This window comes from Rhea americana, unplaced genomic scaffold, assembly GCF_003343005.1.
Source record: "Rhea americana isolate MKP2758 unplaced genomic scaffold, rheAme1 scaffold_4, whole genome shotgun sequence".
NCBI lineage: Eukaryota > Metazoa > Chordata > Aves > Rheiformes > Rheidae > Rhea > Rhea americana.
Genome location: NW_028186534.1, coordinates 12,307,322 through 12,377,756, shown reverse-complemented (window position 1 = coordinate 12,377,756; position 70,435 = coordinate 12,307,322). Strand labels below are relative to the sequence as shown.

At 47.8% G+C, this 70,435-nt stretch overlaps 1 protein-coding gene across 1 annotated transcript; it reads left to right on the top strand.

Annotated features, from left to right (window-relative positions):
* The first annotated feature begins 19,222 nt into the window (after positions 1-19,222).
* On the top strand, positions 19,223-69,754 carry KCNQ2 (potassium voltage-gated channel subfamily Q member 2). Its single transcript, XM_085314272.1, has 18 exons — positions 19,223-19,306; positions 19,723-19,778; positions 21,332-21,422; positions 22,237-22,363; positions 23,765-23,940; positions 25,121-25,246; positions 27,596-27,706; positions 28,193-28,288; positions 29,823-29,917; positions 33,183-33,212; positions 39,277-39,345; positions 41,729-41,758; positions 47,378-47,431; positions 54,568-54,791; positions 55,177-55,285; positions 55,816-55,947; positions 63,743-63,866; positions 64,604-69,754. Exons 1-18 carry the CDS (start codon positions 19,223-19,225, stop codon positions 65,321-65,323), a joined length of 2,454 nt encoding a protein of 817 aa, XP_085170398.1. The 3' UTR covers positions 65,324-69,754.
* The last annotated feature ends 681 nt before the right edge of the window (positions 69,755-70,435 follow it).

Below are 70,435 nucleotides of genomic sequence, written 5' to 3'. Positions count from 1 at the left end.
CCGCTTACAGTCGTGGTGGCACCAACCTCTCGGCCCATGCCGCGGTGACCGGCAGGACCACCCTTGTCCCAGCGCCGTGCTCGTTTACGCAAGTGCGGTGTGTTTGCATGGGCCACCACCGCCAGCTAAAACATGCTGAYGCTGAGCATGTCAGTTTGTAAGGAAAAAGGAAGATCAGAGCCAGGCTAGTGAAGGGCTCTGGGAGCTGGGACGCTTGGTCAGCTCTGCGTGGGCTGAAATGCTGTGCTGAGTGATGAGAGGCTCCTTTTTGTTCCTGCCTAGCAGTGCCTGGGAAATATCTGCTTTCTGCAGGAGAGAGAGACCCAGCCTGGGCTCCATCTGCATCCCCTTGCAGGCTATTTCCTTGCCCTTTGGTGGCATCGATCTCCCTCTCGACAGTGGATGACAGAAGGTTGCATGAACARCATGCAGATCTATGGTAGAGCATGAACTATAGTCATCCTGATTTTTATGTCATTGCAGTAGGCATGTATGTTCCCTTGGTTGTACTGTGTTCTCCAGCACTAACCCTTGTATTTGCCCCTCTGTCAGGGAGAAGGAGAATTATCTGAGACCATCTCAAAAGTGGGCAAATCTCTTGGAAGGAGGCTGAGGCCAATTCAGAGCCTCCTGAATACTGGTTCCCTCAGAGCACTCCRCCTTGGTTGCGTTCGCCCTGTTTGGAGGCTGCGTGGTTGCTGCGGTAGGACAGGGTGGGCAGGCAGAGCCGGGGACAGGCCTTGTCATTTGGGAATGACTCTTGGTAGTAGCGTCTGTGCGTTGGGCTGGCTCCCTGCAAAATTTTGCAGCGCTGGCAAAATTCAGGGCTGAATCCACAGATCTCTCTCCCAGAGCTGGGAATATTCCTGTCTTGGAGGGTGGGGTAGTTTCAGTGAAACCTTGCTTTACTGAGTCTGAATTTGGTAGTTTTCTTTTTCTTACTACTTCTCCTCTGACCATGGCTGTAAGGATTATTTCTTCCTTGGTTTGGAGAGTCCTGTTAAGCATGTGGGACGGAGTTGCTCATAGAGAACTCCTGTGTGTTGAGTTTAATGGACCTGCAGGGCTGTTACCACCATTGGGCTTTGGCCTCCAGCCCTGGCGCCCTCAGCCTGGGCGGCGTGTCAGCCCCGGAGCTGAGCGACCCAGGGGAACAGGGAGAGCTCCAGGGTATAATATCTCATGACCTCCTCTCCTGCTGCTTAGTCAGAGCTTGGTGGGAGCAACCTGATTTCACTTGCTTTAATGTGTCATGTTCCAGGCATCACGTTCACCCCTCACTGACTTGAGCAAAATGAAGAAACAAGCCAATCCTCTGAGCGACCTCCTTTCTGCGTTGCAAGACAGCTAAGCAAGATGAGTCTTCCTTTGACTCTGCTTGTCATAAGAAAGAATAACCCAAAAAACAGGTCTTAAATTATATAGTTAAGGGAGAATGGCTGTTTGCTTAAACAAAGAGATACAGCTAAAGAAAATCAGTGATTTTATTTTTTTTAATTTTTAAATTTTTATTTTTTTTATTGCGTTGCAGTGCAGCAGCTGAGTATGCCTCTACTATTGCTTTGGCCAGGCAGGAGAAGTAGAAGAGAGGGCTAGTCTGTCAGTTAGACATCAGTGGGGCTTACCAGGATAACAAAGCATGGAAGTTTCTATCTTGCATTTTGTGATTTAAGCAGCAAACACTTAGCCTTGCATAATCCCTTTTAAGGTAACCCAAATGCTGCACTGGTTTCTCCCTCAGTTCTTGAGGGACAGATTCCTCTTTAAAATTGTGGCGGCAGGCAGATGTGCCATTCAGTTTTTCTTGTATATAATCCGCTATAGAGCGGATACAGGAGAAGCCGAGAATAGTTCCTATAAAGAATGTAATTTTGTTTATAGCATACTTTTCGTGCAAACGTGAGCTTGATCCCACCTGGTGTGAGTGCCCCCGATTCCCAGTGCATCAGAGAGGTGAAGTCTTCAGCACTGAGCAGGGTAAGCCCTTCTTTCCGTCATGATTCCCATTGCTGTAGGAGAATGCAATGGCTTTTAGCCCCCAACAGTCAAAAAGGAGTAACATTTTGAAAACATTATTGCAGTGGCCTTAACTGAGTTTCCTGAATGTATTTAGAAATGAGCTGTATTGCACGGTGATTTGACTCGTGAGCACGTTGTGGTGAAATTAGGTAACGCAGAAAGGCAGCCGGGTGCGATGCCAGCGGATCGATGCACAGTCCGGCCAGGGTCGCTGGATCTTCCACTGTCATCTGTTTAAATGGCCTCTAACTGTGTTCCAGGTCCAAAACATTTGGACAGCTCTGACATTCACCTGTGGCAAAGGATGTCCCTACCAGCACTGCAGGAACAGTTATTTAAATGTAGCCCCTTGGTGGATGTTCCCATCCACTCAGATAAAAGGAAAATGTCATTTTTTTCTCGTAAGAATGAGTTACGTGATATCATCAACTCATTGAAGTTGCCCGGTGACCGCAGGTCTCTACACAATCCTCTCGGCTCTTCCCTGGGTAAACTGTGAATGCAGCATCCTATGATACATAATTTGAAGATGCTTCTGGAGGTCATGTGCATTTATTCTAAAGCACTGAATTAATTAAATATAGGGCTGTCTGACGGGGAATATCTCATGCAGAAGTCACTAGCAGGGATGGAGGAGAGCTGCCTTATTATAGCCTCTAGGCTTTTTAACTGCCCAGCTGCCAATAAGCAAGGAAAGCTGAAGCATTTCTCCATCTATTTGTGATCTTGCTTCAGTATCACTCCAGCCTCTAATGTTCTTTTTGGACATCTCTTGAGTGTTTGACTTATTTTCTTACGATTCTTCTGAACCAACTTTCTCCACGCATCAAAGCCCTGCCTAATGTGTTCCTGGTTAGGGCCAGGGCACAGCCCCGATGGGAGCAGGGGAACAGCAGTGTGGAGCAAGGGAGACGAATCAGCAGACCTGTGCTGTCCTGCGCTGTGACGTGACAGGGGACAACATTTGCAATGGGAGTATATGGGGGATTGAAATCGGGGTGTTTTCTTTTCTAGACTTGAGAGAGCTACTTGGAAAGGCTGGAATCAACCTGTAAAGCTCTGCTGTTGTTCAGCATCAGCACGGTGACTTCTTTCGAGTGGATGGGTGTATTGGGTGTCAGGCAAAGGGCAGTTTTTTCCAAGGCATGAGGCATGAAAGAGAAGACCTGTGACATTTTCTCGCCTCACACTCTTGCTGCTGTAGGGAGGTGATTTAAAGTTACATCAGGCTTTTGGGGACTACTAAGTGCAGGATCAGCCTCAGCTTTGCAAGTCCTGTACCTGAGGAATCACTTCATTTGGTTTGATGCTTGTGGTGTCCAAGCATTGGGGGTGGAATGGGCTTTCAGGGCTTTCAGCTTGAATTCAGCACTGAGTCGGAGATGCACAGGTACCTGCAGGGTGGAGCACTGAGTTCTGGGATCCTTGTAGAAATCTCAAAGCAGGTTCAGGTCGTAGATGGGCAGATCTGCCTTCTGGAGATGCCCATTTCTCTCTCTCAGTGATGGCAGGGATCTAAGTTCCCTCGTGTACTTCAGTCTTTAGTGAAAACAGTCAGATGAGCCCAGCCAACAAAAACAGAAAACAGAGCCTGGCCTCAGTTTTCAAACGGAAAACCAGAATGAGCTGAAGGGATATTAAGCATCTCTCACCTTCTGCCATGGTCTGTAGGAACTGTGACACTTAAAGCCAGAACTACGCTAGAGAAATCCCTGTAGGTAAGGTCAAGATGAGAGATGGGTCAGGTTCTCACTGAAATAGGCTGTCCAGGAACTGAAAGGTCCACGTTTACCCAGCCGCATGTGAGAAACGGTTTGATGAAGGGGCTTCTATAGTAACCCCAATCAATGGGTGGACCTTGCAACCTGAGCACAAGGGGAAATCGGATGATAATCAAGCCTCCTAAATATTGAATGCTCTTACGAAGTAACTACAGTTCTGCTTAGACTGTTAGAGGTAAATGCCTGGTGGGATGGTCAGTCTTCATTCAAAGATCTTTCTGTCCTAATGCATCCCTGAAGGGGATGAAAATAGGCAAAGGAACATGAGGACAGACAAGGTCAGAGGAAATAACTGCTTCTCCTGGTGCGGGGGTGGGAGGTGATTGCTCTCTGGYTGAAGCCCAGCTACCCACCATAGGACTGCTGGCACTTGATCACTTTGGGACAGGCAGATCTGCAATCGAGTTGAAAGAGGCAGAGATTTTGCCTTTTGGACCATCTTTCCTAGGGACTCGCAAATGGTTGATTTGTAAACAAATGCTGATTCGCCTGGCAGTTCTGCGTCCTGGCTATAGAGCTCCAACAGCCTGGAGAGCTGACGGTGTCGAAGCAAAATACGGCTGAGGCGATAGCTGGAGCTGCTGTCGCACGCCGCAATAGAGCAGCGCAGCAGGGCAGGCAATCCGAATGCAGATTCTATGGAGACGCTGTCACTCTCTGGGGAGTTATTATGGTACCCTCGAAAAAATCCTGACTCAAAGGTGACTCATGTACACCTCTTCCCCATCTCTAGTATGAATGCAGTAGCTTCTGTCTAGATACCTGCTGTGTGTTTGCTGCAACTTCTGTTTTCTGTGGTTAGAAAACTAATTCATGGTGCAAAAGAAAAATAAAAAATTCAGTCAAATAATTGTTAAAATGAATACTAAAGGGAAAACAATACTCTATTAATAATTACAGTGGTGTGCAAGCACCCCGATGGAAACAGAACTCTACAAGCTTATGTTCTGCACTTCAAGCCTAAAGGATACAGTTCATCATGAGGATGTTATTGCATAGAGCAGACAAGACAGATGAAAGGCATAAAGCAGTTGTTGGTGGACTATTGGTAAATGTTGTCTTTGTTCTACTTTTCTTTTTAATGATATTTGCCCAGCTTGCTTGCTTTTCAGTTGGTGGATTGGTTTCTCTCTGTTCATATTCACTGGGTTTACAAAAGAAAGTGGGGACTAGAAAGGGTACTAGGGGGGAAGAAAAGCCCAAGCAAGTGGTYAAAAACCATGGAGAAACCTTACAGATTTTCCAAACTATGTGGAAATCACTGCCAAAAGATCCCCCTTATCCTGCTTAGGAGCAATGTCGTTGCAAAGCTTACGCCTGTACCCTCTTGTTGCCTGCAGTGAAAGACGTTGGACACAAGACAGACAGGCTGGTCGTCCCGGGGGAAAACCTGCTGCCAGCTGGGCTCCCTCCAGAGTCCACATCTGCAGGACATCTGCTCTCACTGGATTCCCTTGCCAGAGAGTGCGGAGCCGTTCTGGTTTTGTCGTGGCTGCATCTTGTGAGTCTGGTGAACGTAGCACCTGAGACATGCACAAAGCTGGTAGCTGCCAGCTCTCCACCCTATCCAGGCAATCAGTGCTTTTCCCTGGGGTAGCCTTGCTTGCCCTCGAGCATCTTCCGAGCTAAATGCCTGTATGGAGATTCAGGGTATCCCAATGACTTTCCTGTTCATGAATGGAAAACTATGTACATGATAAGATAACCTGCAGGAATGAGCCAGTATCTTGGATGATCTCTTAGATCTTGCAGGTGTCACTGGAAAGAGCATTTTGGGCCAGAGTTGGCTTTTCCTCTAACTGATCCTGGCTGGTCCAGATTTTGAGGTTGCAGAAAGAGGCTTTGCATGAGAACGCAGCTCAGGAGGGGAATCTGAGCGTGGGAGATGGAGGATTTTAGGCATGCCCTTGTGAAACATCCCACTTCAATGAGTGATGAGCCTCAAGCAGTGCTGATAAAAGTTGGCACTGGGTGCATCTTTACTGACTTGGATGTCTTGAATTTCCCTGGGAATTCTGATGGTCTAGGAGAGGCAGATGTGTTTCTATTTGGTCCATCAAGTGCAGTATAAGTAAATTGCTGCTTAATTTATTTGTCAGTTGGTATATCTGCGTGTGAGGCAAGGCAGAGATGGCATCAACAGTTGCAGCAAACATGTCTTTAGTTTTTCCGTGTTAGAACAGAAATACAGGTGAACCTATGGATGRTTTGACTTTGGTAAGAGCAGACTCTCAGAGATATAGGCCAGCTTATCTGTTTTCTTAGCAAGAAATCCTATATACTGAAGACCTAAGTAGAGCTAACTTCAGGCCTGGAGTAGAAAGGGACCATTTTCCTGGGAATGGATCCTCCTGGACTGTGGGGACTTGTCTGTTTCCTGTAATCTTGTTGTTCATCACAAATACAGTGTGCAAAGGGCTGTGAATTAGGCTTACTGTTTTTCTCTCTGTTAGTGTTACATGTGGCAGTCGAATGACAGCAAAGGGAGACTTTCTCCTGCGTATTTATGGGCCTTTGCACATCTCAGGGTCTCAAAGTAGCCATTAATTGAGTTTATGCTTGCTCAGAGGTTCTTTATCTGGTTCAAGTAAAGTAATAAGGGATATAAGAGCACTCCATCCCTCACTCAAGAGGGGAGCCAAGGAGCTTAACATAAATATATTATAGCTGGACAAACGGAGAGTGAGGCCATGTTGCCTCCTCATCTCGAACCACATGCTGGTTAAGACTGAATGCTTGCAGGAGGGGCAGTGAAAGACAAAACCTCTCCCAACCACAAGCACCAGTCATTGCTCTTGAAGCAGGTAGACTGCAGGAGAGCTCAGGCTGATGTGGCTCCTGCTTTGTGGACCATTGGTTCAGTTCTGCTGCCACTCATTCTTCCACTTCCTGTGTGTCTGGCAAGGCWGCAAGTGCCATGCGTCGTCCAGCTAACCTCTCCCTGGGCCTTCCTCCAAATTTCCTTGGGTTTATTAGCACTGATTTGTGCTTTAAGATCTAGTGAGGCTCCTGAGTCATCTCCTTAGGCAGGCAGCAATTTATTTCAGTATGTGTGTTACACTCCCTGGGAGTGGGTGTCTCTCTTCCGCTTTTGGATCCTGCCCTGACTCTTTATATAGACTCCAGGCTTGAATCGGCAGCAAAACCAACCCTAAAACTGGCTGCATCGCTTGGGCGATTCCTGCTGCCAGGCCCATCTCTCCTGGCTGAAGCCAGGGCTATATGCAGCATTGGTAGGAGTTTGCATGGGATATTTGTCCACCTAGGGCTCACTGAGCTTCTAGGACAGACTGTTGGGACAGCTTGCTGGCTGGTTGTGTCTGGGAGCACTCCTTGCTCTACAGTGGCTTGTGATCAAGGGAGGAGTATGATTTATAGACACCATGGCAATAACATCCCTGAGAAGCCCTGGCGCATCTCTTTGAGTTTTTGGTTGGTGTGACTTTTCTTCTTTAGGAGAAGTGAGAGATATCTGAGTGGCTCTAATTTTCTGTTGGCGTCACAGTGGAGACCAGAGGTGCCACGCACAAATGCAGACAGGCTCCTCGGAGGTGTTTACAGCACAGGAGCCACCTGGTTAGGAGAACTTCGCTGCATATTGGGCTCATTTGCCCTAGGTTGGCCCTTCCCAGATACTTCCCATGTTTGGTGGCCTTGACGACCCCTCAGAAAGCTGCCTCGCTGTGTATGAGTGTGGGAGTTTGGAGGAGCAGGGAAAGTTGCCCTCACAAAGCAGCTTGCTGGAGAGCTGTGAAGAACCCATAAAGCGTCCATAAAGAGGACAGGCTAATAACAGTGTGCTTGTCCTAAAGCTGTCTTCACGACCAGTTAAGCATCATCCTGAGCCACAGGGACAAGTCCTYGTGTCATTATCTTTTAAAACTAAATTGCTAGCACTTTGCAAGGGCTCTGCCTCCAAAGCCTGAGCGATGCATGCGTTTAGTACATACCCAGCCCTAAACAAATTTTGTTAATGTGACCTTGTGGTCTTTCCTTTTGTAGTCGTGGCTCTTCCTGTGTGGAAGAAAGAGACCTAGACAGAAAGAGAATTTCCTGAGCTCTTTGTCTTTAAGTTGTCAGACATGACATGCAGTCATATAGTCTTTTGTGCTGAATTTTCCTTGTTTTTCATGTTCCTCCTTTTAGCAGCTAGATATTTTTAATGGTATTCTTGTTTAGCAGTTTCTCTCTTAACATACCAGCTAATGAGCAGTGGGAAGAATTCCTGCACTGACCTTTTGCTGCTGCTGTTGTTTTTCTGTTCCACAACAGAAGTCCGATATAATTTGAAATCTCCTCTGAGCTTCCCCTCCAGGCCCTGAGCCTGTATTCCCTCCCACAGTGAACATTTGCAGGAGGTGGGTGCACCTTGAATTATCTCAGTGGTGCAAAACAAGCTGATGGGCCTCAGTCTGTGAATCAGCAATCTCACGTCTGGGATAAATAGCACCGTGCAAGACTGAAGTTTGATTTTAAGTCAACAATGGCTTAATCTGCCTTAATGCTGGGAGGGAAATGATCTATGATTGTGTCTATGTGGCAAGGTAAAGAGAATGTCTACACGGGAGAGATGAATGGGACTCAAAGGGTGTCTCAGTGTCTCTCGTGGCTCTACAGGGAGATGGGGCTTCCTAAGGGGAGCTGTCTATTGATGTTGATATCTAATGTTGATGTTGATGTTTATAGATGTTGATATCTAAAAGCAGGTAACACATATCCCAACCTCAGGTCTCCATCTTTGTGCTGAATTCAGGAGATCCACTAGTAAACTGGGCTTGACATTGCCTAGGCTTGATCCATTCACATGCAAGAACTTGGGCACYGGTGAAAGGGCTGAGCATGCTGGAGGCCCCCTGCTCTCTAGAGCTGATACGAGTGCTCATATCTGCAGGGGGCTCAATGGACAGGAATGGTCCTGTCCAGAGTTCCTCCCACTTCTTGTCTCTGGTTTAATTGTTTTCTTCCCTGAGGCTTTCAGCTGATGAGGACTGGTACATCTCTGTCATCTTCAATTGCACATGGCCATTAGGATCCCCTGACTTTGCTGCCAAAACCTCCTCCTCTCCTGCTCTAGGCAGGTGTATCGCTTTCGCAGCCGTCGAGTTAAAACAAGCCGATGCAAATTCCTCTTGTGAGCACAGATGTCACTTTTGGTTTGTTCCGGTTGTTCCTGCGCACATAGATTTTCCTCCTTCCCTTTACAGCTTCACAGAAAAGRTGAGAAGCGTAGCTGCTGCCCCAAGCTCCTCATGCTGCAGACGTGGGAAGGGATAATGTCCGTCTGGGGGCTCTCTTCGGCCCCGGAGAGCATGTCCAGCTCCATGCCTGCCTCGCAGGGATGGGGGTGTTGCTTTGGGTTTGGAGACCCATGGGGACACCTCCAGTYGAGCAGTCCTTTGGGAGACTCTGGGTTCCCTTTGAGCATTTGTTGTGGGGGAAAACTCACCCCATTCCCAAGGGTTTGTTGTCTCCCTGCTATTTTGTGACCTGAAGTTAGTTCCCTGGTGCAGATGAGACAGAGCTGCTCTGACTCCAATCGGTTCATGCCCTGGCACCTTGCTGCCAACACACTTCTYGGGGAGGTTTCATCCTCTCCATACTAGGAATATACAGATAGGGTGCTTCCACCGAGGGACGTGTTTCTCCTTCCTTGTAGACCCCCRAGTTGCAAGCAAACGTCTCTACTCTTCCGTGTGGGTACCAGGAGACCTGCCTGCTCTGCCAGCCCTTGTCTTTGCACCCTCCCAGCAGGGAGATGGCAAATTCTTGTGCATTAATCTGATTAATTGCCCACACAGAAACCTGCGTAAAAGGGTAGAGTTAAAAAGCGCTACGCTAGGTTRTTTTGCTGACCAGACCTTGGCAGCTTGTGTCCTAGCTGGTGCTGGGAGGAACATTCCCGCGAAGCACTTCTGTTGGTTTTGCTTCTTTTTGCCCCCCTCCTCTGCCGATGCTCTGCAGAGCGAGCGAGCGTGCCTCGGGGTCCGCTCGACGTGGGCGGGGGGGCCTGCCCGGCCCCAGCTCGCCGCAAAGCTGCCGGGGAGGCAGCGGCCGTAGGGGAGCAGAGGCCGCCTGGCCGGGCGGCGCGGGGCTGGTGGGGCGAGCGCTGAGCACCGGGCACTGAGCACCGGGCACTGAGCACCGCGGCCCGGGAGGGCAGAGCGTGAGTCAGCAGCGAGCAGCCCTGCCGAGGGGCCAGCTTGGCGCAAACCTGGCGGCACGGCTCCGTTACTTTTCATTTGCTGAAAGCGCAGCAGAAGTTAATTGAATGAAGTTTTAATTAAGCGTTTTTTTTTTCCTCCCTCCTTCCCTGCTTCCTCTTGCTGGAGGACTGGGGAAATGTGACGGAGAGGCAGCTAAACCCTGTGCATCCTCTCGTGAGTGCAGAGCAGAGCCCTGGGGCTGCGGGGAAGGGCCCCGTGATCCCGGGCAGCCTCCTGCGAGGGCAGGTTGTGCGGATGATGCTGTAACTCAGAATACTATCTGGCTCTTATCCATGCATTGCTTTTATCCCTGCCGGTGTYCCCGGCGCACGGCACGGACCACTAGCACGGCTGCGGGCCAAGAAGCAGGCAGGAAGGAGCGTGCAGGATCCTGAAAAGGGCATTTGATATTTATGGAGCCTGGTGGTGACATAATTCCCGGAGAGCCTGGACGTATCTCGGGCTGGCTGACGGGTCGCTGAGGAGCTCCGGCTAGCCCATCGCGGCGCAGCCGGGAGCAGAGAAGCGGGGAGCCCCGACGGGGAAGGGTCGCGCTGCAGAGCGCTCGTTCCCTTGTCCGTGAGAGTTAAACCAGACCAGCCGAGCTAACGGCTGGGAAAGGGATTTAGTTCTGCAGCATTGGGTGCCCCGGTCGGAGAGGGAGGGTCCGGCACCAGTGCGTGGACCTCGCTTGCAGGTGGTGTTGCGCGCGGGGGAATTGCCCCTGCTTGCTCTCGCGCGCCCGTGTGCTCTCCCGTAAGATGCAGTCTTTGCCCCTTGGTGCAAGCAAGTCTCGGTTACTTTTCCCTGTGCAGGGCCTTCATGTAGGCATGAGGTAGCTACTCTAGCAGGATTTATCTGCTCACTGAGGGCTGTGAGTGTCTCGAGTTATGTCTGGACTGAGCAGCTGTGTGTCCCCGCGTGATGGGGAAGAATCGTTATCCCCGTTTCCCAGTTTGGGACCTGCGGTATGGAGGAATTTGGTGATCCCGCAGCATGATCTGATGTCTCTGAACAYGATGATGCTGCCCTTCCTCCTCCAGCATTGATGATGGTCTCCCATAGGGGCGAGGAGACCTCAGTGTGTTCCTCTGTCCCATCAGGCCTGCCCAGGGTTGGGATTATTAAATGATGTCTCTGATCTCCACTATACAAGTTGTTAGAGCAAAGCTACTTGTTAGAATAGAAGATACTGTATTTTCCTGCTTTAACAGTTGGCTTCATCTGCTTGCAGGATTTACAATAAATAGGAAGAGTTTTAAAAAAAATCATCCAGAGAGAACGGAGTCAAAAGTCAAAGCACRGAAATAACGCAGAGGATCTCTGCAAACGGGTGTTGAGTTTTCTCCCCCTGTACCGAGGTGGTGGCTGATCTGGTGCCTTCTCAGCAGCTGTGCGTGGCTGCGATTCCCAGGGTCAGATCCTTGCTCACCCCTTGCGAGAAAYCCCCCTGGCACCTGCTGATTTGCAGGAGATGGGATTTTTGCAGGAGCAACCCAGGCCGTGMCTCTGCTGTTCGTTGCTCTCCTGGTTTGGAAGCGTATTTTCCTGCCCCAGCAGCCAGGCGCGTCGGTACCCAGCCGTGCGCAGCGGCATCCCCAGGCTGAGCGGAGGGGAGGGCATAAAGCACAGAAACGGGCGTCAGGGTCAACTGGAAATTGGAAATAGGGTCGCGCTTCTGCCGGCCCGAGTCTCTCCCGGAGCCGGCGGAGGAGGCGCCGTCCCCTCTCCCCGGAGTTAACCCGCTGCAGTGGGGCGGCACGACGGCGCGGGCCCGGGGAGGCTCTTGCARGGCGTCGGGCGAGCTGTCTGGGGACTCGGATTGTGCCTGAGAAAAGGAGGTTAAAGCAGGTTTTTGCCAGCTTTTGCCTGCCATTTTAAAAGGGAAGGATGTTTCCTTGGCAACGAGATGGATGCTTCCCAGCAGAGCATATGGCTTCCATCTACTTTGATTCACCGGAGYGTTGAAACGGCAGCTAGATAAGCTCTGCTCAGCTTTTTGCGTGCCCGTGCCTCCGTGCCCCTGTTGCTCACAAGCTTCAGAAGACCGTGGCTCTGCTCCTGCCACCCTGGTCTCGCTCCCACCCAGTCTCAAGCCGGAGCTGGGCCGATSCTGGGCTCGGGGCTGGGCCGTGGCCTCTCTTGGGAAGCGGGAGCTGGCACAGGGGACCCTCAGAAAAGCATCGTCGGGGTGGGCTAGGAAAACCCACCGTGCCTTGGTCTCCTGGAGGACATAAATTACCCACAGCCCTCTCTTCCTCTGCTCCTCTCCATTTTTAAATCATTTTAAAATCATTTTCCACCTTTCACCAGCCAGTCACCTTCCTCCTGCTGTTTATTGTGGGAAACAAGGACAGGGAGCAAATGTGTCATTTTCTGAGCAGGGCGGTTTCGGGAGCTAGTTTCCATGGCTCACACTCGCTCTCCTGTGTCTGCCAGCGCTGCTGACCTTGCACCACGGCCACTTCTCCGAGAAGCAAAACCTGGTGCCATCTTCTCCTTGATGCCGCTCCTCCAGCAGCTGGATCTCTGTCTTTTGTGCCATTGGATCAAAATTGGCCAACAGGTCCAAATACGGGGGGGGGACAGATGGAGACAGACAGACAGRGGTGATCACATGCTCCTCATTGCCTTAGGAACCGGGCTAAAAATAGTGGGAGAGCTTCATCCACACGCTGCGGTGCTGGGGCTGGCGCACGGTGCGCGGTTTGGAGCAGGCGGATTCGAGCAGCAGCTCGTGCAAATCCCAGGCCTYGGAAAGCAACCGCATCGGATGGGCTTAAATGAGCTTAAAGTGCGGTGCCGGCCTGCGAATCTCTGCGCTGCAGGGGCTGGYGAGGACGGGCGCTGTTGCTCCGTGTACCACCGATGCTGCCTGGGGTTTTTAGGGAGCTACAGGCGATGCAAAACCTCCCTCTCCGAATGCATCCCGGTGAGCCTGGAAGCCGCTGGTTGCACASCCAGCGTTCGCCCTTCAGCCCTTTGCAGCTCTGACTTTGGAGCCACTCTCCAAAGCCAGCCAGCGTGGAAGGCTTGAAAAATGAGGCTTCYTTGCGAGTGAGGTCACCGTTTTTGACTTGGGCAGGACGGCCAGTTTAGCCGTGGCCGCCCAGCTCTGCGTGCGGCCCCTTGCCCCAGGGCAGCTCTCGCCGAGCCGGGATGTCCCCCGACGCAGCGCTCCGGCGCTGGGCGCCCCTCGCCCGCTCTCGCTCTGCACCCGGTCGCCCGCTCGCTGGTGGTGAAGGATTTCCTGGAGTTGCTTCTCCTGGAAGACGCGGAACGGTGACGTTGGCGGAGCGGATGAGCAGCGCTCGGCAGCCAGCTGTTGCGCTGCTCCTTTGCCCCGAGGTGCAGAGGTGCAGGGCTGTGTCGGCGGTTTTTCCGAGGCTGGAGAGCGCTGCCCCGTGCGGCGGGAGCTCTCCGGAGACCTCGGTTTGCTCTGCAGCCCGCCGCAGGGCTGCCCTTAGCTGCTCCTCCGTCCCGCTCACCGGAGCCGGCACGATGGCCCCAAGGAYGGTTTGGACCCGCTATTCCTGGACCAACCTAATTGTTTATTTAACCTGCGCTGGTGGGGGAGAAGGGGGTGGAGGGTACRTGGTCCTACAGGCTGCAGCGCACCTATTACCCTCTCTATCAMAATCCCTTGCTGGTCGTCGTTTTGGGGGACTAAAATGAACAGACTTCGAAGCGGCTCTCCTGCTTTTTGCCTCCGAGCTTCTTCCTAGTTGCCTGGCTGCAACAAGAGAAGGAAAATCAAATGCATAAAGAAATTACCAACTCTGAGATGTATTATATAGGAGGTTTGCAAATACTTCTTTATTTCTTTTCCCCAGGACTCGRTTAATTAAATAAATAGTCCGAAGAGTGAAAGAAATTAGCAGCGTTTTGGGAATGTTTGCGTTTTACACTTGGATGCAACCCGTTTGCTCCCAGCTCGGAGGCACTGCTTTCTTATTTTCCCGTTATTGAGGCACGGGGATGGACAGATACCGGGAAACGGCTGGCGGCCGAGGCCCTTCGCGAGGCACCCAGGGACTGCAAAGGGGCGAGGCGCAAGGCAGGGAGGGAGCTGCCCGCGGCGGCCGAGCAAGCCGGAGGCGCTGCTGGGATTCGAGCCCGTTTTCCGAGTCGGAGCCTGCTGCGTGGGGGGCTGCAGTAGYTGCTTTTGGTGCAACCTTGGAAAAACTGCTTAATAGCGATTTGTGGCYGTTAAGCACTGGTGTTTGCTGTTCTACTATTAAATAACATAATTCTCTGAGCCAGCGTACGTCTTGGTAGAGCTTGCACCGCTTTGCAGAAGGGAGCTTGGCTCTGCCAGCCCGTCTTTAAGGCGGCATAGGCCACGGGCCGAGGCACGCAGAAGCAGAGGTTTTAAAGTTAACACAAGGATTTTGAGCCACTGAGTTGCCTGACGTGGRTCTGGGAGGTTTGATAGGGCTTCTGAGGCTAGGGGAGCCGTTGCAGCGCCTGCGCCTCCCGTGTCGGCCCTTCTCCAGGGATGCTCCCAGCAAGGATGCTCATTTTCGAGGTGCCGGAACTGTTGTTACTGTYGAGTAGTACAAAGTCAAACACCAGGAAAGGATGCTAAAGGTGGTCTGAGGGAAAGGCCTTGTCCTTCATGGGGAGTAGACCTCAGGCTTGAGTTGCATAGCTAGTTCTGGGGCAGATATTTGAAAAATCGGCTACTATTCCTGTCTGCAGCAGGAACCAGCCCTGCWTATTTCGAGACAATCTTCCTATCTGCAATTAGACCAGAGCCTTCGGAGACCCTATTTTTATATATTCCCTTTCCCTGAAGGAATGTTTAGATGAAACTCAGCATTACATTTTACAGGGCGATCTTGCTTTTAACCCAGTTTTAGAGGGTGGTTAAGTCAGGTCAAGTGTCTTGCCCAAGACTCGCAAAGATGCTTGACCTCAGCAAGATGATTCGTACGCCTGCGTTCTTGCACCGCATAGCACAACTCGCAGCTTCTAAAATGCATTCACTATTTTTTTTCCTTGTGAACCTTTCTAACAAAGTGCTGCAGAAAAACAGGGCTTTGCCCTTAAGAAATGGAAAGAAACCTTTATCCCCGTATAATGACAAAGGTTTGATTAAGAAGGCTTGTATTCCTGTACTCACTGCTAATATTTTCACACAGGGAGGCAGGAAGCAGAGATTTTGGGGAATGCCCTGTGGGATCAAGCATGGGGCAGTGCTCAGATTTCAATCTGAATAATACTGGTATTGCATGAGACAGCAACTTTCCCTTACATTAAAATCAATGAGCGTGCTCTGAGTAAATGCCTGCACAGAGATTTTAAGAATTACTTAAATGTCCAATATTTTATACTCTTAATTTACCTCCTAATGCACTGTAATTGCACCTTGGTCTTTAGGATTCTCTCGTATCAACTATTTATTCAGTTGCTTGAATATATTTCTCCCCACAAAGGTTTTAAAAGAGAATCTCAGCCCAACAGTGCTGAATTGCAGCAGTGGCAGACTCTCTTGGCAGGTACACTGCTTTGATTAATACTTAGGGTTTTCCTCCAGACATCTGGCTCCTCTGAGGCTGCGTGTGGAGTGCAAAGTGAATACGGAGACAGGCATTACCCAGTGATTCATGGTAGCTGAGGACAAGGAGGAAGGTTTGAGCTAGAACTTTGCTTGCATTGATTATTATTAATAAGGCTTTTATTCTGAGTTGAGTTGCCTTCAGTAAGTTAAACGATTAGAGCCAGGCAAGCCTTTCATAAGGCTTTCCTTAAATTTAACCCCTTTCCCTGCTGTAAATGTTCAGATCTCCATTATCCTTCCTCTCTGGCTTGCTTTTGTTCTTCGAGGCTTAAATCCAGGAAAGCTCTTAAGCTCACTCTTGCTTGTAAGTGTGGAGACATTTAATACTTTGCTGGACTGGAGTCAAAAAGTGTCATGCAAAACGGTTAAAATTTCCACGGATCGTGAATTTGGCTTGGGGCTCTGTCTTTGGGCAGTCAGGACATATGATGCCATTTCTGCTGTCCAGCTGGGTTAGGAGCAGGAGGAAAAGGCTGAGGAAGCTCTTGTGGGAGCAGTGCTCAACAGTGGTGGACATAGGCTCATCCATTTCTCCTTCTATATTCTGCCATTTTTCCAAGTGAGAAAAACTTGAGGTGAAGAATATGAATGCTCTTTATCTGCACATAAAGCAGAATGGGAACTTCTTGAAACTCTGTGCAAATGAAATCTCATTCTCCCCCTGATTTCCTGGGACATAAACATGAAGGCATATTTCAATGGATGTAAGGAGATCTTCTGTTGCAGAGAAGAAAGACATTGTGCTTGGACATCAACATTCCTGTTTCTGGTCATGTTTTTGCAGAAGACCCTAGCAAACCTAATCTGCTTCAAAATGTCCTCCCATCCTTGCCACAAGCTGCTGTCATGCAGTAAGGAGAGCAGGTCTGCTCTTCATCTCAGCAAACGCAGCCAAGGGCACTAGTCCCTGAGCTTGCAGGTGGCAGTGGTGGATTAGGGCTCACTGGCGAAGGCCAGTGTGGGCTGGTCAGGAAAGCAAACCCTCTTCTTTTCCTTCCCATCCTAGTGCCATCCCTAAAACATTATCTGGACTCTCCAGACTAATGTATTCCTTATATTACCTTACTGCACCTCCTGGGCCTCCTTTGCTGTCCCTGTTGAGACCTCCTTGGGAGAGACCTGCTTTTAGCCTTAGAGATGCTTCACTGCACATTTTGCACTGCTGTCCTAAATACAGTTTATGGCACTGCATGAACAGAGTGCTCCTTATCTGAGATGTTCAGCTGGCAGGATGCGCAGCATGCCAAAAAGGCCCAGAAACTATTAATGTTGTCCCAGGAAGGTCTTGGCTAAAGATTTATTTTAAGAGTTTATAAACCATGAAAATTCTTGCCCCAGAGCCAGAGTCTGTATTGCCCATAAGCGATGTGCTTAGGGGGGTTCCAGGTGTTCAGAGGAGTGATGTCTCAGCAGAGGGTTACACAGGCTTTCCTCAGTGCTTGGCCAGGCTCTGGCAACGGGAAAGAGCTGGGCACACTTAACTGTCACAAATGAGACACAGTCAAGAGCTGTATTTGGAAAGGAGAGCATATATTAAGGCACAGGACTGAAAGCCAGGACTCCCAGCTTCTATTTTCAGCTTTACTAGTGACAGAAGTCGCCTTGGGAGACGATTTTTGGCTAAGATTGAGGAATGTGGAAACCCAAAATGAGGCATCGAGGCTCATATTTAGCCTTATAAATAAATAGCTGGCTTGGAAATCGGGCAGAGAATGCTTACTTGAATAAAGACGATGGGCGCTCCTGGTTAAGGAGCGGTGCGGTGCGGCGTCACCTTTACCCCTTGTCAGATCATGACATTATAAGCACATATTTTTAAGATTCACTAGAGATTTAAATTTAGCCATAAAAACCTCGGTTCTGATTATGATGTTTTCTGAGTGCTAAAAGGCACTTTACAGTCTCTTTTCATCTTCAGTATAGATGTCCTTTCACCTTGGTTTACTGTCATTGCTGCATTTTCACAGCATCTAATTTACGCTGGAGTTTAAGATACTTGGAAGCAAGCATTTCACAGAGACCACAGCAAATGGGTTGCTGGGGTTACAGATGGATTGCTCATAAACATTTTGGTTTTATTTTAGCAGAATTGTCAATGCCTTATTTATGTCCTCAAAGTCATTCTGAAGTGTTTAAAATGTTTTAAGTTGTTTTCTATTGTGCCTGTAGTAAAATACTCCATCCCTTCCAGCTTTGCTCTTTCTAATTAAATGAAGCATTAATTTCCTTCCCATTTCCAGTGAAATCTGAGGAACCTTGTAATAAGTGTGGTGGCTTGTGCTTCTTCCTTCTGTCATATCCATCCTCATTATGTCCTGGAATTCAATTGCTAATTGTTCATTATCCCATTGGTGCTTTGTCAGAGGAAGCCCAGTATTTCTGCTTGTCCACAGACATTATTTGAAAATATTTCAGGAACAAATTGAAGGGTTTTTTATTATTATTTGTATGTAAATGGATGGGTAGATTTCAAGGGTGTTTCTTCTGGAAGGCAAATTAGACATTAGCCTCAAAAGCTTTTACCAAGAACAACAACAAACCTTTCCCATTGACAGGTCATTTTGAATATTTACTTTTGAGGGAGAGTTCAGTATTTTTTTTCTTCCTTTGCTAACATGAAGTACAGTGGGTATGAATTCTGGAAATGCAGATTTTGTGCCTGGATTTATCAATCGTAATAAGAAGCTTGCATGAGTGTCGTAAGACAAGGTAACTTTTGGTTGTAAAGCCAGACTTTGGAGGACTTTGGATTTATTAGTATTACCTGTAGTCAGATTTGCATAGCTGAGTCTTGCTTGAGCTTAAATGTCTAAGTGAGAGGTGTCAGGGGGTCTGGAGCAGCAGCAGATACTCGGTGCCCTTTACAGCCTCATGCAGGAGTGGGTGGTGGGCAGGAAAAGGCAGCATCACGAAGCATCCTGCCAAAACCTCCCAGCTCTCTCCACGCTGCTGTCCCGTGTAGGAGACGGTGGTCCGTAACTAGTCTAAACTTTGCATCCAGCCCAGTGTTTGAGAGACACTGGTGCTGTCTCCAACCATACATCATGTAGGACCGTGCTCCTGTCTGCTCTGGAGGAGGATATTGTCTTCTCCAAAGTTCTAAGCAGAATTGGCATCTTTAATGTAAAAATCATTAGATGGGACATAATTAACGTTCCTCATTGCACATTAACATTACCCAGAGTCAGGCTGTAGACATAATTTACTTTAATTAGATATGTAGCTTTAAAAATTAGATTCCTCCCAACCTCTACACTATTTATTGGCCTGTTTCCCTTTCCCTAGCTATCCATTATTATCTGGAGCCCTTTCCTGCACTGTCTGGGTGCATTAGGTGAAATCAAAGCAGATTCAGCCCTGCTGTTCTCCCTGCCCTGCTCTGTGGGAGTAGAGGAGAGGACATGGCATCCCCAGTATGGACATACTTCTCACAGCTTCTTCCTTCCACCCCACCGTGATGGGATCTGGAACCCCAGCAAAGCTTTCCAGAGGACACGCAGACACCAGTATGTGAATTCACTATGTGAATTCAGTATCCTTGCATAAAGGTTTCATTTTCCTGGTCTCCTTTTTGAGCCTCCCAGAGGTTCGTGGCCCACAGATTTCAACGTGGCAGCTGTACATCACCGAGGAACTATTTTGAGATGCTTGGGCAGATGACTGTGCGAGGAGCCAGGGTCTGCATTCCTCCTTGGCAGGACAACTGGCTGCTCATCCCCATCAGGCCTGAGGTGGAACGGGTGAGCAGGGGTATGTTTCTGCTCTGCGTGGGACTTGGCTGTGGAGCTCCAGTGGTTAATCAAAGTGTGGCAGATGGGAATAGGAGACGGCACTTCCCAACAGCCTGCCTGCGGGGCCGGGAGCCGGCGCCTTTGCGGTGCCTCCCACGCTTGGCAGTGCTGTAATTAATGTTGGACCCGCAAGCGCGATCTTAATTGGGCTCCCCAGCAAGACCCTGGAGAACATGGAGCCCAAAGCACCCAGGGCTGGAGCTCGCCTCAATTACAGCAGCACTGAGGCAGCTCAGGGGGATGTGGGAACTGGGGAGCCACTCGGGAATGGGGCTGCTGGTTCGCGTTGGGAGAAGAAAGCAAGTGGCAAAGTCTGGAGTGCAGAGAGCTGGACAGAGGTGACGACTGCTTCTCCCTCATTCCAGTGCTGCTTGATGCTGAATCCATTTGAGGGGATCATCTTAGCCAACACTTTGTGCAAGTAAGCATTAACACTGGCACTTGGCTTTCAGGACCTCTCCAAGCATTTTAGCTTTTAGTCCCCAGAATACAATCCACATTCTGTTGCATTAACCAAAACAGGCTTTTCTTTTTCCCCAATCCTTTTACAGTATCTTTTTTTCCTCCTTTCTTCTTTCATTGATTATTCATTTGTTTCTCACTCTGAAGTAGCACTTTGCAGCAAATCTGGGCCACACTGAGAGCAGGGCTGGCTGACCCACTTGCAGCTCCTCTCCGTCAGCAGGTACAGGCTTTGCTTCCCTCTGCGGTGGTTTGGATAGCAGCTTTTGCTGGTCGCTGAGTGGAAGGGGTCTAACCCACATGAATTGTGTGGATGGATGGATGGAGTCCATTCAGCTGCAGAGCAGTTTGTGATGGGACTTGTTTATGGCAATGTCTTTAAAATGGAAACATCATCTTGATTTCACTCATGCTGAACTCAGGGGTCCCCTGGGACAGACACGTTGTCACCTTGGCTAGTTTAAGGGAGGAAAAACTACTTTTAGTGAGACCACAGATGACAAGACTGGACATCATGGATGAACTTGCAAGGGAGATTTTATTACTCTTTTGGGGTCGTCCCAAGTCCCCAGGTACCAAACCAGTGTGGGAAGAGGAACTTGCTCTGAAGTGAGCAAGGAGGGACCTGTCCTTGTCTTGTCTGCCCAGAATTTGCCTTCTTACTGACAAAACGCAGCCTGCCCCACGGTTTGTCTGAACGCACGTTACCCTCCGCAAGGCAGGGAGCTTTCGGCTTTGCCTGTGGTTCAAATAAAATGCTGCAAATCCCTCTCCTTTTGCTTGTTACTGTGAGGTTAATGGTCATTGCAAAGCCACAAACGCGAGCCTGTGGTGTGAAGCGCCGCTGTCTAAAGCAAAGGAACGGCACCCGCCAGCTGAACCGTACCTTATAAATATTCAAAATCTGGTTTGTAGGAATGCGAGGCAAAGCCAGACAGCTGAATTATTTAGTGCTTTTAAAGAATGCAGCTTTTAGTTTCTCCCTGCGCTGGCCTACTTTATTGTATCAGTAAATGGATCTTTAGTAAATTAATTTTCCTCCTTTTGTTTGTGCAAGCGGTGGTCACTGTTGGCGGATAGAAACCACCTCCATGCACAGATGCCAGGACACCCTCATAGCAGGGGCTCAGGCATCAAATGTCAGACAGTAGTCAAACTCGTGTCATTCAGTTGGTGGCTCTTGATTTGCGCTGGTGCATCCAGCATTTGTGAAAAGCGCAGAACGAACCGTTCGGAAGGGAGTCAGCCTGGCTTTACCTGCGGATCTGTGACCGAGCGTGTGGCCTCGAATGCAGAGCAGTGATTGACGCAGCTCCTGTTACACCCTGCAAGAGCTCGGAGTGGCCGAGCGCCACGGAGGAGCAGCAGCCGTTGCTTTTCTCAGGGATATCCACAAACATGCTCTGGATTAGTTTGATCAGGTGCACAGGATTTCTGCTTTGAAGACTGACATTCTCTCTCTCCTTTTTCTTTCTTTCTTTCCTTTTTTTTTTCTGTATGTGTGTTATATAGTTTTCTACTAGTTTTCTCCTGCCTGGTGCTGTCAGTCTTTTCAACCATTGATGAGTACCAGAACAGCTCCGAAGGGGCCCTTTACATTCTGGTAAGCCGAGATTTGCAAATGAAACTATCAGTAAGATATTAAAGGCAAGTCAAAAGCAAACACAAAAAGCTGAGGTTGAAGGTTTGTAACTGGAGTGAGAATTTAAACTGTTGCGTGTTTGCAAAGGTCCTTTTGGAGCCACAGCTAAGGAATAGGAAAAAATGGAAAAAAGCAAGGAATTTTATCAGGATGTACAGAAATAATTTGAGCACAATTTTTAAATGATTCCTTAAAAACCCTCTTCCTGATGTTTTTCTTTCTTTTTTTTTCCCTCCCCTGTCATTTATCTCCAATTGCATAGTATGGTAGCAAGATAGATCCAAACTGAAAAGCAGTTTGATGTCCATTTAGCAGTTCCCAGCATTTAAAGCTGCCAACGAGCTGCAGTGGAAGCAGCCAGCGTCATTACCTCCTCTCCCACACAACACATTTCTGCAACTATTTGATCTGACATAAAGCTGAAGTTTGATTCCTTAAATAGCCCGGCATCCCTCGCGCTGACAGTACGGCTCCCGCTGAGCGAGAGCCTGCAGAGTTCCTCTACGCCCAGCTACGGCGCGGGGCTTCCCGAATTCACAGCGTTGCCTTTTCTCCGGCCCTTTCTTCCTCTCTCCGCAGCCCCTACCCTACACAGGCATAAAAAGACACCGCAGCCGAATGAGGGCCTTGTCAGACCAGAAAATATACGGGGAAAAAAACTCAAACTGTTTTGTTATTGGGAGCTTTTCCAAGGCGCTCGGCATCGCGCGTTGAATTGTGAAGCCCGTGCTCCACTTGGCTTCTCGCTAGACTAATCGCCTCGTCCCCTTTGCAGGAGATCGTCACCATCGTGGTGTTCGGCGTGGAATACTTCGTGCGGATCTGGGCGGCCGGCTGCTGCTGCCGGTACCGGGGCTGGAGGGGACGGTTAAAATTCGCTCGCAAACCCTTCTGCGTCATCGGTAAGCTCTGCCGTGCCGCCCGGGACCGGGCAAACGGAACCGGCTATTGCCGAGGGCGCGCGAAGAGGAGCAGGAGAGCCCGCGGGAACGGCGGACGGAGAGCAGCACCTTCCCCGCGGAGGGGACGTGCCTCTGCAGGAGAGCCCTGCGAGAGGGCCGGGGCTGGGCGCGCAGAGCTCTGGTTCTTGTAGGCACTTTGAGGATTACTTCTCAGCTACTTCATGGTCACCTTGAGCAGGGGAAAGAGCGTGAGGGCAGAAGAGGCTCTAACTCACCACTTTTCCTTATCTTGAAGTTGCACGAGCCCCAGCCTGTCCTCTGCAGGTGTGGGGAGATGTCCCCAGTGCTCCGAGTAGCCCAGGCATCGCTCAGAGCCAGCTGCAGCGGTGCTCCGGGAGTGGAAAAGGTGTTTAGCCAGGAAGAGCTGAGTGCAGCGTTGGGGTGCTGTGTCCAACTTTAATGCAGAGTCGCTCACAAGTCGTTTGAACGCTGCGTCTCCGTTCGCTTTCCCTTGTGTGAATGAGATGTCTCACAGGGGAGTTGTGAGATTTAATTAATTCTTGTTTGCAAAGTACTTAGCGATCCTCCTGTGAAAGGGGCCGTCTGTGCGCAGCACCTATTTTTAGCAGGGTGAGGAGCAGGCAGAAGGACCATGCCATTTGGTATGCAGCCTACTTTTAAATGTCCAGGAAGTAGGAATGGATGTACACAGGATTCTAGCTTATTCCACAGAAAAGCATTCCTATAAAATTTACACAGAAAATTAGGAAGGATAGGGGTTTTAAGAATCCTCAGGTTTGGGATATATAGAGAAAGGCTTTTTTTCTAGGCCTCTTTCTCAAACTTTATCTGTCCATGAGCATCCTATGATTACCACAGTGGACCTCTAGGTTTCCATTCCCTAGCTAGGCAGTGGGAGTTCACCCCTCTAGGCAGCACTACGTAGCAGGCAGCTCTAGTGGATTAAAAAAAGGGCATCCACTCTGGAAGTACTTAATCTGGTTTGGCAATGTTACTACTGCATCATAGGCTCTGGAGTATGGGGCATGTTTTCTCTGAGAAGGACTTTTGTGCAGAAGAATAGGATGTTTCCATAAGCTGTGTGCGTTAAGATTTCTGCTGCCTCCTTGCACCACAAGATACGGCTGATAAACCACCACTTTTATGCATGTCCTTCTGCTGCCAGTGGCAGTAGGAATGCCATCATCTTTGATGGTGGTTCAGCAGCTGAAGTTCAAATCCCAAGAGAAGAGCTATAGGATAAGTGGAGCTGAACGCACTGGAAGGGTAGACGGATCAGGAAGAGATGGCCCCTCAAAGGCTGTGTTTGAGGGGATGTCTTGTGCATGGAGAAAGGAGATTCCCTTTCTCTAATGAGCCCTGTGCACCTTGTTCTTGCAGATATCATGGTGCTGATCGCTTCCATTGCCGTGCTGGCAGCTGGGTCCCAAGGAAATGTCTTTGCCACCTCAGCGCTCAGGAGCTTGCGGTTCCTGCAAATCCTGCGCATGATACGGATGGACCGGAGGGGAGGCACCTGGAAGCTCCTGGGCTCTGTGGTCTATGCACACAGTAAGGTGAGCAAGTCCTGAACGAAGAGTTTGAGTCACTCTTCACATTTCCCCCCATCAGAAACATTGCTTTGTTCCCTCTTTCTCCCCCCAAACATCTCCCAGGTAGGGGAAGGGTGCAAAGACAGTATGCTGACACAGAGAGCAGTGCAGAGTCGGAGGCACGACATCCAACAGGCGTCTCTAACCATCAGAGAGAAGGGAAGGATGTTTAGGTGCACGTTTGATCTCTGTTTGCAGGAAATACCCCGAACATAGTGGCTACCTGCACACTGATGCAGCTTATTGCAAAGCGTTAGAAACAAGCCAGCAGCATCATTAAGCAGAGGTGTTGTGCAAGCTCCTTGCAGTGCATGTGCGCCTCTAAGAGGATGCGTTTCTGTAAACGTATCCCACAGCACCAGCCATTAGTGGACATTATTCCTCTACCGGTTTCCTCGTCCAAACATGAGATCATGTACTAGTGGCAGAACTGATCCCCCGTGTAAGTGAGTCTGGCCTTCGTCCGGTTTGCAAAGAGTTTGTTGATCACATTTCTGTTTTTGGCTGCCAAATTTATGACACTTCTCCAGATTCCTGTACTTTTCCCCACAAGAACTTTACCTAACTTATCCAGAGTCCTATGAAAATCCCAGGAAATTTGTGGGTCTCACCTTTGTATGAATTTGATCCAAAACTAAAACCTCTTGTGATTTTTTCAGTTAAAACTTTCCTGAAATTGGGAGATACAAGATTCAGATTGCAGTTTTGTAGCTCCTCCCTGTTTAGTAGGAGGGTCCAGTTCTAAGCAAGGTCCCGAGGATCCTGGGTTCACATTTCAGTTTGAACCCTAGTCCTGGTGTGATCTGTGGAAATCACTTGTCTGTCAATTCCTTTTCTTTAAAAAATGGGGTAAATGATACTTCCTTTCCAGCTCCATTTAATGTGTCTGCATAGATGATTAGCTCTTCAGGAGAGAGTTGCCTTGTGTGTGTTTTAGGAGCATCACTAGGATGTGGTCCCACCTCAGAGGTCTCCTTTCTGCTCTAGGTTCAAATTAACACCAGTAATCTCAAAGTGAGGCTAAACGCGCACAAGTGCTGGGAAAGTTCAGATCTGAGGCCAACCGCAAGCAAGTAACTCTGTGCTTTCGGAGATGCACAACAGGACTGCAATTATTCTCTTCTGTCCTTTAATGATCTTGCAGGAGCTGATTACTGCCTGGTACATTGGCTTCCTGTGCCTCATTCTGGCCTCTTTCCTGGTATACTTGGCCGAGAAAGGAGAAAATGAGCACTTTGATACGTACGCAGATGCACTCTGGTGGGGTCTGGTAAGTAATTTTCATAGAACAGCTGCTGGTTATTAATATAAAATGTCCATTAACCCTCCATCTTCTATCACTTACGTGAGGAATTGACTTATGGAGTGCTTAGTTAACATTGTTCAGTGGTTTCAGGCTGCTCTACATAGCTATTTTTTTCTTAAATAATCCTTGTAGAAAAATTTACAGGATTGCATTTTTTGAATTAGCTGGAGTTGCAAGGTAATCAGGAACTTGCACACTTTTAATTATAATATTTAGCTCCATCACAACAGTTGAGCTTGATCTAATGAAGACCCCGTGCTATGGGGTGCTTTGATCATCATTTTGACAAGTGGTTCTGATTCCATACTTTAAAGAAATTGCTGCCTTTAAATTATTTATAATCATACTTGGATAGTGTGCTTTTAAACACACTGGAATATATCTTATAAAATTAATGCAGTCTAAGTACCAGAAAGACTTTGCTGCTGAAAGCACTCCTCTTTTAAATCTTTGCTGACAAAGAAAGAAAGGGCAATACTTCTGGTTTGCTCTGCCCGTGCGCGCGCATGTGGATTATTGGATTACCAAATTAACAAAGGGAGAATTAATGACGTTCTAATCTTCTTGGGTTATTGTTCTTCTGCTCCGACTGTGTGCAAGCTAGTCTGGCCTTGATTACAAAGCATGTAATGAAAATCCCAGATCTGATCAAATCCCAATAACAGGCTTGGGGCGGAATCGGCTGATCAAGCAGCTCCTCCGTTTCGACAAAGGCGCGGGAACAATGCGAAGGCAGTAAATTGCTTTTCAAGCCCCTTGGTTGCGATAGAGAATTAAAACAAAGCCCAATTTGCCATAACTAGAAAATAAACAATGAGGTAGAATTGACAGCCAAGATTAGAGCTCCGGCTTGGGAAAGCCGTGCTCGGATTTATCCTCGCTGATTCACAGCGCCGGGGAGCTGCCCGCCTCGTCGCGGGGAGCGGAGGTGCTCCGCCGCGCTGCTCCGCCGCGCTCGGGGGGAAGTTCCAGCTTCAGTCAAATCAACAGGTTTTGTCACTCGTCCGGTTCTAGGGTCCAGTGCAAGCCGATGGGCAAGAGAAATCGAACTCCACGTTCAGAAACTCATCCCCGGGTGTGAACTTGGTGGCTCCAATCCTTGTAATGAGCAATATAAATCATAAAAAGTTATAAATCAACTTTGCAGCGCTTACGGAGAGATTACTGTTTCAAGTTCGTGCTTCAGTAAGGAACAGCTGTTTAGATGCCTTTTGCTAAATGCGTTGCGAAAATGGCATCTAATTGATAGTGCTTTTAGCGTGTCCAATTAAACAGCACTTTGGGATCGAACGTGCATTTGTTTAAAAATGGTTTTGCTCAACACCAAACGTGTGAGGTTTCCAAAGCCGCAGCAGGGTGGTGGCGGCGAGGCTCTGCCTTCCCTTGGAAGCCGCAGAGGCTACGGGTGGTGGGGGACAACTGGCTGGTTTGTAGGAGATCATGGGGGTCCTGTGGGCAGATATCTCAAAAGACTTTCTTAAATGGTCCGTTTCTCCCTGCTCTGCCCTACCAATCCGAGGCTCCCCAAATCCTTTCAGAAGCCTTCAGGGATACCTCACATTTCCCATTAACGAGGTCCGTGAACTGAGGTGGGAAAATGCGTCTTTTCCCGCAGTTTGAAGCTCAAGGGATCCTTTGTATCCAGCAAATCTTCCCCAAAACACACAAGACAGCTTGCCAGCACTCTCTTGGTGCATTATAATAATACTGAGGAGGCGAAAAAATATCCCTAAATTAGGATGTATGAAACATTCGTAATTTGTACCGTCAGGCTAACATGCTGTTTTTAAATAGGAAGGGAAAACAGTTAATAGGCACCACTGGGAAGATTAGGAATAACCAGCACCAGATCTTTAGGCATGCAAATGCCCTGTCTTCTTTCAAGAACCGCCAAAAGTGAATTTCGGGGAACTCTGCCTGAGCGTTTCCCGTACTGAAGGAGCAAAGCCATCTCCCGTGGGAAGCGCTGAGCTGCCGGGAGCGCCTCTACCAGACGGCAGCTCTGGCTGCGTCAGCCCACTGGCAGAAAGATGCTTCTTCTGCCTGGTGAACGTTGAGGCTCCAGTACCGAGCGGGGAGGCTGGCAGCATGAGCCGGGTGGCTGGAAAGGGCATCGGCCCTGGGAGAAACGGAGCAGCCCGGCGTCCTGGTGTGGTGGCCAGATCATGCTTTGGAGTATGTCAGCTCGGGTGCTGAGCCACGGCCACCCGGCTGCAGAGTTGCAGGAGTTTCAGTTGGGTTATCTGAACTTTCGAGACAGGGCTGACCGAAGGGTGTGTGACTGAGGGACTCACGGTGCTCTTCTCCCTGCAGATCACTCTCACCACCATCGGCTACGGGGACAAGTACCCACAGACTTGGAACGGGCGGCTCCTTGCGGCTACGTTCACGCTCATTGGGGTCTCCTTCTTTGCTCTTCCTGCCGTAAGTAAAGGTTGCAGGACATCACTAAGAGTAGGTCTGAGGTTTGCCAATGGCGAGGTGGCAGCTGCGTCCACGGCTTAATGCACCTAAAGGTTCCCCGAGTCTACAGGAAGGGAGACACAGGAAATCCCTGTTGCGTGTCCGCAGCTTGGGCACTGTACGACTTTTCTTTATGGGAAAATCTTGAACACCAGCACAGTGTGACTATTTTGTCTTTTATTACCCAACTGGAGGTAGTTTGGGAAAGCCAGTCATTCCAGTGACCTCCAGCAAAGTCCTCCCCAGTGCCGCCCCTTCCCTGGGAATTGGCCCTTCATGACTGTCTTGGTCAAAGCTTCCTCCTTCCTTTCCCAGGTACCTTTGAAGCCAAAGATGGGGCAGGAACTGAGGAGTGAACAAACTATTGGAGGCAAAGCTGGCTCCAACCTTCTAGTTGAAGCTTAGTCTAACATCCTGCTAACTGCAAATCTTTGTTCTTCTTCCCAGGGCATCTTGGGTTCGGGGTTTGCTCTGAAGGTTCAAGAGCAGCATCGGCAGAAGCACTTCGAGAAGAGGCGAAACCCAGCAGCGGGCCTGATTCAGGTTAGGAAGCTAACCCCGAGGCCTGGCAGCCTTGCGCTGATGGAAGTGGTGGGCTATAGGTCCTCCTGGGCTCCGGGGATCTCGGAGACAGGAGATCCTTGCTTGGGACCATGAGAGGGTGTTTTTAGACTATATGAAGAAATGCTCCAGTTCTGGTTCCCACTTTTGCTATGGGTTTGGTTCAGCTCCCTTGAAAGCCTAAGGGAGACTTTCCAGTGGCTTAATTGCATTTAATTAGCTCAGGCCATAAGCGCACCATGACAAGCCTCATGATTTACAGGGTTTTCTGGTTCTTACAGTGAAGAAACCCCACAGAGGCATCAGAGTGCAAAATGGATGGGAAGGATTTTGAGTTTTGTAAACATTTCAGAAGACCAGGTTCACGAGCAAGGAGACTTGGTGTTATGTCTTTCCCTCTTTGGGGGTCTTAGACTTTGAGAAGCTGAGGAGGAGAAAGGAAGGTGAAAAATGTGACAGTGTGTGGAAGGTGTGAGACAGCAGCTGGTGACTGGTCTTGTCTGGAAATAAATGCCAGGAAATCAGCCATGGAAAAATAGCATATGTGGTAGGCAGTCTGGGGGAGAAAAGGAACAAAATCCAACCCAACTCAGTAAGACAAATACATTAAGACAGTTTGTTTTCACCATTTTTTTCTTTCTTCTTTTTTTTTCTCCTCAAAGAGAATATTTATACTGATACAAAGTTACAATTAGGAGCTTTTTCTTAAAGATAGCAGATGTCTGCACAGAAGGCTGGCCTTAGTGCATGTCTTAAAGATTGAAAGATTAGAGGCATTTAGCATTCCCCAGATCCTCTCCCTCCAAATTTTTTTCACTCCCCAACATGCCGCAAGACGCGTTTGCCGCGTGCCCCGCTCCTGGCAGCGAGGGGCTGGTACCCGGTGCCGTTCTGGCTGGTGCACGCGGCCAGGCTGCGGGAGGATCTTGTTACCGTCGCCGCTTTGTCACGTATTAAATCAAGCCAAAGGCAGAACGCCCGACCCGTCCCGCAGCAAGCAGGCGGAGGACTCTGCGTGGGCTGAGATTACAAAACCGCGCGGAGCACCAGGGAAGGGAGGGGGAGACCCGGTACTCGCAGAGCTACGGCTTAAGCACAGGACTGCAGCTTCGAGGGAATATAAGACCTTTCTCTTGACACAGACAATACCTTTTGTAATCAGGTTGAAAAGGCATAGGGCGAAGAGAACCTGAGTCTGGTTTTTGTGAGGCTGTTTTGCTTGCTCTGTAGCAGAGCCTTTGCAAAAGTAGACGTGCGCTGGCGTATTAATTGCAGTTTGCGAAACGCAAAGCAGATCAGCTGTAGAAATCCTCCCTGTACGTTTTTGAGGCTTGTTACCGAGATTAAATCCCAGATCACCTTTGATTAAGCACGTTTGTGTCAGCCTTCAAGGAGCTCAGCTTTTTCCGGGCCGGGCAGCACGTGCTTCCCGTCGGAGACGGCCGCGGCTCGCCGAGCTGGAGCGGGGCCGTGGCGGCGCTGGCATCTGCTCAGCCCGCTCCCGTCTCCTCCGCAGGCGGCCTGGAGGTTTTATGCCACCAACCTGTCCCGCACGGACCTGCACTCCACCTGGCAGTACTACGAGCGCACAGTCACCGTCCCCATGTACAGGTACCTCCGCCTCCAGCGCCCTCCGCCACTGCCTGCCCGTGTCATGATGCCCGTGTTTCCATATTTATTTTTGTTACCTGGATACCTAGCTAGTTTGGTTTAGCTTTTTTTTCCCTTTTTTTTTCTTTTTTGGGTTAAAAACATTAATTTCAAGAGCTCTTAAGGTCCGGTGTATGCTTTTTATTTTGAATTTTTTTTGTGTGTGTGTGTTTCTTTATGTGTTTCTTTTTGACTCGATTTTAATTTCCACATTATGTTTTCTTTTCGTGTCCGTGTGTGTACGTGGTCTTGTTTTCACCTTGATTTCTCCACGTCCGTTGGTAGTTGCATTGTGTTGTGACAGTGGCCGGGCCAAAGCATGAAGACCTCCCTCCCGAGCTGCCCCGGATCGTAGGTAAATGCCTCCCTTGCCCGGCGTGCAGGTCCTCGCTCCGGCTCGTGCTGTATTTGCTGGTTTAACTGGTTTCTAATGGTTCTTCCGCCTTTCAGCGAAGTGCTGTTCCTTCCGTAACTGGCCCGACGCTCGCCCCAAGTGCAGCACTTTGTCCTCAGACAGCTGCAGCGTGTGGCCCGGGGCCCCCTTCCCCAATCTTGGCATCGCCTTGGTTTTCTCCTAAAGGAGCAAAATCAAAGCAGGATTAAGTGAGGATTTTCCTCTCTCTTGCATTTCATTTATCCATCACAAACTATTAATGCAAGTAGGGACAGGTGGGTTTAGCAGCCTCGGTCCGGCTCCCCCGAGGCCGGCGTGGCTTGTCGTCGTGCCCAGGCAGCCCCCTGAGCGGGGATGACCCTGGCTGGAGCAGGGATGCGGGAATTTGCCGGGAAGCGCTGCCGCCGCCGTTCCCCGCCGGGGCTGGCAGCGTTGCGGCGGGGACTTCCCGGGACGCTGAAGAGCAAAGCGTTCCCGTCCATCCTCCGTTCCCAGGGCTCGGGCCGCGCGGCGCATCCCCGCGGCGGGTCGTGCGCCCCCGGCCCATTTCCGAGGTGCGCTGGGTTCGTGCCCGGCTCGGCTGGGGTGCCGAGGCATTGCCGGGGCTTCGCGGGGCTTCGCCGCGCGTGGTGGCGTTCCCCGTGCCCCCGTCTCCCGGACGGGCAGAGCTGCCCTCCCACGCTGCGTTGGGACGCTGCAGGGGTGTTACCTGGCAGCGAGTGAGATCTGTGCTGGGAATCCGAATCCCTCTGGTTTTTACCTCGTTACTGGTGCGTTTTAGATCTCTGGAAGACGGGCTGAATATATTGCCTAGGGTAAGCATCAGCTCGTATTCAAACTCCAGCGGCCAGTCCTGTAATCCATCCTAAAAGCCCCCAGAAGTCCCATTGCCATGGTCAGTAGGTTCTCATTGGATTCATCCCCAGTGTGTGTCTGATTGGTTGCTCTTTTCCCCCAAAGACAAACCAGCTTCAAAACTTTGTTTAAAAAACAAACAAAACTAGAACAAAACTGTTTCCCAATAGCATTAAACCCACTCACTGAAACTCTTCCTCTCAGTACTTGACCTTGCTGCTTGCGCTCACTTTGGATGCATGATGCTGGCCAAGATCAACCACTGGAGAGGATGAGGAGCGGCACCTGAGCGAAAGCCCGCTGCGAAACCCAGGAAGGCAGATCCTGGTTTCAGTGGGCTTTGTCAGGTTTTACCGCTGTTTGAAAGATTAAACGTGCTGCACAGCCAGACATACAGCCACACCTTTTTACATGAGGCCGTTCTAGGGTCACTTCTTGCTGCAGGAGTTGACTTCTGAGAGCGTGGTTTCGGTGGCTGGCGCCAGCCCCAAGCAGTAGCGTCACCCCAGTTCTTCCCCGGGCCGGAGGCACCGCAGGTTTCTCTTCTCTCTGGGCTTGCCTCTTAACTCCTGACTTCCACCTGTGTGTAGGGAAAGGGAATGTCACCCGGCAGGGTAGGACCTACCGATGGAAAACCATGGTGCACCAACAGGTTAAGCCGTTGGTCAAAATGGAAATTTTTTACCAAGAGAGCAGTGAATCCTTTCGGTGTATATTTTGGATTTTCTCAGCTAAATTAATTGGAATTGAGCTGTTTTCCCTTGGGGGAAAAAAGGAAAGCAAAGAAAAAAAGAAGGGGGTTGCTTTATGCTCTGGCTGTGGCTTCCATCTCTCACACTGCCCATCTCTGCATCTCTACCCGCTTCGCTAAGCCAGCCAGCCAGCCGGGCTCTCGGCAGGCGCTGCCGCTGCTGTGCGCGGCGCCCGTGCCGTGAAAGCCAAACCCGCAGCAGGGCACGGCCGTTGTCGTGCCGCGGCAGCGCACGGCCCGTTTAGGAAGCGGGTAGGAGGAAGACGGCGTTTCCGGCTGCCTCGCAGGTGCCCGGGTGATCTGCAGCCCCGGCTGCCTTGGCACCGCTCGCCTTTGGGCTGCTTGTTCCTCCTGAGCTGGCAGGAGCCCTGTGACGTGAGCTTACGTGTCCTCCCAAGGCATCTCCTAGAGGGCTGGCTGCTTCCTGGCTACACACGCCTTGGAGAAGCTCCTGTTTCTCCGATCGCTGCGGTAGAGCTGGTCTCACTCTTTTGGGGAAAATGTGTTGGCCTCGCAGAGAGTCTGGTATTTCATGTTCAAATTCAAATCATGGTGGGACCGAATCTGAAAAGCGCAGGAGAGTCCTGGGTGTGCAGGTGGGTTTGGGCGCGTGATGCAGTCACAGGCTCGGGTGGCCAGCGCGCCCCGGCCACTGCATCCGCTTAGCAAAACCTGCTCTTCATCGTCACTCACGAGAACAAAGACTTGATCTGGGTGACGTTAGTATCTCGGTCTTCATTAAGAAAAAATCGATGGCCTTTGCAATTTATAGGAGTGCTGTCGGTCCCTGGGATGTTTCAGCTGGGAAGCCCTTTGTCGGGCATCCCGAATCCAGGAGACGCGACTCGGGGAAGTCACCTGTTGGCTCCCGAGGCCAGGAGCCGTCTCCGGCTGGCGGAGCCGAAGGCACCTCTCCGAAGGCTGCCTGGAGGCCCCCACACTTTCCCTGCTTGGTGATGCCCGTTTGCTTTCGGAGCAAGGTGCCAGCTGTCTGTCGCCGAAGGTGGCAGAGCCCCACAGTGATTTCTAAGCCTTCTGCAGTGGAGAAAAGCTAAGCCAGCTGTCCTGTGGTCTGTAAGCCTGGGTCACAGTGCATCTGCGAACCGGAGTACACTTAGTTCGTATGCTAATTTTCTTTATTCTGTTTCTTTTCTCCTTTCCTCCCCCCTCCTCCCCATTTTTCTTTTTTGTCCCTTTGGTTTTCTTTGGTGAAAACACTTGAAAAGCACGCAAACGCAAACGTATGGTGCCTCCAGGTATGAAGTGCATGTGGCTCTGAAAGTATGTGTCATGTCGCTCCTTGTTCTTCATTTGGGACTGTAACATGCAAAGCCCGTAATTAAAAAAGAAGAAAAAAAAAAAAGAAAAAGAAACCTCTGAAGATCAGGTTTTCCAAAGGAATGAAGGAAAGCCCAAACCAGGCTCCCCATCCTGCTGCCTGCAGACTAACTCCATGCACCTTCATTAACAGTTTAGCTATTGGTACACACAAGTTTTGGGAAACCGTCTGCCAAAAATGACAATCTAAGGAAGGAGAATAGGAGAGTGCTTAATAAGCTTGCTTTTTTAAAAAGTGATTTCTTGATGGTCTAACAAACTTGCACCAAGTCATGCACCACTTAACAAGAAAAATTCCCCTTTCCTACTTCCGTTTTCCCATTCCCGTCCCTCATGCATGCTCCCCTTCCTCCAACTCCCTTTCTCATCCATCAGTTCATCATTTATCTCATTTTGCTCCATACTGTAGGAGCTGTGCCCACCAGCAAACCCCAGAAGTGCTGAACTTGCTGGTGTAAGAGACAGCGTAGTGCCGTGGCACCTTGGGAAACACATCGGCAATAGTGCAGAGTGAAGTTGCAAGAGCAGCCAGGCCTGCGTGGGAGGACAGATCTGCAGGAGGGAAAGATCAAATGCAAATCTAATATGCGAAACTGCAAGGTCAGGATTTCACCTAGTAGTCCAGTCCGATTTTTGGAAGAGGGGAGTCCCATCTCAGCAGCATTTTAACATTTCAGATTTTCCTTCAAAGACTGATTCAGAGCTAAGCAAGAAGTTAATTAGCTCCAGTTATTCACTCTATGGCTTAACCTTTTGGGACAGAATCATTGAATCAGTAAGGTTGGAAGGGACCTCTGGAGATCATCTAATGCAAGCTCCCTGCTCAGCAGGGTCACCTAGAGCATGTTGGACAGGGTTGCATCCAGGCGGGCCTTGAAGATCTCCAGAGAAGGAGACTCCACAACCTCTCCGGGCAACCTGGTCCAGTGCTCTGTCACTCTCACGGGGAAGAAATTCCCCCTCACGTTCAGGTGGAACTTCCTGAGCTTCAATTTCTGCCCATTGCCTCTTGTCCTGTCACACGGGACAACTGAAAAGAGTTTGTCCCCATCCCCTTGACACCCTCCCTTCAGGTGCTTGTAGACATTGATAAGATCCCCCCTCAGTCTTCTCTTCCCCAGGCTGAAGAGGCCCAGCTCTCGCAGCCGTTCCTCATAGGGCAGATGCTCCAGCCCTCTGATCATCCTCGTAGCCCTACGCTGGACTCTCCCCAGTAGCTTCGTGTCTCTCTTGTCCTGGGGAGCCCAGAACTGGACACAGTACTTGAGATGAGGCCTCCCCAGGGCTGAGTAGAGGGGCAGGATCACCTCCCTCGACCTGCTGGCAACAGTCTTCCTACTGCACCCCAGGACACCATTGGCCTTCCTGGCCACAAGGGCACATTGCTGGCTCATGGTCAGCTTGTCATCCACCAGCGCTCCCAGGTCCTTCTCCTCAGAGCTGCTCTCCAGCAGGTCAGCCCCCAGCTTGTACTGGTGCGTGGAGTTATTTCTCCCTAGGTGCAGGACTCTGCGCTTTCCCTTGTTGAACCTCATGAGGGTCCTCCTTTCTGCCCAACTCTCCAGCTTGTCCAGGTCTTTCTGAATGGCAGTTCTGATTGAAAAACAGGTAAGCCTTGCTATAAATAATATTACCCCAGGTTCTGCAGAATAGAATAAATTTTCAAATCACAGGCATATTTTATATGAGGTGGGTGTCTCAAGCTGTAATGAAGTCAATATTTTAAGAAGGGCAACGGCCTTGAATTTCAAGATTGTGGGCCAAGCTCTGCTCTTAGTTACAGCAGTTAAAATCCTTGCTAGACGCATTAATGTCATTACAGGCAGTCTGATTTAGTGCCTGATTTCCAAACCTGCTTCCAGTTTTCATAGCTGCAAGTTTTACAGCCTCAGTAAATCACATTCACAACTTCGTCCTTGTGGTTAATTTACAGCAAATAGCAACAGAGAATTGCAAGTATAAGCTGTGAATGCATTTCGCTGTTGTTGTGCAGAACAACAGCCTGGTTTGACAATCAGACATTTTTGTACTGCTGAAAGTAAAATAAGAATGTGATGCTTCCAACCCAGCTCCTAAAATAAAGTATTTTACAAGTTTCATAAGTGTTCCCAGTTACAAAGAAAAACTTAGGCTGGAGATGCAAAGTCCCACTTAGAATAGTAATTGTTTTTATAGAAAAAAATATCCCCTGATTCTTAGATTAAAGCCTTTTCTATACAGGGTTATTATGCAGTTATGAAGAACCTGAGTTCTGATTTCTCTTCTGAAGTAACAGCCTTTCCTGCCATGTTTGCCAGGGGCTGGTTCTCTCCTTGGGCATGTGAATGGCCAAGGATGTGTAATTAGGAAGGGCTGGCCACCACTCCCATTGCAGGGAGTGGGAATTTGGAGCCTAATCTCCTTCGGGATCAGATCTCCATGGACTCCTTGAAATCAGATAAATTCGGTGTTGCAGCATAGCAATAGATGGAAAAATGTGCAGTGACTGGTTCTAGGTCTCCCTGCTCCGAGCACTTTCCTAGGCACGTGCACCTATGGTTACAACTGCTGTGCTGTTCTCAAGCCCATGGGCCTCTGTGTTTGAGCATGGGCTACAAGATTGGGCTCGTCATGGCTATTTTATCCTTGCTTCACAAAGACTAGATTTACCGAAAGGGTTTGAGGGAGAAGAGGAGGATGGGCTCCTCGCAGGAACCCTGGCACAGCACGGAGCCTTCCGTTGGAGTCCCCCTCTCATCCCAGCATCCTTCTCCTTGCCCTCCGTGCTCCTAATCACTGCTCCAAAAAATCATCGTGGGCTCTGTGCGTGTTGTGCGTGTGCGTTACCCGTGTGTGCTCCCACGCACTGTGTTGTGCTGCTGCCCTCCCTCGTGTTGTGGTTTTTTGGTAGTATCCTGGCCAGAGGCATGATGTTGCCCTTGTCCCTAAATGCTTGAGCGTGATCTGTGCTAGTAGCATTAGCAAATTCCCGTTTGCTGGGGGGAGCTGGTGTCTGGAACGTGCGTGGTCTTTCTCCGTGCTGATGGGAAGTGGCAGTAGGTCCCACCGGGCCCCCCGCAGCAGCCCACGACTCGGATGCCTTGCTGTGGTGGGTAGCATGAGCTGCGTGTGTTCCCGTGGCGTGTGGATCGTCTCACCTAGCTCCCCTTAACCGAGACACGCTTCCCTTGCTAACAAGTGACGTGCGGGCTGGGAGGAGAGAGAGAAAACGCGCAGTGCCTTAGCCGGGGTGGGGGGGATGGTGGTCCTTCCTCTGCGTCTCCAGTGGACGCAGCAGCACCTGCTTCGCAGGGTCCCTGAGCACTCACCCCAGGGCAGGGTCTTCTCCGTCCAGCGTTTTGTAGTAAAACTCAGTTAAACTGCTATGTAGAGCCCTTAGTGAACGAGCCCTGCATTTCCTTTGAGGTTTTAGTGGAATAAATGCTGCCAGGACCTGCCGCAGGACAGCAGTGCTGGGGCTGTTTCCCAAGCTGTGACACGTTAGTCTGAGCACTACGTTCAGATTAAATTTTGGGTCAGGCACTTGACTGAGTTTATATGTATTCTCAGTAATGCTCTTCTCAGGAAAATGTCCCCCTTTTCACCACACATGTACAGGTCCACCACCTTCCTGAAGAAATGGTGAATTTGTGTATTTGCTTGTGCTTCTTCGCTTTTGTGTGGAAGCACCTATGGTGACCCAAGAGGTTTGTATTTTCAGCACTGTGCAAACCTTGTGTTACGGACTAATGCAAAGGGAGGAGATCCTTCTGGGATCCTGAATCCACCAGCTTAGTGAGCTACTGAGTTCTTCAGCTCCATGATTTGCATCGTTGGGAGTCCTGAGTTTATGATCCCTGCTCTTGTCCTATGTTTTGATGGATATGAACCTCCCTGAGAAACTAACTCACCAAAGAACAGTTGTGTGCCTTTCATTAACTTCCGAGTACATTTTGTGCTGATTTTTATGCACCACCTTCTCCCATCTTGGCATCAATGTGCCAAACGATGTGCAGTGGGTTTGAATGGCAATGATAGCCCTGCGCTCTGTGCGCTGCTCCGCTGCACCACGATCAGCTTCTTCCTGACATCTTGAGTGAAGAGGATCATTAATTCATCAGATCAGGATGTGCTCTTCTCTGGGTGGAAGCAAATGGAGCTGGACTGGGGAGCTGAGCCAAAATTTTCAGGCCTATTTTTATTCTTTTCTCCTTGCTTAAGACTGGAAAATTTTCCAACTGCCTCCATTTTGAGAACACGAAATCTGCCCTTTCGAACAGCTGAGATTTGAGTTTGGGTTTTGTGCATAAGTTTTTTCAGTTGTGTTCAGTTAGAGGAGATCTCTGAAGTATTGATTACATTATGGCTGAAGAACTCCAGGCATAACTATTTTTGCCCATCTTTTTTATAATAAACAGCGGTCCCATTTTTCACAGCACCTCAGCTGTGACCAGTCTGTTAGGGGAGTGCAAACCCTTGTAGCCCTTTCCTTCCAGTCCTGACTATTTCACTGTCTAAGACAGTTTGCTGTTTCACCTGAAGATGCCAAGAGTCTTTGGGGGCCATGGGGTCTGGGAGATTTTACAGTGAGTAATTGGCTATTAAAGCCCATTTATTAAATGGCCAAGAATGCACATGTTCAGAGAACTCCTTCCTGAATAGGCCACTCAGCTCAGAAGCGTTGGCCCAACCACAGGAAAAAGCAGCAAGTGGCTGTGCTATCCCAAGAGAAGAGTGAAGTTCTCTGAACCTCCTTGTCCTCCTCTTCATCCCTGCCGCAGAGACTAAATCAACCTGCTTGTTGGTTGCAAGCACAACCGGAGGGGATGGCTGTGCTGGCTTCACGCCCTCTGGGCACAGAGATGGCATGTCACACTTCTACGATTTGACAAGGACATGCTGGTGGCCCAGAAAGAAAGTTGCAGGAAGCCACGGGGATGAGCGCCGTCAGCCTTGACCCCGAATACGGAGTCCCAGAGCTCGCTCTTAAGCAGCTGCATGGAGCTTTCTGTGTCCTTCCCCTGACATCTCCAGTTCACTTCTCGCTCGGTTGAAAATCTGACTGTGAATATCAGTGTGAAATATTTATGGAGCAATCCCCAGCCGCTCGGGGTTGAACAGAGGCACTAACGTGGTGTGCTGTAGTGCCCTGGCTGCTTCGTGCACTTTGATGCTTGCTCTTCTGAAAGAAGAAACTGAAGGCAGATGAGGGAGTTAATTCAGTGGCTCTTCCCGCAATTTAAGCAAAAAGCAGGTTCAGCAACAGTTTTTTGGATTCCCATTGTCAGCCCTGGGAAGGAAAGGAAACCTGTAGTTTCTCCTCAGTCCCCAGGGCGATGATGCCTTAGGATGCCTCTTCTGGGGGCTGAACCCCCTAATCCAACACAGAGCACGAGCAATCAGCTGAACTTGATGCTGGGCCACACTGCTGTTTTTCCTGGGAAAAATGTTTCTCGTTTCCCATTTTTCCCAGCCTCTGAATCCCTGTTTCTTCCACAGTGCAAGCTGCTCCCTCCCACGCACCCCCCTTTCCAAGGGCAGCAGCATTCCTCCCAGCACAGGCCGAGTTTTTCCCTTTGCCTTTACCAGACCTTCTCTGCCCTAAATGCACAGCAGAATCACTGACCTCCAAACGCAGCCATGCCACCTGCTAAACTGCAGGCGGTAAAACAGCTCTCCTGCCAAAACACTGCCGTGCTGCGCCGAAACCCTGGCAGATGCTTGTCTTCAGGGAGGTTAAATATACAGTGATGCAGACAAGTTTCTCTCTTTTTCTCACTGTTTCTCTCTCTCTCTCTTCCCCCGTAGCTCTACCTTACGGCAATGGTGGAAGTAGCACCCAAAACCCTCCTTCCCGAGTTGTCTCCCAGTTGTAAACAGTGGCACAAAGCTGAATCTGGTTGAAAGAGTGGGGCAGTGGGCGAAGTTTCCAAGACAGGATGCTCTACTGTCAGCTCTGCTTGAGTGTTAAGAGTATTAATTGTCTTTATTCTCTCCCTCTAGACTCATCCCACCTCTGAACCAGCTGGAACTCCTGAGGAACCTGAAGAGCAAATCGGGGCTGACTTTCAGGTTAGCAGCAGAGTTATGAGAGCTCAGAAATCTTTTATTATTATTATTTTCTCTCTCTCTCTCTCTCTCTTTCCCCTCTCTGCCTTTTTTCGTATGGACAGCCTGAAGATGTGAGAGGTTTTGGCAGCTGGCTCCCCATGGGTCATTCAGTGATCTCTTCCCCATTCCTCTCCTATGTTGTACATGCATTTCTTCAGCCTTTCCCTAAGTTGTCTCTGGGGTAATGTCATAGTGCTTGGCTGAAAATGCAGTCATACTTTCAAAGGGTCTGACTGAGGTAGTATTCCTGATTCTCCTCTGACTTATTTCTGCTCTTCACCACTCTCAGAAGAGACTCTGATCCATGACGTGTTAATTCGTTCCGTATTTCCTCCAGTCCACTTGCCTTCCCTCAGCTTCCCTCAAGGACAGGCAAAGTAGAAGCAGTGAGAAAAAGGACAGGGATAGTCCTGTGGCCTCTTGCCCCCAACTCTCATGTCACGTCCTGAATTCCCAGAGCTTCATAACCAGGTTAAAAAAAAATCGCAAATGCCACTGAGCTGGAATGGGGCTTTGTGAACACAGCACATCTTGGTAAAGCCTTGAACACGTTGCAGGCTGGGCTGCACAAGCTTGGGGTAGCTGGGAGCCTCCTCCTCTTTGGGAACCATGCTGCTTTGAGACAGTGTCTGCACTGTGAATCAGGCCAAATTATTAGCCCCCACCCAGATGTATGGCAGCACGTCCAAATAGGCACCAGGCTGGGACTGCTGCATTGCCGTGCCCTGTGCTCTCTGCTGACGCCGCAGCGTCAGTCAGAAGCATCCACCTCCATCAGTTCTGCTGAAGTTGCCGTGGCAAGGTGTAGGTTGTTGCCCCAGAATCCTGCAGCTTAGGCATGCACTCGAGAGGGGTTGTTTCTTGTTTTTTATGTAAGCGAGGCTGCTCTATGCCTTGTGGGTGTTGGATAAATTGAGAGCGTGTTGAGCCCAGGCAGTGCCAGAGGAGAAGCTCACTCCATGACAGGCAGCCAGGGCCAGCAGGACAGTGGTGGGGCCATCTCTGGGCTGTGTCACTGTCCAGGTAGTCAAGATCTTGATACTTAATGATGAGTCTGGCTTTAGAAGGAGACATACTTTAAAACGTGAGTATTCAAGCTGGTGGCTGGGACTGGGGTTTCTAGCTTGTCTGAGCGAGGATCAGAGGGTGCAGGGACATTTTTTAGCCTCTCCAGGCTGCTGCTTTCAGCTGAAGGGGGAGAGGGCAGGGGACCATGCAGGTCTCAGTGTCTAAATGCTCACTGCCACGCAGAGGCAGGGTCAGGGCTTGCACCCCATCACAGTCAGACAGAATCAAACTGCCCCTATCTAGCTCTTCCCGCGGTTAAGGGATGTTTTGTCCCTTAAATTGTCTGATGTTCGGGTTAGACAGACTCCTGTTTGCTGAGAAACAAAACCTGCTCCCTCTGGGGCTGCATAGACCAAGCTGGTTTGGAGCCCCACATCACAAGCACTTTGCAAGTGTGCAGAAGCAATGAATCAAACTAGTTTAAGGTAGGGCAGGTTCTTCTCATTGCTGGAGGGAAATGCCACCAACTACCTGGTCAGTGACGACGAGATTGTTTTCAGTGTGGCCTTAGCTTGGCTTGTAGCATTGTACCTGCCCTTTTGCAGGTGTTCGGCTGTGTCCTCAACATCAGTGATTTTTCAGGGCAATCAAGTGATTTGAGATCTCAGTGATTTACAGGAAACTGCCTAGAACAATTGTGGCTCCCTCCTCCCACCATGTATCCCAGCAAAAGTAGTTGTCAAAGGTGTTGGAGCCATATGGATGGAGCCATCCGTCCCAGGATGTCAGGACATGAGGACTGAGGTCTGTGTCCCTCCCCACCAGCACCTCAACCCCAGCACCACTTGTTAGCACAGAGGAGAGAAGGCAGGTGCCAAATGATCTTGTCAGCTCAGTCCCACTGGCCAGAAAGGAAAAGCAAACACACCAGGGTCATGGGAGCCATTCGCATCCCTCGCTTTGTGCAGGGACACCTCCAGGCAGTGCATTTCCAAAAGAAGGGGGCCGTTCGCTGAGCCCACAGAAGTCCTCCTGTGCTCACACAAATCACACGACCGTGAAGTGTCTCAGTCCTGCGTAGGCACAAAGATGGGTTGGCATAAGTTCTTCAACCCTGTACGTTGTATGTGTCTTCTCTGAGGTTGTGTGAGTCTCCAATGATCTTCTGTCCGGGCCAGAAACTCCGGGAATAAGGTGCTCCTTGCCCTCTCTTTTGTCCACAACTTCCACTTAGTTGTATTGTTTGGTATTGTCCTCTCGTTATGTTTTAACAGTGAAGCAGCAACATCTTTTGCCACCTGACACCATGCTAATGTACTATTGCTTCTGTTTAAAGGAAAGAGCAGCAGCCCGAACCATCGCCAAGGTCTGTATCACTGCCGACATGCCATTCCCATGCATTACGTGTAGATTTCTATGTACGTGTGTGCGTGTGTGTACCATGTCGTGGCACCATTGAGGGACGCATCCGAGGTATTACGTGCTTGTTCTGTGCTGTGGCAGTCCAACGTATCTACGTGTAATGCTGGGCCTTAAATCATGTCTTCCTTCCGACCTGCCTCGAGCTGTCGCTCCGAGGATAAGGACGTTATGGGGGTTGAGTGACGGCAAGGCTTAGGTGGGCAGCACGGGCAGAGCTGGTAGACACATACCCGGGGTGATGGCAGGATGTTGGTTTATGCTGCTTATTTCTTTTGTTGCTGGAGTTGTAACCACGTATCAGCCTGTAGATACTGCAGGCTCAGTGAATGCCACTAGATAGCAGATGCTTTGCATACATCTCCACCACTCAGTGCCATGCCGGGCAGAGGTGACATGGGAGACCAAAGCTGTCCCCATGTCACTGAGTTAGCAAGTTCTCCTGAGCGGCTCTTCAGAGCTCATCAAGCTGCAGGGCACTGCACGGTGCAGGCATGGCCCTGCTGCTCAGTTGGATGCAGAAGGGGTCCGTGACGTGGCGCGACGGTGCATGGTAGAGACACCCTTTCCTGATCCCTCTCCCTGTTGCCTCACAACCCCCGGATAAAGCACAGTCGCTGCTTTGTCTTTCTTTCACGCCTCGCGTCCACGGTGCAGAGCGTACTCGGCCAGGCACGCTCTGAGAAGTGGCGAGCGCCTTCCTTGGCCAGTCGTAATCCTGACCTGGTGGAGTTTTATCTATCTGCACGTCCCAGGGAAAGCAGTGAGGCTCGTATTTGGTGTACACTTTTCATCCAATTGGATGAATTTAATTCTGGGGATTTTTCTTATATTTTCCCAGTTCTTTTAAGAACTAATTCTGGGACTGGCTCTCCATTTTTTCTTGGGAACCAAGACACAAGACTGATAATCTGTGGAGGTTGTCTTTTTGATCTTCCATCCCATACCACAAAACTTACCTTACAGCCTAAATGTGTTAAACACTGACTATGTTTTGTATTGCCAGGTTTCAGAAGTATAACTAAAGGCTGGCATTTCACAGATGTAACTTTCTGCTATGTCTTTTTGCTTATAAGAGCCTAGAAACTAATTTTTTTCCTGCACAAAATCCAACCAAAGATATCTGGGCAGATACGGCGCCAGCTAAAGGGAGGAAAAATTCAACCTTCCTTTTTTTCCTACTGTTTTTTTCTGTCTTTCATTTGAGCATTTCTTTGCAAGCAGAATCTCCTTAGCACTCCATCCACTTCCTGCCAAACAAACCTAATCACCAAGATCATGTTTCAGCTACCCAGAATTTGGTTTTTTCCTACTTGAGGTCTCAGCCGGTGTAGTGAGAGGGAAGGCAGCCTCCATCCAGCATGATTTAAACAGGGAACATTACTTGAGAAGTGCTCTGCTGGAGCAGACCAATGCTGAAATCTTGACCCCCTGTCCTTGGGCGCATCAAAAGATAAATCCACATTTCTCAGCGGCATGTGACTGTAGTGAGAAGAAATCTCTTTTCAAACCAATCACAACTGAGACATCTGAGGACTGATGGTCCCATGTAGGGATACACCAGCCAGCTTCCCTGTGGCTGCAGGCACTGTCTTTACTTCTGTGCATGTTTCCCTTTGAATCTCAATCCGTCTTGCAGGGTTTGTTTTCACTACTTAATATACTAAGCAAAATTTCATATTTCTTCATATAGGTTGTAGATTTTTCCTTGTTAATTTTCTATATTTTTTTCTTAATCTTATGTCACAAAAAGAAGTAAAAATGCCCTTCCATTGCCCTTTTTCATTGTATTTCTTACTTTTTTCTTACTTATGTGTTTCTTACTACATTCAGCTCAGAGTCATTTCCAAATACTGGTTTCTTAGTCCTATAGTGCACCTCGTGCAGTGCTAATAGGTTTTGTTGCCCTCTGTTGCGAGATGCTAAACCTGAACCCAGGAGTGCTTACGCTGAGGATCTGCAGCTGGCATGTATATAGCATTAAAGTACTTTCCAGATGGTTCAGGACAGCAGCCGTAGAATGGTCAAATCTCTTTCCTTCTGTATTTTATTGGGGACGTATCATTTCTTCCTTCTCCCGCTGCTCTTGTCTGTCTGCTCATGCCTCAGCCCCCAGGAAGGCATTTTGCTCAGACGACTCTATGTTCATGGGGCCCCAAATCTGATATTCTCTGAATAAAAGTCTCTGGATCTTTTACAGTCACATCCTAGCATCTTTCTTTGATTTTCCTCAGCCTTGCAGTGATACTCGGTGTGTCATCTTGCTGTAGTTTTGGTTTGATTTAGATTGCCATAAGATGAGAAAATACATCCCTTTTGTGGAGCTGCAATTAGCAACCCATCCGATGATTAATCATCCAGCCATGGATTGTCACTAACAACTGTTTCACTGAGGAAAATCCTCAGTGTGAATTCACCCTCACAGTGGACACTGCTGCTGCTGCAGCTAGTGAAGGATCTACCACTTTGTTTCCACTGGTGTAAGGAAACGTACAGTCTCTGCATCCAGGCACACCTAGCTCTTCCATCTGCTGTAGTTACGTGTGGGGAGTGGCTGATTTCCTCTGTACCTCTTGGCATAACACCACAGAGTCCTTAGAGCAAGCAGAGAGGGCTCTGCTGCTACATTACCTATCAACAGCTAGTTTTAAGTTGAGTGGAGATACCAGCACGGCTCATGTGAGCGTGAAAAGCAAGCTTTGTCTTGCAAAGTCGGAGCACGTCCTGTGCGTCCCGACAGCCCTGAGCCCACGAGGAGCCTCCGAGGCTCTGGTCCTGGCTCTGCTGTCTCCGAGTCTGATTGTTCCTGCAGCGATGGTGGCTCCTGCCACGGGAGCTGCTGCTGAGGGAGTGAGGTGTGATGCTGGGAGGTCTCGCTGCCTCCCAGGCACGGCTACCCATCCCGGAGCGAGCGCTTTAGCATGCTGTAGGCTGGAGTTCACCTATTTTACTCCAGTGGCTTTTGATTTGGTCTTGGAGATAAATGGGACAGCCTATCTGGGCAATGGGTTATGTCCTTTCTCTCTCATTTCTGTTTTGTTTTCCGCCACAAGTTTGTCTACATCCATCTATGCCCAAGTACCGTGAAGTCGTGTGCTGATCTGCTCCTGGGAGACATGAGCTTGTTCCCCATGACATGGAGTCGAGCTGTGATGAACACAAAAGATGCTGGCCTTCTGCTACTTGCTACATACCCTCCCCCTTTTTATTTTCTCTCCTTTTTTAAAAACTGCTTTCACGGTTTCCTCTGTTGTCGACGGCTTTGGATGCTGTCTGTGCGTCCACCCTATGATCTGCATTGGCCAGGAGAAGTGGCTGGCTGCACTTCCCAAGGCCCACTCGTGCTGCAGAAGCAGTTATCCCCGTTCACGTCTGTGGGACCACACTGCTCTTGAGCAGGGGTCTGACCACGAGTCCTGCCTGCCTCGTAATGCCAGCAGAGGACAGCTGCTGAGCGGTGGGGCTTTTCTCACCGCTGCCACTATGGAAAGCTAGCGATTCAGAGTGGTTAATAGGCTTTGCCTACTCATACGCTAATCAAGCTGAAAATTTACGGTGGCGTCTTGTCTCTGTTTATTTTGTCTTCTCATTGTAGCATCAAAAGGACAAACATATGGTTAGTCCAGACTATGGAGACTCCTCTATTTGATAAAGATCTGAAGGCATCTGTAACCAGATTTGGTCCACTGGTACTTTCCATAACATGATTGGGCAAAAGTGAGAAAAGTAATGACCCAAATGATCATAGTAATACATTAATATCAGAGAAAAAGAAACAGAAGGATTCCAGGGAACTGGGAAGCTAAAGATCAGATTACTTTGTCCAGCATGAGTTAAAGTCTTGTAGGTAATGAGGGGAACCTCTTTAAAAGGTTGTCCTCGGGTTTGATTTGTCCCTGACCTAGTGAATTCAGTGAAACCCTGGCCATTACCTTGAATGAATGCTGGACTGGGCCAATTTGTAATGTGTACGTGTATCTGTGTGTGTGTGTTGGTTTTATATACATATGTATATATGTATATAAAAATGTACGTATGTGTCTGTCTGAGATACACACTGGATTGATATTTCTGTTCAGGGGTGTGATTAAAGCTTTTGTATGCACTGGAGGATGCCTCTGGTCGACTCAGTGGGCCCCTGGTCTTCCAGCCTAGGGTGTCAGAGGTGGGACTCCAACCACTGCTGCCCACGGAAACTGATGTCAACCACAGGAGCCCAATGGGTCACGTTAGCCTGGATTGGCGTTCAGCCTTTCTGCTGATTAAACTGGTATCAAAGACTCATGCTGGGACTGACAGTAATCTGGAAATAATCAGTTGCCTTTAGGGGAGCAGATTATTTGCGCAGAAGGGACCGCTTCTTTCTGTAGCGACTGCAGAGGAGACTGAGCAGCTGGGTAACCAATGTGTCCCCAAGGCTCTGCATGCTGAATATCCCGCTCCTATGCCGTGAAGCTCAGACCCCAGCTCTAGAGCCACTCCAGTAGCACTGCTGGTCCGTGGGGCTCCCTGGAAACGTGGGGGCTCCTTGCAGGTGCCTTAGGAGTCCTAAGGAAAGAGAGGGTGGTGCCAGTCAAACTTGAATGGGATGCTGCAGAGCACAGCAAATACTTGCAAATTCCTTCTGTGAGCAACCATGGGCTCTGCAGATTGCCGAGTTCAAATTTAAAATCCGACTGGGTTTTTACACCCTTCAGCCTTCTCAATCTATCCGTGAGCTCAGCATGTAACGCCCGCTGATGGCTGTGTGGATCCTTTCCAGGTCGGGTGATGTGGGCCACCTCATTACCATTCCGCAGGTAGAGGGCTGCTCCATGGCATGGAGAACCCTAGTCTCAGTGGTGATCTACTGGTTGGGGAGTGCCTGAGCAGTGATTTGGGACGGGTTCATGGGAGCTGTGGTGGTGCATTAACAGTCAGTAACTCCCCACAAGTGTTAGCGGCCTGTCTGAGAAGTGTTGCAAAAAACACACATGTGAACGTCCGTATTCAAATTCCTTCCCGTAAGGGACTGCACCACACTCCGTTTATGTATATATACATTTTTTTAATGCCAGGCTTAATCTAATGCTATTACCTGTATGGAAGTGCAATTTATTCATAAGTTAACTAGATTTTTGGTGGGGTTTTTTTTTTTTGAAAAATGAGGGAAAAAAAGATTTTTTGGATGTTGTTGGAGAAAACAAGTTAAATTTTTGTCTCTCCATAACTTAGGCAAAAAAAAAAAAAAGGTCTTTTTTTATCTGTTTAGGGGAAGAAGCAAGCACTTTATTTCTATTGGAAAGAAAAATCTTCCTGCAGAACTTGATCACGGCAATTGTAGATGAACTGATGCCACCAATTCAATGCAGAATGGGTGATTCAGATAATGGCATTTGATCACAGACAGCCTAATTTCAGGAATCCCTGTGAACTTTTTTTTTTTTTTTAATTAAAACTCAAATGGAAAAATCCTGTCATGAACCCGGCCCTCAAAACACCTGTCTTTTAAACCTAGAGTCAGTAATCAAGTTTCCTGTTTGGCATTTGCTTCTAGGTCTAATTTTTACTCTCCCCTCATTTCCAGTAAAAGCAAACCGTGCAGAGAGTCACTATGCGGATGCTGCTCAGGAAACTCTAGGTACCACGGGAAATGCGTCGCACGGAACTAATCAAAAGCTGCACGGCTCATTCTCCCTCTACCCTGCTACCACCCGTTCTGATCACTTCTCTGCTTAATAGAGGTACTAGATGAGTAAAAAAAAAAAAAAGAGAGAGAAAGAAAAGAAAAAAGAAAAAAAAAGTGAAAGAGCCTCCCCATTGCCCGTTCTGATATTAGAGGCTTCCTTGTCTGCCAATCATACAGAACGCATGAATCAGAGATGAGGATGGGGAATCTGGTCTGGGCTAGCAAGCCAGTGACTCTTCAGTAATGAAGGAGGTCAGGAACTGGAGTTTCATAAATGATGGAAAATGAAAAAAAAAGACCCCTTCCTCCCTATTGCTCCATCCCTCCTTATTGTCCAGGGGAACCCTTGCAAATTAAATTACACTATGCAGCAATATCAAGTTAGTAGCATCAGAAATCCCAGGTTCCCACCTCCACTTGATCACCATTTCTTTGGCTCTGTGAACACTGGCAAATTGACCTTGCCTGGTCTACGGCATTTGGAAGCCATGAATTGCCTATCTAGCACCTCTACTACGCAGTTAGAGAAGGACTAATCTCAGCCTATCCCACCAGACGTAGGGATATGTGTTCCCCTTAGTGTTGACGGTACGCTTGGGAATGGTTCTGTGTCTAGATCCAGGGGGGAACAGATAAATAGAGCAGAGGGTTTTGTACGTGTGGTGATTTCCTCTTTTTCATCAAGTCGGCAGTTGTTAGGCAGCTTCAAAGAACTCCCAGTGTGCGTCCCTTAATGCACCCATCTGATAACCATAATGGTACACAGATACAGATACATATATATACACATATATATGTATAATTTTCCTTATGTAGAGATACTTTCATGCCTACACTGGAAGAGAGTCTCTTCCCCTGCCCCAGACACTGTTCCTCAGCAGCAAACAAGCACCTTCTTGAATTACTAATGCCCAGAGTTTGCATGCTTTGAATGCTCTCAGGTAAACCCCATCAGCTATCTTCCCCCCAAAGCAAGTGCAGGATGGTAAGCTCAGGAGTGGCAGGGCAGTGAGTGATGAAGCATGTTTGTGAAATTGGATTTTTGCATGCTCTTTTTTGGAATCCATTCTACTTCTCAAAATCACCAGTCTGTCTCCGTCAGAAAGCCTATAAATTACAGTTAAACAGTACATGTATCTATGGTTTTCTCCATTAATTGTTCCAACTTGTATCTTTTCCTTTCTTGCTATTTCTTTTTTCTTGCTGGCTATTTTTACTCTCCGTCAGAAAGAGCCTAGAGACTCATACATGAGACTTATAGTGTAAGTTCAGAATTAGCATGGTAAATCCCATCTCAGAATGGGTAACAAAGAGGAAGGGGGCATGATCTAGGTTTCATGATAAGCAGTTTTCCCTGCAAGAAACTCCCCTGTACCTGGGTAAATAGCCTGAATCTTCGAGTTAGCCTCCTGCTATGTGTTTTGATGGTACTGTGACCTCCCTTGGAGTTTATCCTTGAAAGTACTGGCTTAAATATTGGATGATCGTCAGGTGCACAGAGAGTATTTCAGCAAATTTCCAGGAGGCAAAGATTTGGTTAATAGTCTAGCTGAAAAATTTATTGTATCATCTGCAGTGTTTCCATTTGCCGGGTGAGATTGTTTTGTCCTTGGAGGCAGAAGCTTGTTGCAAGCAGGGCCTCCTCCCCGGAGAAAGGCACTTTCAATTGGTTAGTGTTGGAGTTGTTTTTTGGCAGAGTTCAAAACCAGCAGTGACATTCATGCTGTCCTCTCACCTGTCCACGTCCAGTTCTGCTCTCTGGAAAGTCAGCCACTCTGATCTTAACTGGTCTGTTCTCAGTCTTGTGTTTGTTAGCCAAATGGAGTTGCATGTCTTCCTAGGCATGATTTTTCAATTGATAAAGCCACTACAAATTTTCCTATATTCTACTGAATTCCTTCCCCCTCTGGTCCTCATATCATCTCCCCCATCTTGAGTTCTGTGAGGGAAAGGCAAGACAAAACAAATTGTTATTTAAACATCTTCTTCCTCCACTGGAGATCCTGAGAAAGAGGACTATACAACGCAGTTCTTCCAGTCATGAAGAAGGCTTGAACTTTGTGTAGCTACAAGGGCATCTTTGTTACCTGCATCCATCCATCAGGACGTGCATAGTGTCGTATATACAGTGCTTTAGTAAAACTATAGATTAATCTTGAATTTGCTAGACCCCCTGGGCTGTCTGCCTGCATTCACACAAAGCAGATTTTTTTCCTTGTTGATGTGAGTGCTAAGGCACCTGCAAACAGGATGCGCATGATGAAATAGCTGAACATTACAGTACAACGGGGCAATCATGGAAAGCTCAATGTAGGTAAATTAATAGAAAACTCCTTACGAGCAGTGGTTCCTTAATGTACTAAAACAATGATCTCTAGTCAATAAATGCAATAACGCATGCATTTTTAGTCAATAATGTAACTATACCAAGCCAGATTAGCAAGTCTATTATACTCTACTTGGTAAAAGATTTATCTGGAGTCTACCTGGGGATGTGGAGTCACCACAGAGATTTGTACCTGACAGTAGGAAGAAATGGCACACAGACCCATGAAGGAAGGGTGGTTGCAGACCCCTTGACTGGCCTGGGTGTCTGGGTGTAGTGTATTTCTAAAAGTCTTATTAAAAGAGTAACTGGCCAGGCTCAAAGATGTAGTCTAGCTGTTTTGCTTTGCTCATGAAATGCAGAACAGCCAAGCTGGAAAACAGCAAAAGATTTCTTGAAAATGCAGGTCATATGGAAGGCGGCATTTGACAGCGATCTTCTTGACACCAGTTCGAGCCACTGCAAAACCAGGGGGACAAAAACCATGTGGTAGGAGCAGAGAAGTGACAGCACAACGCACTGATCAAGTACTCCTGAGCATTCAGTGACGCTGAAAAATGCCAAAGGCCAAGGTTAGAGGCTGGAGCCAGTCATGTGTCTGGCCGTGGTGTCCCTTCACATGCCCTCACTGGACCCAAGGCCCTGTGCCCAGCCTGACCCCAGGCTGACATGGTGGCACAGGGACAGTGCAGCTCCAGGCTTCCCAATTATCACAAATTCAGCACTGCCTTTCATCCCGGGTCTAACACTGCCATGATGGTAGGAGGAAGGCAAAAGAGACTGTTTTCCAGGACGACAACCACTGGCTGTTTTCTTTATTTTTTCCTTATGCCCAGGTTGTCTGTTTCTAGAAACTCCATCCTTGGAGCAGTGGTTTTTCTGAAACCACAGGGGGTGAACCATGCATGAACCTGGTCGTCTTGATTTCTGCTGTAGGACTCAGCAAGTGTTGCACACCCAGGTGTATTTTCCTTTCCGTGATGTTTCCAGTAATTGGTTTCTGTCTCTTATTCACACCTGCAACCAGAGAAGAGTCCAGCTAAAATTCACTCCTAGCACTCCTACCTGTTTCTAACAAGCTGTTCTCGTATGCCATGAGCTCAGCACAAACTCCGGATTGAAGAATGGCCTCATTTACCAACAGGAGGTAACCTCTTTCTCCTGACCATAGGAAGAAAGGTCAGGAGAAAAAACGCTGATTTTAGCTGAGTTCGTGTGCTGAGATGGATCTGATTCCATGATAGTCTAGCTCAGTTTGGCTAATATTTGCTGCCTCTGAAATGGAAGGAGAAAACAGAAGAATTGCTCAAATGTAGTTTAAAATCAATGATAGATTACAGGTGGTCGTTTCTATTGAATGAAAATTACTGTTAATGTAAGGTATCCACATTTTAAAGAAGTGCTGATACAAAACAACCATAAACCAGAAGTCCTGTAAACTTACCCTGAAGTTGGTCTGGAAACATAATTTTCATTTAGTAAGTTTTCAGTAGGTACCCACTGAACGTGGCCATGAAGATCTAGGAACTATATCATGTCCCTGTTTGTAGTTCCAGCTTCCCGTAGTCCGTGTCTCTGGTTACGAAGCCTGCAGTTTTCTTTGCCTTCCCTTCCCTTTAGGATGAGCAGGACGCGTGCCCTGTGCTCACACCGCTCTTAGTCATCATGATTGCCAGCTTCCGTTCATGGTGTTGTGTGTGGCTGGACTGCTGCTTTCCTCATGGTCATGTCACCAACACGTTCACTTACACTGACTTGAGGCCCATCTGCTTGAATGATATCTAAATACCACTTCTCTGAGACACTCTGCGTCACTTTGCATGACCTTCTGGTTGAATGAGAACATGATCTTGGATTAGCTGACAACATATATATACATATATATGTGTGTGCATATGCATTTCTTTTGGACTCTTTCCTACCAGCTCCTGCAGCCCTCCAACAGCACTCTCCTCTGCAGGGACTATACTTGCATGTGAATTCCAGCTGTCACTTCCAGTGAAGGAATTGCATGGCAGAAGGAAAACTTCAGTGAATGGTTCATGTTGTCTCATGTTGTCTGTGTTAAACCAAAGGAGTTGTATCTTCTGTTGTTTTTTTTTTCTCCAAGGAGTGGATACTCAGGGGAAAAAAAATACGCAGATCTTAATTTTTCATGAGATTTGTAGGAGATTTTTTAATGAGGAAGAGTTTCACACCTCATGGTATTAGGCTTGAAACCTTTCTCTCATATTCCTTGCGAGTTCAACGCTTTCTTTTTTTTTTGCCTTTTGTGAGTCTTGCAAATGTTTCCCGCACGTCTGTTGTGAGAGTGGAAGAGGGGCCACAAAGACCCCACTTCACAAATTGATAGGCAACTGTTTTTTCATATGGAGGATGTTCAGTTGTCATTTAGATCAGTGATGGGAGCAGCTCGTTGGAGGATGAGGCATTAAGAGATTGCTTTGAATTCTGAATATTGCTGTTCTGTTGATTTATATAGAACCTATTTTAGAAAAGACTTTGTTGTTCAAATCATTAATACTACTAAAATGCAGTAGATTTCAGGAATACGCTTATTTAAAATAAAATAAAAAAAAACTGAATGGCCTATTTAGAGGCCAATGTCAAACACAATTTCAATCTGGCTTCTGCTTCAAGAAACCCAGGATAAAAATTGCTTTTAAGCATTTGACTTATCATAGACAATGATTTTGGTAGCACCAGGGCCTAAGGTTACGTCCAGAAAGGTATTTAGGCACATGCTTGTTCCTAGACTCCTATACCGATTTGTACCTCTGATCTGCTTTCCGAAATGCTGGACATCTCTTAGCCCATGGGCTTCAACTGTGCTTTGGAGGTGTGCAGCACTCTGGAAGTGAAACCTCCAGTATGCTACGCAGTTTCATGAAATTAAAAATACATCATTTATTGGGTTAATTCTGCCCTTTTTTATTTGCAAATTGATCACAGACTAATCTTATTTTTTTCTCAAATGTTATCTTTCAACTTGAGATTGTTGTCCAAAAAGTGACCAGGAGTAACTGTCAATCTGCAGGGCAGGAAGGGATGTTCCTGCCCAGCTCTGGGGGCTCTGCGTGGGGCCGGCGGTCCCTCCCCAGGATCAAGTTGAGCAGTGCAGAAAAATGCTGCCTAAGCACCTTTCTCTTTGTGTAAATGTTCAGTGTTTCACAATGTAATGTGACTCTGTAAAAATAGCACCTTCTTACTCAACAGATCTGCTCCCTGTGTGTCTCCAAGTCACGTCATCTTCCTTTACTGGCAAAAACGAATGTCTGTTCCTGTCAGCACAGTACAGCTGATACTGCTGGCGAAAAGGCAACTAGACTTGACTTTGCCTCAAGTATCAGCAGCTAAATTCTAATTGAAGAAGCTTTGTTGCCAGTTTTGGGGGCAAAGGAGGATTGTTTGTTTATGAGTTTTAAAGTGGCATTGCTGAGAGACAGAAAAAAAATAAGTCTTTGGTTGGTGACCTGGAAATTTGATGTGGAGGCCAAAATTCCTGTAGTGTTCTTCCCTCAGATTGAGTCAGATGATTTGCACCAGAAGGATAAGTGGTTACTGCAATAGTAGAGAGTACTTGGAAATTAAATCCATGTTTTGACTCAGTTTTGATTTGCCGTATGTAAGCTAATAGCTATGTGTGCAAGTGTGTTGCAGTAGCTGTCTAATCTCAGTTAATATATTTTGATAATCGATTGCTATTTAGAAAAAAATCAAATTACCTAAAACTATTTGCAGGTTGGTTCTGCCAATGCTATCTCTGTAAAATTTGCCATTTTATAAAGTTTCACAAAATCTTTTTCTTTTTTTGCAATTTTCATGTGAAAGTTTATATTCTTCATTTGATGAAGGTTTTTAATTTCAAATTTTGGAAATTTGAGAATAAGTAAAGCCAGCTTAGAAGACCATTTCTCAGTGAGATTATCTCTGTTCCAAGAGTGATCTTCTTTTCAAACAATAATCAGCGTATTTTTAAAGAAATAGCATTCTAACAGAGAAACAACAACAAAATACAATATTCTGAAGTATTTAAAATTTTGCTTGAAATATTTATGACACCAATACTACACCTGCAGATCAATGTTAGTTACTTTTTAGATTGAATCTTTTGAGGAAATATAGGACTTGTGTATTTAAGTATTCACTTAAGATTTGTGATGAGAAAAAGATTAAACTCTTCTAAAAATATAAAAAGGGCAGATTATATTTTTTGGAGGGAGGAAAGACGGGCTATAAAGAAGGGGAAAGGACGGGTCTGAACGCTAGAACTGAGCTGTTTCCAAGCAACGTTAAAAGTTGCAGGTGAAGGCTTTTATTAGTATTTTCTTGTTGGCTGTAGGATTTTGGAAGGCAGTTGTGAAAGAAAAGCTTCCTGGCTCCTGATCGGCCCCGATCAGTGATTTAAGGAATCATAACCTCATCGTTTGATGTCATTCTGTCCCGCCAGCCCTAGCATCCCACAAGGGGCTTCTGTTTAAGTCCTCATTATTTCTTCTCTCTTAATGATCATTGCCATCTCACTCATTATGGTGGACACATTTCTACAGCGCTTTGTCAAAAAGCAAAAATCAAATAAAATGATTTAAAATAATATTTTTTTAAAAAAAAACAAAAAGTACCAACGGCCAAGCTATATCTCACTGCTGCTTCGAAGCGCTCTTGGTTTCTAATGGCTGGTGGGGAAGGACTGCGTGGTTTCCAGAATGACTCCTCCTGCTGTCTCCTTTTTGTCTTTGTTTCACCGTGTTTCTCTGAACAGTCAGAAGGTCAGTTTGAAAGATCGTGTGTTCTCCAGTCCCCGCGGTGCTGGCACCAAAGGGAAAGGCTCTCCACAGGCTCAGGGCATCCGGAGATCCCCCAGCGCTGACCAGAGCATCGAGGACAGCCCCAGCAAAGTGCCCAAAAGCTGGAGCTTCGGGGACCGCAGCCGAGCCCGCCAAGCCTTCCGCATCAAGGGCGCCGCGTCGCGGCAGAATTCGGAAGGTGAGACCTTGGGGTGGCCGTGTGGGACCGCTGGTCCCCAGCCACCCTCTCCCATCCCACCTAGAGCTGTGAGCAGCGGCACTGGCGTAGGACTTTCCCCTTGCAGCCCTTCAGCTTTGAGGATGGTAGGGGTATAAACAAGAGGAAAAAAAAATCACTGCTAACACCCAGGTAGTATTTTAAGCGTGTAGGGATGGGGGAGAGGAGCAATCAGACATCTGAAGCACTTTGAGACAGATAGAGCGCTGCAGGATGTCACCTTAGCCTGGCTCAGGGAAAGGCGTCGGGGGTGCTCAGCAAACGCGTCCCGCTGCCGGCGCCGCGCTCTTCCTTCCCGCGCAAGTCGTGATGCCCGGGCTCTTACTCCTCTCCCTCTCGAACCCAGAAGCGAGCCTCCCCGGAGAAGACATTCCCGATGAGAACAAAAGCTGCAACTGTGAGTTTGTGACGGAAGATTTGACGCCGGGACTGAAAGTCAGCATCAGGGCAGTGTGGTAAGAGCGGGAGAGGAGGGCGGTGGTCAGGAAAAATAGAGAGTAGGGGAGGGGAAAGGCAAAAAAAAAAAGGAAATTTAAAGTGGTGGAAAATGCTGCCATCTCTGCATTGCTGACTGTCTTTCCCCTGGTGGTCTGCCCTCCTTCCTAGAAAATTCTGTGAGAAAGAGTAATTTTTGCTGAGGGAAGGAATAAGTGGAGAAACAGGATAATCCCCTGCAGCGATCCATCCCGATCAGCGTTCCCGCTGGCTCCGAGCTTTAATGCTGACGTTGCCAGAAGCGGGGCAGCGGGGTGGCTCGTGCAGCTGGCGGTCCGAGGGGCGTCTGCAGCCTCCCCGCGCAGCCAGACCCGCGCCGCGAGACCCTTGCAGGTCCCCCCCTTTCCTCCGCCCGCTGCCGCATCCTCTCCAAACCCGCAGTGCCGGGATTTGTTCCATTTTCCCTCCAGAGGAGCTCCCCGCGGTGTTTTTATCTGTCGCGAAGCAGCTCGGAGACTAGCTTTGCCTCTCCCTCTCTGTCTCCCTGCAGCATTATGAGATTTCTCGTCTCCAAGCGCAAGTTTAAGGAGAGCCTTCGGCCCTATGACGTGATGGATGTCATCGAACAGTATTCGGCTGGGCACCTGGACATGCTCTCCCGGATTAAAAACCTTCAGTCCAGGCAAGAGACTCCTCTGTTTGCTTCACTTTTTCACTGCTTTTGCTAATTGTGGAGGTATTGCCATGATAGACACACTTTCCTTTGCAGCTGCAACTTATTTTCTTCTTCTTAAGAGAAAGCCTGGAGGAAAAGATTGGTGCTTGTGCCTAGGACTGGTGGAGATGGTGGTGGCAGGGAGCACACATAGAGCAAGCAGTGGTACCACGCCAATAAAACTGCCTTACTGCCCGCTCCAGGACTGCCCTGGGAGCTCCCGAAAGCTCTTCTCCCTCTTCCCCGCGGTGTTGGTACCTGCACAAAGCACAGTGCTTGAAACGCATCCTCCCACAGGGCTTCCTTTAGCAGCTTCTGCTGTTACAGTACATCACGTAGGTAGGACAGGGTGCGGGCTGGTGCGTCTCTGCGCTGCAACGCGCCGCTCCCTGCGGGATGGCAAGCTTCAATGTCATGGTCCAAAGGGGAATATAGCTTATTTACTACCTTTCTGGGAACGATACAAAATAAGTCTGATATCCTGGTGTTCTGAAGCTCCCCTAAGAGCAGAGGTGGCAGTGATGATGCAGGGATTTCCTGTAGGGGTTTGGTCCTCTGAGCTGTTTTAGGAGGAACCCATCTGGAGCATGGCCTGACAAGCTTACGTGCAGAAGGGAATTTCACATCTGGACCCACTGAGGTAGCTGTGGTTTAAGAGAGCTGGATTTCAGCCTGTGTGCTGAAATGGTAAGGGCAGATGAGTTAGTTTTAATAGAAGAAGACATGAAAAAAGGGGTCTCAGGACTGGACAACTGAGAGAGAACTGAGAAGGGCCTTTTAAATTTTGATTTCCATGATGATCACCAAAATATTTCTCCCTAGAAAGAACAGATGAATGTGATTCCCTCAGCAGAGGAGCTGAGCTAATTATTTTAATCTGACAACTCGCTCAGTCCTCCATGTCCCACCTTGAGAACCAGGCCCCAAATCCCTGCCAACCCCACAACTGTGTCCGTTGAGCAGATCAGTGGTGGGAAAACAAGCAGAGCCAGCACTCAGCTTTGGATGCACTGACCATCCCAGCTGAATGGGCACCACAAGATGTCCTAGTTGGCTGTCGGGTGCTAAAACTGGAATAGGGCAACATTCTAGACAAGAGGATGTGCACGTGGGACGGCTGTGGCACAATCGACCAACCCTAGTGTGAACGTGGGGTGCATCCATCAGCCTTGGCCTGACTGTAGCCCGAAAGGCAGTAGCACGGTGCGGGGAGGTTGTCACAGCACAACGCAGAGGAGGGCAGCATCTGTTGCTCTCCCTTTTTTTCAGCAAGCAAAGCAATGTGTTCTCCCTGCCAGCTCGCTCCACGGGGCTGGTTGTGACCTCCCTTAGCCAGGGGTGTGTTGGATGAAAGCTGTATTCGGGCCAGTTTCTGGGATGTTCACGTGCACTTTCCTCTTTAAGCATGAATGCCTCTGTCACTGTGGTCTGTGTGTAACGTGCTCTTTTCAGTACTGTGCCTGTCTTGAGTCTCATCATGACACATTCCCATCTATGGATGTCTTCCACCCGTTGAGTTACAAAATCCTGCGGCCTGTCTCGTTGACTCCAACGGCTCTTGCTTTTCTGCGCTAGTGAGGACGTGTTATCTATCACTGTGATTGAAAGAGAATATATGCTCTATATCCAACTGTTTCAATGGGATACTGCTACATAAATGCAAATATATTCCAGAGGGTAAAGCATGTTTCCTATTACGTGTCGGGGGGAGTCTCCTTGTCACGGGTAGTGACGGATCTGTGCTCCCCACTCTCCGAATCTTTCAGCAGCAACCAGGCGATAGAGGAGTGCGTTCTGTTTCGAGCGGAATATATTTTCAAATTCTCTCTCTTTCTCTCTCTGTCATTCTGTTTTTCAGTTGTTTCGTTCTGCAACTTTCTGACCAACTTTTCTCTACATGTTGCTTCATTATGCGTTTTGCTGGTGTCTTTTTTCTTATTTACTTTGCCAGGATAGATATGATTGTGGGTCCCCCGCCCCCTTCAACTCCCCGGCATAAGAAGTATCCAACCAAAGGACCCATGTATTCTTCTAAAGAATCTCCCCAATACTCGCCTAGGTTAGGATTCACCAAAATGCCGCTTTCTCTGGTTTTTTCATTTGCTTAATGTCAAACCCCTTTCATGCCAATTATATGACGGCATAGATCGCTTAGCAATGCGGCTTGCTAAATCACGACTCAGAAGGGCTTTCTACACTCGATATACTCTGATTTACTTTCAGTAATGGGCTCTCACATTAGGCAAGCCAAGGGGGGGGAGGGGGAAGGAGACATTCATACAGTCAATAACCATCAATTTCTTCAGTAGCGTTTTTTCAGTCTTCTTCTAGGTGTTTGATAGCAAAATTGCATCTTTTTCTAATCTCATATTTTATCAGATCGTCCTCAAATGTAGAGAGATGGAATATTTCCCCACAAAGCCAAAATAAACTGAACTGTCTACTTCCTAAAAGATGAAACACTTCACATCATATGCAAGCAAAGGAGCCTCTGCAGCTCTTTGTACTTGGAGAGGAGTTTATTTCAGTGGGCAATGAAGTGTTTCATACCTAATAAATGTCATGGTCTGTTTTTCTTGCTGATGCAACTCTGCTGACCGTAGAGAAAAGATTGTGTTAAAAACATTACAACCACGTATTTAATGTTCAGAAGATCCTGATTTTGCATGCAAAAAGAAAAGCAGGAGTCAAACCCAGCCCTCAATCAATAAGCGAGATTTTTTTTCTCATTGCCTTTATTAAGTCCTCACCCTAGGTAAATCTGTGCCCCTGACTTGACTCTGAGGAGCCTGTTTGAGGGCATTCCCTGGTGAGGCTGGTCAGTGGGGCCGTGGCAGGCTACAAGCTACGTTTTCACCTTGTCTCAAAACCCCCAGGGCCCAGAGGCAGGTGCAAATATTTGACAGACAGTCATCTTTCATGCACAAATAACAGGTGGTTTTTAAATGCAGCAATCTTAGCCTCAGATATTTTTTTCTAAATATACTTGTCCTCGCTAAAAGCTAATACATGACAAATCTTTTGATTTTCATTTAAGCAGCTCTGAGTAATCTTCGCCAAAGGAATGTGAGTAAAAAGAATATTAAAAGCTTACTTTTTGCCACTCAGCTAGCTCAAAGATTAAATACATATATAGAGAGAGAGAGAAAAAGAGAGAGTGAATTTTCCAGAAGCACCAAGCTTTTGGTGGAAAATTAAAAGATGCTTTTTAAAACATTAAAAATGCTTTGAGAAATTGAGGAGAATGCATTTCTCCTCCCTCCAAACAAGGAGACCCAAAACTAGTCTTTAAAATGAAATAAATTTCTTATTTGTAGTAACATTTTGATATTACTATAAAAATATGCATTCAGATGGATTTTGTTATATCTACATAGAAAGTCAGGTGTGCAGCAAGTCTTCATTAGAGGTGCAATTTCCATATGAAACCTTGCACCTCACACACTGAATTGGTGATTGATGGATGCTAGGAAGGACACCCATATAGCCTCAAACAGGAGTATTTATTCTACTAACTCCAATTCTCTTACAGTTTCAGATTAATGTTAATGCTTTTATTTTTTCTTCTGTTTTTGCAGTTTATAATACTTAGTGCCAGTTCAAAAATTTGTTTTTTCATGCCCACTAGGCTCCTGGGATATTAGGGAGTTTCCTTATAATTTCTCCCTTTTTTTTAATGAATATTCTGATATCTTCCTTACTGAGCTGCAGTTGAGAAGCTGCAAAAAGGAGCAGAGCACAGAAGGCTGCAGGAAAGGCCCCAGCGCGCTGCAGATGGCCGGGTCCTTTTCATGCCGCGTGGTACCCAGGCCCCACACCAACCTCTGCCTTTTCAATTGCCAAATTGTTTAGCCAAATGCTGCCCAAATCAGGACAAAACATCCAGTGAGGGAAGAGAAACAAAACCGAGTGATGCCCTGTGAGCTATCTCAGCCCAGTGGGCTGCACCAAGGGCCCAGGTCAAGCGAAAGGTTTATGTGGATAACTCGCAGTGAAGGCAGCAGGATGCTGATGTCTGTTCACGGCCGTAATTCGGTCGGAGGTGTTTGCTCCATGCTGTACGCACAGAGAAGCTGGAATAAATTCTCCTGTCCAGCTGATTTAACACAGACCTATTTTGAAACAGATGCAACCTCAGCTGTAATATTTAGACATTAGATATTGATCAAAACATGTCTAGAGCAAACTTTATTGTCAAATAAGAAGGTAAGTAGCCAGTCATGTGACCTGGATGAAGGGGGTTTGGCTTCAATGCTTGGATTGTGTAAAAAAATATAAAAGAAAAAGAAAACAGAAAAGAATTGAATATATATTCCCAAACACTTCATTTTTATCTCATTTGAGCCGTTTGACCTTTTGATGTCTGCTTCTGGCCCAAGGGTGACATACTACACCTCTTTGCATGTACTGTTAGCATGAAGCGTAATGAAGCATGAGAAAACCTGCACTGTGGCTGATGCAAGATTTATTTTTATTTTTTGTATCATTAGAAAGAAGGAAAGATCTCAAAGTCCACATCAAAGAACAACCCTCTTCTCTCTCCCTCCCAAACTAAGGGCGCGGCAGAGCCTGTCAAAGGCACCAGATGGTACAGTTTGTCATGCATCGTTTGAAATCTTTGAATTTTCTTCTGCCACAGAGGGAAAAGTAGGGAGACGATTCCTCCAAAGCCTCCGCTGAATTCTTCCCTACACGTATGTGTATTTGACACAGCCAAGATAGGAATTGGGAAGGCAGAAGGCTCCCCACAAAATATGGTGCATAAGTGGGATTTGGCATCTTTGGGAAGATTTGTGGTCCCTTGTCACGCAGTAGGAACATACACTTTCCACCACTGCTTGCAAAGGTTGACTATATTCTATATTCATCCTTTGAGCTTTGCTGCCCAATTTACACAAAACCTTGAGCTCTTTTCTAGTGGCTAAAAGGATCTCTTGCTCTTTGCTGATGGCTATGTCCTCCTGGTGCCTAGGTAGGCACAGATGGGTTAGGCTAGCACAGGCAAATTCCTCTCATCTCCTGTTTTATCAGAGAAGGCACAAATGAAATCTCCATATTTTGCTGAAGGTAGGAATATTCTCCCCTGGTTTTTAGCTTCTACTTTGGGAAGCAAAGAGAAAGGAGACCTCGAACCAGTTTCTCCATCAGCCTTGCGCATGAAGTGGGCCAGGAACCAAGAGAAGTGCTCAGTTCACCTTCATTTGCCCCTCTGTACACTGAGGTCAGTGTCCTGCAGCTTTCTACTGCACTGTGCTTGGTGTAGACCATGCCCCCGAGGTTTCTTAGCTGCAGGAAGTGACCACTTTAGCAGTCAGGATTGGCTTAAAGCATAGAGATGAAGTGAATGGTCCTGTCAAGCAGGATTGCTCCTGCAAAGACTGAAAGGCTCTGGTATCAATGGCACAGGGGCAAGGGCTTCTGAATGCTTTAAGGGTGAGTTGAGTAAAGGGCTTTTAGCCCAGTTATATCACAGTAGGTACACAGGCAAGTCATGATCAGCCTGAAGGTGACAGAAGAAGTCAGCACTTTATATAAAATACCAGTGATCACTCAATCTGTGAAGTGCCACCAAGTCTGCTGTGCTTCATGTGGGTCTTGTGAGGCCCACTTGCTGCATAACTCTTCTCTTAAGGACACAGAAGAGAGTAGAAGTTCTTCTTCAACTTCTGCAAGATTAGAAATAGGGTTGCAAAAGAGTATCTCTACTATTATGGTAAACCACAGCATGTCTACATTCGGATTTGCATTCTCTGTTACAGTCTGTCCTGCCTCCCTTCTGTACTCAGCGACTGTCAAAGGACATTTCATTCTCATTAGTGGACACGTTTCAGTATTAGCACTGTGCTAGATGTGATAGGAGGACAGAGAACCCTCTGTTTTTTCTCAGCCTTCCCAAATACCCAGTAGTGATAAGACTTTGGACCTCTTTAAATGCATGCTCTTTGTTTTACTAGTCTACTTGCTTGTACATACAGGAGAGGAGTTCATACAGTGACTGTACTACGCCTTGACTTGTGATTCCAAACCCAGGTAGCCCGAGGTATCCTATTTAATACCTCTTTGCTTACATAGTAACAATATTGTTGTAGGATTTCTTGTGATGTATGTCACGTCAGTAATTGCATCCCTTTTGAGGAGTTCCTGTACATGTGAATAATATGCTTCTCCCATTACAAGAGAGAAATAAGGCATGCATATTCCTCACACTTGTAATTATAGCACTTGGTGCTCCTTGTACTCCTGCGCTTATATTGCTAAGCAAAGGATTGAACATGACTTTTTAAATAGAACAGTATTCTGTCACATCCCTGCCCAGATGAAGTATCTTCTGGGATCAAAGATAAACTCCAAAGTTGGCTTGTATTTTCTGTCTTTGGTGTGCTATGTTCATCCACTCCATCTCTTTGAGCCAGAGCTTCTGGTGGTGTAAACTGCTGTCACTCTAATATAAGCCAAGGGAGCCACACTGGTCTATACCCACTGATATCTGTCCCTTTATGTCAGCAGCAAATGTGTATATTAAGGCCCCGTTAAATGTAAAGAAAGTAGATGGCTGTTTTGTTGGAAACAGCCTCACGTCTCATTCCTTTCCTTGGTTTTTGTTCATTTTCCCTTGTGTGTCTGTGTTCAGCTCCTTCCTTTTCCTCCTTCTGGTGCATGGATCCATGGCCCACGTGGCAGAACTGCATAAGAAGCATTTTGAGTTTTCCGCTCAAGATACCTCAACCTGGTTTCAGTCAGATTAATTAACCCTTTCTTTCCCTGCCACCCTTACATTTGGTGCATTATGCAAGAGTAAAGTTTGCCTGGCTTAGAATTAGCTTATAAATCGGGCTACCATTAAGAACATGATCCAAGACTGAGTTGCTCTCCTGACTTTCGAGGGATCAAGAAGCTCCAATGTTTACTCTTCAGAAAATCTTGATTTGATGCCCCGTATAAAACTGACTTCCAGCCTCTAGTCTGGTTGTGTCATCCTTCCTCCTCTGTAGGTGGAGCTGTGTATCAACCCAAGTATTCCTAGACTAGGAACTAGGAATTGCAAATGTAACGTGTAACTAAGTGCCAAGCAACATGCCCAGTAGCTTTAGCTACTGATTTGACAGGTGTGTGTCCTCTGCTGCTACTGGCTTGGAGTCCTGCTGATAGAAAATTTCTCATGATACACCTGAAAGGTGGTTAAAAAAGGAAAAAAAAACAATTTAGTAACAATTGGTACTTAATGACCAAATTCAGCTCTGATGTAATTCCACTGAAACGGTTAGCATTACATCTGTTTGTTTGAGTCTTAGGGCAAGAGTCTCATTTACTTGGACATGAGAATTACACATTTACATTTGCATTGAGGAGAGGAAACTGCTGCAGAGATTGAAAAAGAATATCATAGACATATGCTAGGCTTGATCTTGATCTTCCCCCAAAATAATAATTTCTCAGTACAAACAAAAAGTTAATTGATTTGGAAGAAAGCCAGTTAAAGAAATTATTTGCAATGGGTAAATTTACTGTGCATAATGTGCCAGATTTTATCTGTATAAACAGAAGTGGATCATTTAATACTCTGCTAATACCACTCAGAATTTTGCATCTAAATTAACACTTCAGTTCCACTCCGTGTCTGTTAGTAATCTGGAGTGTTAGTTGGGAGAGAGGCTGTCGCTTTGTCCCGTGGAGGGGCAGCGAGCAGAGTCCTCCTTGCCTGCTGTCTCCGACTGACTCCAGGTCCTTTTCCGGGGGTGGGGGGATTTTCTGATCCCGCTAGAGTTGACCAGATCGTTGGGAGAGGATCCTCAATGACGGACAAGGATCGGACCAAAGGGCCGGCAGAGGGGGAGCTGCCCGAAGACCCGAGCATGATGGGCAGGCTTGGAAAAGTTGAAAAACAGGTACATTGGGGCTGGAGGGATTTCTTGTCAGAGGGTATTGTATGTACTGTGTTGCTTTTCTGGGCTTTTTTTCCCCTGATGCGGTACTGCCATTTAGAAAAAAAGCTAAGCTAAGAATATCTTGAAAAAAAACGAGGAAATTATGGAACAACATTAGATGTTGTAGAAAGCTTAATACTAGTCACAAAGCAGATTTAGGCGCTTTGGAATCTGTCTCTTACAGACTTCCTTGTTTTGTGAGCCTACCTGGAGTCTAAATTATTTTTGAAAAACAGAGCTTTGGTTCCATTTCCATCTGTGTTCTTTTGGACACCATACCCTTAAACAAGATGTGTTTCACACGTCTGTGAGCCTGACTGCTGTAGCAGGTGAAATTTCTCCCAGAATATAAGGCTGAGAAATCCCCGTGACCATCTGAGCCCAGGCAAGCACCAAAGACTGTGAGGAGCTGAAAAGCACCGGAAGGATATGGTTGTCCTCCAGCTTTCCTGGAATTCAATGCATGTCTCAGATATCAGAGAAGCCGAAGGAAAACGCTACAAACAGATGGAGAATTAAAGTTAGCTTCAGAGTAGGACAATTAAATATTTACTAAAATCCCAGTTTGGTAAAGATCAGTGTGGGCAGAGGTCTCCCAGACCCCTGTTTATACCTAGATGGGGTTGGAAGTCGTTTGTACACAGGATGTCAACTTGCTTCAACCAGAAACCTGTAACTGCAACTGTGATGTTTTGCAGGTTCAGTCGATGGAGAAGAAGCTGGATTTCCTGGTGAACATTTACATGCAGAGGATGGGTATCCCACCAACAGAGACAGAGGCCTATTTTGGGTCCAAAGAACCAGACCCAGCACCTCCCTACCACAGCCCTGAAGACAGCAGAGAGCACATCGATAAGAATGGCTGCATCATCAAGATCATCAGGTCCACCAGCTCCATGGGTCAGAAGAACTTCTCTGCTCCACCAGCCCCGACTAACACATGCCCGCCTTCAACATCGTGCCAGCAGCAGGCCTACCAGCGACAGAGTCACGGCTCCTCGCCCGTCGGAGACCCCGGCTCGCTGGTTCGAATCCCACCTCCGCCTTCACATGAGCGCTCCTTGTCAGCGTACAGTGGTGGGAACAGGGCAAGTGTAGAGTATTTGAGGAATGAAGACATTACAACCAAACACCACGAGAGTGCCATGAGAGACAGCGACACATCGATCTCCATCCCCTCAGTAGACCACGAGGAACTGGAGCGCTCTTTCAGTGGCTTTAGCATTTCCCAGTCCAAAGAGAATTTGGACATCCTTAACAACGGTTGCTATGCAGCCGTGGCCAAAATCAGACCCTACATTGCAGAAGGGGAATCGGACACCGATTCTGACCTCTGCACGCCCTGCGGCCCTCCTCCTAGGTCAGCCACGGGCGAGGGACCTTTCAGTGACATGGGCTGGTCGGCCCCCAGACAGTGAAGCCTCCTAGCACCCGCCGAGCCAAGTCTGAGCAGTGGCCAGCTGCCCACTCAAGCTGTCCATGTGCTGAACTTCTCAAGGGGATTGACAGCTAAGGTTTTCCTCCATCTAGGACATCCTTAGCTGGTGGCTATTTTCTTGCAGCTTACTCTGGGGGGCGGGGAGGGAGCAGGTCTGAGCCTGCATTTGTGGAAGAGGCCACTGTGGTGAGCTAACTGGAGCCTTGAAGAGTCTGGATTTCTTTCATACTGTCTTTCTAAGATCATTTGGTGAAATTTCTTCACGGTGCGGGGTAGGCAATTTACATTTCTTGGTAACCTTTTAAGATGCAGGGCACAAAGGAATCACCTGGCCAGGGCTTTTGGAGGTCACAGTAACTGTTGGTTGACAGTTGTCAATGGAGTTGACACCTTTACACATTTTGGAGTTGCAGAATGAACACCTGGTTGCTTCTGGCTTAGATTTCGGGTTATGTGGTAATTACTGGAGGATTATTAGTCCATAATTCCTCATCGGGAGGGTGGTAAAATTCCAGTATAATACATGGAAATGTTGCATAGGGTCCTGCAGATGAGAGCTGGTGGTGAGAGGTTGCGATGGGCGTGAAGCTATTCTCACAGTTAGGCTGTGGCCAGCAGTGCTGTTGTGGAGCCACAGCGGCACGGTGCCGAAGGGAGAGGGTGGCGCGTCGGATGTTGTGGTCTCTGCGCTGCTGTGGACTCAGCGCTGAGCTCCAGCCTTAGAAGCCCTGCTGTCCAGAGCGGTGCCCTTTTCTTACACAATTTGCATTGTGCCTGAACACTTTTGCACACACTATGCCCCACAAAAATCTTCCCTTTCTTCTTCTGCCCTGCCAAAACTCTCACACTGGTGTCCTCAGGATGTCCTTACAGTTTTGTTTTGATCCCTCAAGCTGAGTTAAGAGGTGCTTCTTTGTTTCTTCACCGTCTTTTAGAAGCCTCTTACCTGTGCTTGCCCGCAAGTTGTGCCAATTCAAGTCTGCCCAGTTGCGTTGTCGTTAAAGTGCTTTCTCTTGGCAAGATCACTATGTCCTTACTGGGAACCTCAGCAGTGCATTCAGCTGGGGGAAGGCAAGGGGGAAAACAATGCTCAAATTTCTTTTGGGACCAAAACCAAGTCACAAAGTGATCCTTTGACTATCAGAGACCTGAGTAGGGTTTGGGTTTTTGGTTTTTTTTCCTTGCAGAGAGATGGATTAAGAAAAAATCTGCCAGTGTGTTTTGGGATCCATCTCCTGGGCTGGGCCACCATGGCCAGTTTTGTGCCTGACTCCTCCCAGGCATCCACAGCCCAAATCCCACGTGTGTTTGTGCAGTGGAGTCGCAGCCGCGTCCGTGATTTCAAATCTCGTCTCTCCACATTCTCCCCATGTCGTTGTCAGGAGTTTGTTAAGGGTAATTGGGAGACAACTCCATTTCCGTGTGGCTGTTGAGAAGCTGAATATTGACTTGCTTGGGGCGAAGGGAGAGTCATAGTGTTTTTCTGTCCTCCAGTTTGCTTGGCGAGAGGCAGCAGCTAGGGGAGACACAGGACTCTTACGACCCCGGGGAAGATGTATGTGCAGGAAAGGAGTCTGAGAGCTTGTAGACAGGAAATAAAAACATCCTTCTGCCCCAGCTAAGGACCAATGCAGATCTTTGCATGGAAGTGAAAAGTAGGGAGAGGCTTTGTGTCGTTTTTCCTACCATTTTTTTTCCATTCAGGAGGAAAAAGCGTTTTTCCTAGGGAGAACTTGGAGTTCCAGTCCTGCTAGGTCCCTTCCTTCCCTTTCAGTCCATTTTCCCCTCTCTGCTTGTGCTCCCAAACTCCCTTTGGCTCCAGATTTCTCTCTGCAGAGTGAACCCAGTGATAAACTTCCATAAAGAGAAAGCTTTCATTTTGGAGTGCAAAATGGTTGTAAATTGTGTGTATCCCACCTTTGTGTGTTGCAAAATGAGATGCCTTTTGGTAGAGCAAGAAATGTCAGCAGGTCCCAAATCAGACTTGGTGACATGTTTTCTAGTGACACCAGGAATGGAAATGGCATTAAGTAAGGGAAAAAATCCACATTGCTCCAGGCAGCTGCTCACTGCTGATGTTGCCCAAGTCAGAGCAAACAAGCATTTGCCTTTGCACTTGCAAGTGCAAAGTGCCTCTTGGAAGGCCTGTTGGAAATTTGGCACAGAAAGGTATGATACAAAGGCAGTAACTCTAGCTGAGGTTGAGGATGGTATTGTGCAGTCCTGTTACAGCATAGGTACATGGCAGGATTTTAATGTAGCCCCAAGACTGGAGGCAAAGTCAGCAGGGCATCGAGGCACAATTTCTGTGTCTCTTAAAAAAAAAAAATCCAAATTCCCATTTCCCAGTCCTTTAAGGACTGAGAAGGTAGAATTGTCTGTTCCCTCTTCAAGTTAATTAGTACACTAATATTTATAAAGTTCTCCTAATTTGTAACTTTAAGAGGTATTGGATTTGTCCCACAGTCAGGGCTAAAAGGTTTTATATTTATGTGGCACAGATCGTATCTAGTTTTTACGAACTTCACAGAGATTTTTTTTTGAAGGTGTAAGAAAGATTCCACCTTTATCCCCACCATCGTTTCGTAGAAGTTCTCGCACGCACGCACCCCTCCATCCACAACCAGTCGTCACTTCTCATTCATCCAGGCAAGAGGTCGGAGGTGCGTTCTGGGGTTAACTTACACCAGAATTAACCCCAAATAATGCTCCTTATTTTAGTCAAACTGAATTATGCCTGAATAAATGAGAACAGAGGTTGCTGTAACTGAAAGATTTGCTGCTTATAAGCATAAATCTTTTTTTTCCTCTGTTCCAAAATGTAATCCAGTATTCCCTGCAAAGTCATTGCTTTCCACCTCTCGCTTCCCCCATGCCCGTAAGACATGCTCCTGGTGTTACCTCTCCCAAAAAAGTCCTAGCTACTAAATTTAAATAAAATACTAGATTTTGGTCTAATAAGGGAGCCCAAATATGGCAGATGTTTAACAAAAAAAATTACCAGGCAAACCTTTTTCCCCCGCTGAACCTCTGCCAGGCTGGGCTTCGCTCCCCTTTCCTCCCGTGTCCCCATCTGTGTTTTCTGGAAAACGCCTAAAGGACAGAAGCAAGATTGAGGTAATACCAAGTTTGGACACAAGCCAAGGAAAACTGATGAACAGGCATAGGCCAAATTTGCAACAGGCAGTTTTGAGCCGCTCTCGGGGTGTTTGGGCACCCAGAGGCCGGGTTTTGACATGCATCCTCCCCCCAGAGCCCAGCATCTGCGCTCCAGCATATTTTGAGGATATTTTTCAGAATCTGGGTATAAGCCTGGCCAGAAATATTACAAATGATCCCACCTCTGGAATGGGGCCATCCCTGAAATCTGGATCTGGAGCCACAGTCGGGTGTCGGGAGCTGTGTGTCCGAGCGTGATTTCAAGCTGCCGGGTCCGCTGCCGTCTCCGAACGGAGCTGGAGGAGGCTGAGGAACAGAGCGCTGGAATTAGTTGAATTTCCCAACATTTGGGAAAGGTCTTTAATGTTACTCAAGTGCAGGTTTTGTATGTGAATTTCCTTGTTGGCTCATTTTCTTATTAATAACTTTTGAAACAAAAATGTCAAGGAACTCACCCCAAAAAACCTCTTGTTCAGCGCAGACGGCCATTGCGTTTCTTTAGGCAACCTATGTGATGGATCAGGTTTTTTAAAAATGTGTTTTTTTTAATGCTGCTTAGTCGATCCAACTAAATTCAGCCGGGTCATTCCTATTTGCAGACAAATTGGTGCATTTTTACTTTTTTAATTGATTTTTTAAGATTTTAAATTATGTAAATTTTTAGAACAAGTTTATATAATCTTCCTGAGAAGCCAGAGCATCTCCACAGATGAAGCATTCACTTACCTAGTAGTTACTGAAGAGAAAGGAAAAACACGTTTGCTAACGTTTTTCTCGAGAGGGAATTACTGCAAACCGCATTTCCCTTATATCCCTAGACCACTGTGGTCGCAACATTATCGCCAAGAACAAAACACGAGCCCAAACTTAACACTGAGGCCAAACCATAGAAATACGTGGTACGGAGATACTTTCAGAGAAACTGAGGTTCCTGTGCTGCAGAGACCAGGAGGAGGAAATCGGGAGCTGGGCTGCAGCAGCCCGGTGCCGCGGGGGCCGGTCCGCGCGGGCAGCGCCTTCCCGGGCCGGCCGGGCTCCCCGTGGGCGCGCAACCCACGGAGCTGCCACGCAAGAGCCCTGCTCCTCCCCAGAAAGGTTTCCTCCTGCCTGAATAGCAATTCCTGTGGCCCTGTGCAAAATTCACCTTCTAGGAAACCGGAAGGTGATATTGGCCTGCTTCAGGACTCACTTTAATGAGAAATTCCCAAGGAATTCGACCAAGAATTCTCCTGTGTAAATATCCACAGCAGTGAGTTGGTTTATTTATTAATTTTATTTATTTATTTATTTGCCCTCATCTTCCCTCTTGGGGCAATAATTTCTCGGGGTTTTTTTGTAAGCTTCCTTTTCATGAGACCAAAAACAAGGAAATCAGATACAAAAGCTCCTTCAGCTGCCAGTAACGTTGAGCGGGGCGGGAGGCAGCGGCGCATCCGAGCCTCGTGCCGGCCACTTCCTTGGTGGTGTGAAACGCAAACACCCCGACTTTCTGCAGCCACAGCGTGGATGCTCCGTAGAGCAAGGCTGTGACTTTATTTTTTTTAAAAAAAAATAACAATAGAGTTTTTTAAATAACAATTATAATAATAATACATAGGAATCTTCTTTAGTATATCTTAGTGTTTGATGCCCCAGTGACACAATACTGCTTGCCTTATACTAGTGTCTAGAGGGAGGGATTACACACGTTTTTGATACCGTATTAATCACGCTCATAATTTAGGTAACAGCAAGGAGCGGCTGCTGCAGGAGGAGCAGCCGGTTCCTTTTTAACGTTTGAATGTGCTTTCCAGACTATCTCACTGACTGTACTCTCAATTTTGCCTGCTGCTGCATGCAGCCTGAGACGAGTAGACAGCGATATGCTCCAGCTGTATCTGCACTCCCAGATTGCTGTAGTACTTAAAGAGGTGACATTGCCAAAAGCATCATT

What these genes read in the sequence shown, in the direction of transcription:
- KCNQ2 (XM_085314272.1), top strand. Translation starts at nt 19,223, where the DNA reads ATGACTGTGCGAGGAGCCAGGGTCTGCATTCCTCCTTGGCAGGACAAC. An exon ending in TTAGCCAACACTTTGTGCAA is followed by an intron (nt 19,779 to 21,331) that starts GTAAGCATTAAC and finishes TGTGTTATATAG; the next exon opens with TTTTCTACTAGTTTTCTCCT. An exon ending in AAGGGGCCCTTTACATTCTG is followed by an intron (nt 21,423 to 22,236) that starts GTAAGCCGAGAT and finishes TCCCCTTTGCAG; the next exon opens with GAGATCGTCACCATCGTGGT.